We start from the raw sequence: 72,089 nt of genomic DNA, 5'->3' as shown, positions 1-72,089 counted from the left end.
GTGCAATTAAGGGTGACTTGGCTCCTCTGGGAAAACCCTGCTCCACTGTTCATAGCAATTTAGAATCACATCAAGCTACCATGGTCATTGTCAGCCTAGCAGAGTGTTTCATAGGTCATTTTTCCAAAGTTAAATGGCTTAAAATTGGAAAAATAAGAAGTCCAAGGTTGCCAAAATTAGTTGTCTGTGCTGGGATGTAGCCCTGATGTCAAGTTGCTAACAGGAGTGAGTACCACAGGTGTAAGTAAGGCTTTTCCATGACTCTGCTCCAGGCATTCCCAGTAGGCCACCCACTGCTGGAAGTGGGGTTGATTCTTGCTATTGAAAAGGCCTTAGGGAGCCCTTCTTTCTTTGATTTCCTCTCTCTGGAAGTAAAGCCCACTGCCTTTTATTCTGTTTATAGAGAGAAAATAAAAGACAACACTCTGTCTTCTCCTCTACAACTGTATTTTCCATACTTGAAGATCGCTGTCATATCATCTCCTTGCATTTTCTTTTCTGGCATAAACGACAACAATTCATTCATCACTTTTAGGCTACATCATTCAGAAGCCTTTTGCAATTCCTCCACATCTTTCTCAAAATACAGCTTCCTAAACTAAACACTATCCATTCTGAATAGGAAGATTATTTCCAGGGATCCCTCTTTATGTCCCAACCCAATTCTTGGTTTTCTTATTGACAGAGCCTAAAAATATTTACTTATGGTTCATGGCAAACCCCAAGTCCCTTTTTTGGAAGCAGTACTTAATCTGTGTTTTCCCCATTCAATTTTTTATGCAACAAATTAGTCCTTTCTTAATACAGACACTCCATCAGCTTTAGGAACTTTTCTCAGTTTTCTCCATATAATTCCATTTCCAATATCCATGCACTTTCACACATGTTTCTCTTATAAGAGTTTAACAAGCATGTTCTCCACCTCCTCTTCCTATTACCATTTCACACAGATCTAGAACCTAGGACCAGTTTTCAAAGATACTGGTCTCATTTTGGCAGCAAACCTCAGCTAGCTACAGTTTGAGTGCAATTGGCTGTAGCTCAGTTCTCCCTCGAGCTGTTCTCATTTATTTAACACAAGTGCAAGGCCCTTGGGGAAGGGTTCATGACATGAACTTCTCAGTTTTGTGAATCTCCATTGCCATATTATGTTCTTTTAAGAGTGTAACACTTCACACAATCCAAAACAACATGGCCTACAAATAGCTGCATTTACACCAGGTTTATGGAGCTATCCTTGCCATTTCTTTGTTGGTCCTGGATGTATTTATCCCCACATTAATAGGCTGGCTTGAGCACAAGGCCTTCTATTTCATAAATGAACATGAGGTCTTCAGGACAAAGCCATGTCAAAGAATAGCTCATTGCTGACATGCTCATTTTTTCAAACAGCAATTAAATCAGTTGCATATATATCAAACCAGACATTATAAACAGAATAAGGACAATCTCTGTGACAGAAAGTGCATGACATATACTAGGCAGGATTCACTGAGAAATATCAAATGAGAATAAGGAGATTTTTTTTCACTTCACATCATTATCAAAATCACCTCACACTCCTTTTTTCCTTCTCTCAGACACTGCCATGAACACAGGATGCTGCCCAAAGCCCAGGTGTTACCTAGGTCTCAACTTCCCATAAATCAATCTAGTTGTGGCTGTGTATTACTGAGATATTTTGGGGAACAAATCTGCACCAATATGGGTGATTTCCTGGCAGGGGAACTGGAGGGCAAGTTCAAGGAAACCAAAATGATCTGTAAGATGAGAGTTCGGCTTTCAGCATGTGCTGAACAGAAATGCCCTTGACCATTTCCCAAGATGGACTTCTCACCAAACCACACATTTTTATTGCTAAGACTTCAGTGTATTAAACAGGAAACATCAACTTCTTTTTGTCAGGATCTGATAAATTCCCTCAGTCTGCTGGGGTTACTTTCTGTCCATTGCTTCCATAAGAAATTAGAGTCATCTGCTTTGCCACACTGGCTGTGGCACTCCAGCTGGACTCCAGGCTTGTTTATGCTATGTACACTTAAAACAGACTTGGCAGATGGAACAGTGGGTTCTTCCAACATACACCTGTCCCAGGTCCCCCAAGCTGTGACATATGGCTTGTAGGGAATTGGCTGCCTCAGAAAGTGATCCCATGCAAACAACAACTTGGCCTTCAGTAGGCCCAACATTTTTACCAGTATTTCAAAAGGCTTGTGCAGGAAAATGGAATCTTTCCTATTTCAAAAAACAAACATGACAAAAACACTGTCATCGGATGCTTTTAAATTTGCCATTCACAGTCAAACTCTGCTGCATTTGGACAGAGGCTAGTTTTCCACGTCAGGTGGCCATAAATGCTAGCAAGAATTAAGAAAGGTAGTGCAGGAACTTTGGCCTTGATTCATCACTTTGCAAACCATTTAATATCAGAAAAATTTCATCAGAGTTCTACAATAGCCTGCCAGGAACTAGTGATGGGTAATATTAATACAGCAAAGTGAAAACTGAGACGCTCAAAATTAATCAGTAATTCATTCATGTGTTGCCAGAGCAGGAGAGAACCATAAAAAATTTAATAATAAGCCTAAATGTCAAAGATGCCTCATTGCCTAATGCTAATGCAAGCACTGATTTTCCAGGTCTCCTTGGCTTATTATAAATCCAGCAGCTGATGACCAGGACAAAATCAGGTGGCAGGTCACAGCTTTGCTGGCTGTTCCTACTGATGCATGTGCCATGCAGTGGGCATATTCCCAAGGACCAGAACTGGGGCAGAGGCATCCCAGCATGTCCCTGCTGAGAATCAATGTCCTGGAGTGACATGGCTGAGCAGCCACTGTGCAGCTTCTGCAGCCTGCTCAGCGTGAGATGCTGTGGGGCATCCCCCTGTGGCTCCACAGACCTACACTGCACCTCTGCTCTGCACAGTTTGCTGCAAAACAAGTATTTTCTAACAGCTCAGGATTTGGTGTGTGACTCTGGGGTGCTCTTCTCTAAGGTTATCTTTTTCTAACAGAAACCAGTTTATCTGCATCAGTTTCATAACAAGTTTCATTCTTATTTTCAGGTGGTCTTGTGTTATAGAGGCATTACTGTATGTACTATATGGACTGTGGCAACAAACAGATGTTCTAAAGGGGATGCAAATTGAGGACTTTGCTTAATAAACAAAAAATTTACCAGTAGCACAGGGCTGGTATGAAATGGCCCAGTCCTCTTTTTCTCTGGAACTATTTCATGTCAGTCACAGCACCAGCTGACACAGTGATGGGGAATGACCCTCCTTTACTCACCACATCAATTTATTGTCACCATTTCTGTTGCTTTGTTATTTTCCCCTTAGCTGTCTTTTCTAGTCCTTTAGTTCACTCATGTGAAAGTATTGGGGCAGTCATTCCAAAAGAGAAATGGAAAGCTGTAATCAAAATGAGTGGGATGTAATTTATCTATCACATAGATTGTCATCAGTGGTTTTGTGCAAAGAATCCACAAAAAAAGAGCTTGTACTGATACACATGGGTTTCTCAGCTCCAAGACAGTAATGATTATTGGGTTTTGACCTCAATTTGGATTTTCATTTTCCTCTTGAGAAAAAAAAGCCCTCTTTGTTTTGTTTCCAACATACTCCCTGCCTTGCTCATGAAGAGCAAGACTGAAAATGTAAATATATTCAGTTTGCTTATTCTTGAAGGTTTGAAGTTAGAAAAAAAAATTGCTGATAAAAGTTCTTCTCCAAGTATTTAAATGAGTGTCACCTGCAGTGTTAGAAAGCAGTGTCTGGAAGGCTTTATAAGCCATATAAAAGGTTGGCTCCTAGTGCTGCAGAATGAAGCTTTTTTCGCTTTCTGAAGGACCATATGTGTTTGACCTTCCTGAAACAAATTACTACCTATGTCCTTTGATGCCACCTTTCTGGAAAAAAGATAGTTCAGCTGTGTAAGGAGGCCTTTGGTGTCAACAGAGATGGCTGACTGGCTTTCCCAAATGCCCATAATTTGCAGTTTTCTCCCCTCTTGCCATGTGAAAATTGCAGCTGAGTGACAGGAATACTCACAGGAAAAACAGTGGCTCACATACAGGGACATAGAGATACATATATAGATATCTATAAACATATACATATGTATTGCCAGGGGTTGATGAATCAAGGAGCTCAGTAGAGGTGAGGCTGCTGCAGCTCCATGTCTCCAGAATGCACAGTTCCTGTATCAAGAAAATAGTTAAGAAATGGAGTTTAATGAGAAGTCAGGCCAGGCAGTGATGACCAGCCACTGTTCACACATAAACAGCTCTTTTTGTCCACTTTACTTTTACCTTTTCACATTCAATCCTGCCCAGATTTCCTTGATCCTTCCCATTCCCCCCCACTCCCTGAATAGCCCATAAAAATTCTTGTAGGATTTCCTAATGCATTTCCTCGGCATCACACGATGTCTCGCCCACCCCACAGGCAGTGAGCCTGTCAGTCTGAAAAGCACTCTGGAGAGCCTCTTCCTTTGGCTGTCTATCAGCCCCTGGGGCTGAGAATTCCCTGTGACAGCCTGGCAGGGCTCCTATCTCTCACTGGTTTGCTGAGACTCCCTCCTCTGCCGTTCTGCCCAAGGACACTCCAACACAGTGCACACCTATGGATTTATCTGCTCTTCCTCTAGGTAGCTGCTGCCACTCAGACTATGTGCAGTACAGGAAGAGCAGTCAAGGTCTTCCTAGTATCAGGAGAACTGAATAAAACTGGTAGTGAGAGAAGTTGGCATTCTCTGATTCTGCACCCCACTTAGAAGCTCCCCTAAACCAAATTTTAAAAGTTTTCAGTTAGTTCTATGATAGCAAATAAACCTTAACAATAGTAAGTTCACCCTCACTTTGCTTCACTTACCTTATGTTGTGCTTATCTTTTTTTCTGAAACAAACTTTTACTCTTAATTAACAGAGTGACCTTGTCTGGGCCACTTCATCTCTCTGTGTTTCTCTTCTCCCTTTTGTTCAATTAAGACAATAAAACAATGCACCCACATGGGTATTGTGGAGCTTAATTAACTGATGTGTGTGGGACACTCTGAGGTTCTGCAAAGGAGAGCACTGTAAGCATAGAAAATTAATGTTAGGATGAGTGTTGCATAATAACCTGACACAGCATCTGTAAGAGAACAATTTTTTAAAAATCACCTCAGATTTTCTGATGCATTGAAATAAGTTCTGCTGCAGGGCTTCAGTGTTAAGTGGCCAAAAGCATAAAAGAGGGGAGTAGCTTGCAGTCCCAGGTTAATTGTTCAATCAAATAGAATACCTTATAGTTGGACTTCCAGATCTTGAGGCTGCTTCCACTCTAAATGAGTCTATGATTTGCAGAACACAAGTTCCACTCAGTTTAATGCTTAGGTTATGTGTTCTCACCTATATTTGCCCAAATCTTCACATTCTCCCCAGCACTACCACTGAAATAGCACAACAATTTAACCCTAAAATCTGTGCAAAACAGAGCATCAAGCAACCTGGAAAGTTTTTTAAAACTAGTTTATTTTACAAATCTGGTCAAGGTATATCTGATGATCCAGGTATACTTACTAGATTTCCATTTCAGGAGTATTCCTGCCACAACTTCTAACAATGCACTTTATTCTCAGTTCCAGTCCCTTGCAAAGCTTGGGTGAAGCTCAGTGGGTGCAGACATAAGAAAGAAATTAAAAACCACACCACTCAAAGAAAGAATGGAATTCAACATAGCAAAATCAGAAAAATATTGTGGGAAATCTCTATGCTTTAAAATAAGTTAATCTTGCAGCTTATTATATGTATTATATATTATTTTTTACAATATTTTAAATTTACCATAAGTATCTAGCTGTGTAGTTGAGTAAGTTCCCTGATTATATCAAAAAAAATCACAACCAAGAAATAAAGTTCAGCTTTTCAATGTAAGAGGTAGCAGATGTCAAGATTTTAGTGATGCCATGGTCCCTAGAAGCCAGGTGATGCACAGTTAATTTTTAGACAGTTACCAGGCAACAGTTGGGACTAACAGAAGGCCATGAACAACTCCTTAATTTTCTTTCCTGAATCTGAGCTGCTGGATTTATATTTCAACTATTTTCCATCAGAGGTCTTAGCCATTGAAAAAAGATCATACAGTACGTTGGTTAGATTAGATAAGTGATTTTCTTTAGCAGGTCTAAGTACTCAATAAATCTGTTCCTTTGTAAGTATAATATAAAATTGCTCTTTCCATTTTCATGTGCTTAGAGCTAAGAAATTCTACCTGAAAGAAAGAAGTGAAGAAAAATCTCAGAGCCATTCTGTGATACTGTAAAAAGAATATAAGCTTGTGATCTTGCTTTTTGTTTGGATTTTCTTTTACCTGTCACTTCTGTTTTGACATGTTTCCCAAACTTCTGTTATCAACCTTTCTAATAATTAACATTAAAATAAGAATGATGGTTTAACACACAATGAAACATTCAGCTGTGTTACAGGGTTTTTTTCCTACTTCTCCCCCTTGCTTTCATCAACAAACAACTGAGTTTGAAATGCTTACAAAAGAGATAAAATTGCATGTTTGCCTGGAGTAGGAGAGAATTCAACTTGAGGATCAAGATGAACTTTCCTCTATTATTTTTCTATGGTAGCACTAATCTGTCAAACAGTCTTTTACATGCCAAAAATCACACTTCATACTCCAAAACATCCAGAGTCTCAGCTCAACACACAGAAGAAAAAAAATCAGATAGGAACAAATGGAGGTTTCCTTCTATTTTAGCATTTCATTATTAAAAAAGGTGTTTAATGCAATCTAATAACTTTTGTACTTTTAGTATATAATAATCACCACAGTATCTCTCTCACAGCACAGTCAACAGCTGCAGCTCCTCACCTGATGAGGTTTCAATATCCAGCAATGTGATCTCACCTCTAAGAGGAACTGCATTAAAACATTGCAACAAAAATGTGAGCCCAGTGTTTCAGATGTGAGACAGGAAAATCCATATCCTTTTTCCTCTTGAGGAAAATGGAAGATGGGAACAAGGAAAGGTTCTAATTTCCCTATTTCACCTGCTGTGTATTACCACTCTGCTATGTGCCATCTGCAGGTTCTCAGGAATGTGAGTTTATTACTACTATTATTTACAAACATTGGTCAACTATGCCTAACATTTCCCTTATATAGGGATGTGCTACTAACCCCACAATGTGTGGGACAAAACTGAAATAGGCAGTGGTTGAAAAAAATATTTTACTGCTTGGAAGTCAACATCCATGTGAGTCCTTGAAGATCAAGGTCTGGCTTCATAACTGGTTTGAGCTGACCTAAATCTGGGCTGTTTTTTAAAGGGATAGCTCATCCTTCTGCTCTCTGGCCCCAGCCACTTTTTCTCACTTGTGCCAACACAAGATGTTGTGTAGATGCACAGAAGGTTGGATCAGGGAATTTACCTAACTGAAAATGCAGAAAAGAAACAAGCAGGCAGATGGTTTAGTCACATCAAATGGACCATGGAACTGAACCCTCAGGTTCAATGCCCCTGCATTCTGCCTTGGAAGAACTGCACTTGAGGAAGCTGAGGAAGGAAAAACTGGAAGGACTCTCAGCTGTGCTGTGCCTGTTCAGCTTGGGTTGGATGATGTCCTGGTTTGAAGGACAGGTGTCTGCCAATAAAGGCAGAAGCTTCTCTTTGAAATGGAGAATGTAAACCCCCTCCCTCTAAATTATTACAATTTTGAAATTAAGGGGTCCTCAGGCAAAGATATGGAAATTGGGAATAACAGTTCTTTTCTAGGAAAATTAAAATAGAAATACAGTATTACAAAGAACAATCCCAAAACACTGACAGAGTCAGAATACAACCTGACACCCTGTCAGTCAGGGTGTTGGTAGCAGTCCCATTAAATGGTGGCTGCATCCTCCTGCAGTGGCAGATGTGGTTCAGCTGGAGCAGTGCTCCTGTAGAAGGTGCAGTTTTCCTCTGAAGGTCCAGGGATGATGTGGAGAGGTCCAGTTTTCCTCTGGAATCCAGTGGAAAAAAGGTACCTTTGTATCCAAAATCTCGGTTTTTATCTGGGTAGGAAAGGCTTGGCTCCTCCCCCTGGCTGGAGCATCTCCCAGTGGGATGATGTAATTTTATCAGTCATCCAATGGGACTCAATGGCCCATTAGCAGAGGATATCTTCCTGCAGGGAGGACAGGTTGTGAAAAAGATAAAGATGATTCCCTCACCTAGTCTTAAAGATGGCCCATTAGCAGATAGTATGTGCCACAGAGATAAGGAATCACTGCCCTACCAGGCTTTAACAGACAGTGACAGAATACATACTTTTGGTCACATCCTATATTGCAACCTAAGACAGATGAGCAAAACCCTTACTGTGCACAGAGGGCTTGGGTTCTCCCTGGCAGAGTGGCCCAGAGCTCACACACAGTCCTCACTGGAGAGTTCCCTTGTGCACTCCCATCAGGAGCACAGGCTCAAACTTGGCTACCAGCAGCAGTAAGGGGGCACTGGGGGCACGCTGAAGTGGGGGAGAGTAGCCCTCCACCTTGGCTGGAATGGTAAAGATCTCCTTTTGCCTGCTCTGCTCTCCCTCCTGCTCTGTAAGTGGGATGGAGCAGTTCTCTCACTTCTGCTTCAGCCCACCAGCACTGAGGTGACACTTTCTGTCATCCTTTCTCAAGTAATCTATGCTACACATCACTCCCCACCTCCTTTCTCTTGCACAAGTAATAACTGGTTTTCTCATTTGCCACAAATGTCCCCTAAGTTTCCACCTCTTCACCCCTTCTTACCCAGGCCCTGCAAGCTTCTGTGCCTGGGGATACTCAGGATTTTCCAGCTCCAGGCCACATTATTGAAAGCCAAACTCAGACAGGGCAAATCCAGAGCACACTCCAAATCCTTCTGTATATGTTGAATGTGCCCAAAATGCTTGCCAATATTTTGACTCAAACTCTAAATGGCCCCTCAAGAATGGAAGGGGTCCTTCAGCCCCCCTATAAGTCACAAAGAAAGATGACAACTTGAATAAAACTTCTGTGAAAAAATTGCTTTGTTCTATTAAAGCAGATTTCAACTAATTGGAAATAAGTCACTGTGGGGTTTTTAAAATAGTTTAACCAAAATGTTCCCCTTTGGCTATGTTTATCCTTGAAACACAGCCATTTCAGGAAACAAAAAGACAGCATTTGGCCTAGTTTGCAGCCATTATGCTGAAGGCTTCAGAAACAGTTTAATCATCATCTACATCAAATGACAATGCTGAGCATTTTAAGAAAACAAGGGGCAACTATGTAGGACCCTTTCAGTAGATGAGTCCTCTGACCAGTTCACAAAAATTTTTATGCCCAAGTGGATCTGACCTAGTTGGTTGTTTCCTTTTGTCCTATACTACTAAGGAAGGACAACAACTTGAGGAGGAAGAAAAAGATGTCATCAATCTTCATTTTTTTTCTCTTACTTGCATGGAATGCCCATGAATATATTTCATTTCTACCAGTCTTTTGCCCTCTATTGTGATAAGCATCTATTAGTTTTTGGAAGTGGTTATCCCTCTCTCCACTGTGCAGAGATGCAAAGCATCCTTCTTAGGGCAGAGGCCAGATTCACCTTTCCTAAACTGTTACATTTACTTAAGTTGCCTCCCATCTGAGCCTGAATTGTCCTTCTGAGGGTTATCTCCTTCCATTAACTACAAAGAAAACATGGGTCAGAAGCAACCAGAACAGACATCACTCTGCAGCACTTCCTTAGGGAGGAGGCACCAATGTCTGTGGGTACTCTCTTCAGGCACTGTGATCCTGTATTTTGTGCTTCTGTTAGGTAGACTAGACCTTGCAATTTGTTGATTAAAAGGCAGTCTGAGTTGGGGGAAATATAAGAACCTAGGGGATCTGGGAAATTATTTTCCAGCAGATAACTATTTTTAAATATGTACTTGATGTTTATTCATCTGCAAAAGCCTTGGCAGGCATCCAGTGTCACCTACACACTGGGAAAGGATCTTATTCTTTTATTCCCAATTGTAGCACTGATCATTTGTGTGACCTTGGATAGATGACCAATTCCATGTCCTGTGCCCCTATCCACCTTTTACCTCTTCTGTCTGTTTAGATTATGAACTTCCTTCTACAAGGACTGCAGTGTCATACAATAATAAAACACGACAAAACAAATCCATGTCATGAGAACCAGGGCTCTTTAGAAGAATTGCCTCTTGCCAAGGCTCTCCCCCTAGAGGATATAGACAGAGAGGGTTGGTTGGGAATGTTCTCAGCAGCAGCAGAACAAGAGTTAGAAGGAATTCAAGACTGAAAGCTCTCTGTGGCCTGAAGGTGGCTTGGAGGCAAGCTTAGGGTAAAGGTACTGTAGAGGATTAGGGGTAAGTACTGCACACCTTATATAGATAGATCCCATGCTAAAGGATTGGGAAGCAATGAACACCCACAGATTTGCAGAGAAAAAGTCTAGAAATGAGGAGTTGTGAAGAGTGGCTGTACAAAGCCTTCAGTTTCAGTTAAGGCTGTTAGAGCCTACCATGGGACATATTAAGAAACCACACATGCACTGAGGCATCACACCTGATCAGAGAAATTCCATTTACATTGAGAGTCTTTACACTTCTAGCATTACCCATAGAGCAACACAAATCTAATTTTCAGGCCCCTGAAATCTGAATAGTCTTAGTGTAAATATCAGTCCCTACCCCTTATAATCTACAAAAAATGAGATGATGCCACAGGTTTTCCTTCCCCTTCCCCTATGCAGAATCTATCACTTTTCTGGTGCTCCAGACTTTAGACATTCAGAAACTGAAATGAGAAATAATTTTCAAACCCTTGCAGGCTATCAGGAGCTGCACTGATCCCAGACTACAATAGGAAAGTCTTACAGCTGTGTTGACCAACTCTGACAAGAGCCTGTAACACTTTACTCTGAAATTGGTTTCAGTTCCCCAGGGACAATTCTGTTAAAGCTGAGTGCCATCTGCAAACAGGGACTGTTGCATTGTCCTTGAAAAAGGCACATGAAAATACACCTCAAAATTTTATGAAGTGCTACAGTTTGCTCATGTTACTTTTTGAATAATTTATGCATTGTATAAGAATGACCAAATGTGATGATATGTGACCAGTGATTAATGAACTGCTCACCAATGAAAGACAGGTTCTTCATTCTGGTACAGCAGAAGTCAAGGACACAGGCCTGATGAGTTCCTGATATTTCTTCCAGATCTTTTTTCTGTTATTGCAAGGTTATAATACTCTATCATATATAGAAAACTCCTGCATACAGAAAAATTCCATGAGCTCTCACCTTCATTACAGTTGTCCTTTTGAAACATTTTTAAGTGCCTGAAACAAGCTAACTTGTTTATCACTCAGATTTTAAATTTGGCAGTCAGTGTGATAATTTTACAGCTTGTCTACATGAATAAGTTAATTTTATGATCATCCAGAGCAGTAGCAACATTAACAATGTAGTGAAATGCTGCAATTCAAGTTCTTGTATTTTAAATTAGTTTTCCTGTAAAAATGATCTAAAAATCTCCTTGAATATGTTTCCTCCATTAACTGCCCACAATTCAAAAAAGACAATACAAAGTACTTGAATTTTAAGCTGTCCAGTTAATTTAATAGAAAAGCATGCTGTTTCCTATTAATATTCTATATGCCTACCTTCTCTAATAAGCAATCCAGAGCACTGCATGGGCAGTTAGGAAGAAGAAGAAGCCTTGGTACAGTGGATCCTTTGAAATGAGCACATTATTCTGACATGCTCAAATTTTACATGATGCACTTAAAAGCTTGTTTGTAAGAAGCTTTCAGCACAGTGCTCAGTGAAACAGAAAAATTGTCATCAAAATTAGAGTAAAATAGTAGTATTTAGCATTACATAATAAACCATTATTATTACATCAGCCTCTGGTTTTAATTACAATGTCTTTGCTAGAAGCAGCTTGTTGGCCATTTGCTCATCCTACCTCCATTTCTTCCCATCTCTGTCTCTACTGTGACTACCTTCACCTCTCTCCCTCTTCTTTCAGGCATGTGATTTCATGGTGGCACAGTTGCCACAGGCTTGCCCAAGCACTCCAGCATGCAATGCATATGTAATCCAAGGAATGAAACTGAAGTGAAAAGAGCAAGGTTCTCTAAAACTGTAATTATATATTTTTTCCTATCATTGCTTCAATCACTAATTGCTGTGGATGACCAAATGAAGTAGCAAGGAACAAAGGAAACAAGATCAGGGTAAAAAAAAAAAAAAAAGGCCTTGACACATTGGGTCCCATCTCTTCAACCCCATTCAACCACACATAAATTATCCCAGTCAAAAGCAAGTACCATGGCACAGATCCCAGATCTCTCTATCACATAGTCAGCCTTAAGCTGCAGTTACACAAAGGAGCAAGTATGTCACCACTGACATAGAATAATGGGGGGAAAGACTTGCTAGTGGCAAAATAGAACTGCTAGTCAGGCTTTAACAGCTGGGCTGAATAGAACAAAGACAAAGAACTCTGACAGTGTGACTGTCTCACCTAGGAAAAAATTCCTCTCTGACCCCAATCTGGTAATCATTTTATTCACAAGTGCAGGACATGGTATGCCTAAAGAATGCCCCAGGAGATCAGTTGGATCAGATCCCCTTGGACATAAATCCTGTTTATAGCTGTGATCAATGTCAAATACATTCGAGAGAGACAAAAAGATTTTTTAAAAGCCCGAGTATTCATCAAAGGAGAAACCTGGTGGTTCTTACAGAGTGCAGATAAGTGTTAGAAGCTCTAGCATGGATTGATCCAGCAGTAATGTACCACAAACACAGAGCCCACCAGGCCAGTTTCAGATCCCTCAGATGTCTCAAGAACCATGGATCAGCCTCTCACAAACCTGACAGTGTCCCTCATGTTTTACTTCACACCAGCCTTACAGGAGCTGCACTAATAATTAACTTCTCTGCCTAAGGTTACTGACTGACATTTTGTAAGGGACACTCATTGCTTCACTTCAGCCCAGGTAAATAAAGCCCCCTACATTCTACCTATCTAGCAGAACCCATTATCTCTCAGGGGAAGTTGCACTGAAAAGAGAGCACGACTCATGCAAACAATAAAATACTCTGCTTGGATTTCCATTCCAGGTCTGAAAATACAAAATTAATCCGTGCAAGATAAGGAACCATCAGTCAAATAAAGCTGATAAAAACCCAGCACAGCACAGACTTAGACATGATAGTTATTTTTTCTGGCTGGAGGGTTAATATAGCAATAGACTGAGGGAGAATTTAAACTCAGCTGCCCAACATCTGAGAATTCTTTCCACAGTCCAAGGCTGATGAATCTCTCCCAACATCTGAGGAGAAGCTCATGCTTGTGAGTCCCAGGAACAAGCAGTCAAGTCCCCGAGGATTTCTGCTTGGGTCAAATACACAATTTTACCTAGCTTTAAACTCAACTAGATAGCTTGGGAAATCTCACCCAGCCCAGCAGCTTTTACAGCAGCCACTCCCATGCATGTCACTGTTCTGCCAGGTGACCAATGCTAAAACAAGGGCTCAGGGTCTCAGTGATGCTGGACCTCCACAGCTGGTTCAAGACCAGGGCAACAGTGGGTGCAGAGGATTTGTTGGGAGGTGAACCTCAGAGATAAACGAGAAATCTGGAAGCCCAAACTGGCCTTAAGCAGAATATCTGTATCTTTTCTTCAGCCACACAAATGAGTCTCCTGGTATGGTACCAGATGCTGGCAGCTGGTTTCCAGCTAAAATCTGCAGGGGCCAAGTGAACTGACCAGAGACTTCAGTCTCCTGAGTCGTGCATGTATCACTTGCCTTCAGTTCACACTAAATATGCAGGTTTTTTTACTCTTATTAGCGATTTACAGGCCAGTGTGATCATTCCTCTGTGTCTTGGAGAACAACACATCATGTATTCCTACATCCAAGAATAGCTTTGCCACTGCTGGCACTCTGCAGCAGACATACAGCTTGTAAGCTGTGTCATTTGTGAGCAGTGACAAAATTGAGGTCACTCTCATTATAGAAAGGAACCTTTAAAAGAGCACATCACTGTCCCATGGATGATGACATTTACAAGTGTTTTGCTGTTTCTAGTGAGCAAAAAAATATCATATACACTGGTAACATTGTAGTGGAATTACAGTGCTGCTGGAAAAGCAAAATCCGAGACAATATAACCTCTTCCATGAGGTTAACATCACACATCACACATGGGTTTCATGCCCAATAAATCCACTGGAAATTATACACAGCTGACACTATTTCAAACAAGTGTTCTAATTCTCTTATAATCAAGCACATTAACAACACACCATACCCATTTTCAGTGGCTTCAGCTTCTCAGCCTCGCATATTAAAACAATTCAACACATCTGGGACTGAATTAATGCCACAAACAATTCCATACATCAGAATGATCTTCTCACTTTGCATTACATAGCAGACAGCTCTCAGAGCAAATGGTCAGTATTACAACAGCCAGGGGCTTGCCTACTCAGAGCTTGGGACTCACTTTGGGAAACCTGGTCCTGGGGGCTGCTGTGGTCCATCTGTAGCAGAAGAGCATCTTTGGTCAGAGACTTGCCAAGTTGGTGAAGAGGGCTTTAAATTAAGATTAGAGGTACTTTCCAAACCAAGTAATTCTATGAATACCCTCTCCCTTGTTTCAGTCACCCTTAGAGTTGAAAAAAGGTTTTATTAATTAGAGGCATATCCTCTGTGTTTATACAGCACTGTTTTTGTGCTTGTTGCATACAAATATAGTCAGTACCCCACAGAGCTGGTGTTTTAAATTGTGTAGATAGCAGACCACATCTTCATAAACTTGTTATAGATATGAATAGAAAAAAAAAGGCAAAGCAAGACAAAACCACAGGGAGTAAATACATCTGTTTTGCAGTGGAATCAGGGATAGGATATGGGGCTATGCAAGGATATAACTGCTCTTTTAATAACTGTATCAACTGTAATACAGAATTGGGTTGGGGTGGAGAGGGTTTTCACTACATCAAATGCTGTGGAGATATATAAAAAGCTACTTCCAGTAAAAGATATGGATGCAGCAACTTTTGAGTTTTGCCCCCTAGTGTGGTAGTTAGGCTTCATCCAACAAAGGATTTATGCAGCTGAGGCAGGCAATGGTCCCAAAGATAGACCCACATTCCCACACCTAGCTGCTGCTTAACTTGCTGGACAAGTTTAAGAATCAAGTTAAACTCTGAGCCACTGATAGTGTCTCATGGCTATGGGAAGAAAGAAGGAGCAGCAAATTCTGGGTACTTTTGGAAGCCTGGAAGAAGTTTCCCCAAAATTTTTGCTTTTATTGTTCATTTCCCAGCTTGTTTTCTACCTATCACTAAACCCCCATGGCACAATGGCTTTGACTCAGTAACTTCTTCCTTTCCCCCAAAATGCAAGTGCTTCAGCTGTTTGAATCTGACCTGCACCACTGAGCAGTTAGGAAGCAATTTCTGTATCCATCCATGAGGTTACCTGATGGAGCAGATATTGCAAGAGTACTTACTCCTTTTACAGACTACTGAATTTCATTTCCATTAATCTACATATACTGAGAAGTCACTTTTCTAGAACAGGTGGCCATTTTCTTCCAGCATGATGTTGGGTAACATGTTTTTCTCTCTGTGGAACAAACATGAAAATGAAGAATGCAGATTCCTTGGGCTCATACAACTGTCAGGACAATTGCATTTAAACTCCAGGCTGTGCACACATACGTTCTGCTGCTCTGTGACATTCCCAAGAGCACACAGAGACTGCCACTAGAGGACTTTTCAGAACACTACTGTCCTATTTCTACCCATGAATTTGTAAAGTTTGGTCTTTGATCTATAAAAATGTTGCTTGTGAATTTCACAATATTTTTAGCTTATCACCAGCCTTAATTATAATTGAAAACCCTGAGGGAATCCACTGATATTCTCTTTCCCAAAATCGCCTTCTTTGCACACTTCTTAGCCTTTCAGTGCACCTCTTGAAATGAAGTATGCAGCTGAGGAGACTGAAGCACTGTTTGAGGCAGCCTGTACCATTATGCAGCCAACATCTCTTGTCAAATCTATTGCAAGACTTCTATCAGTCAAATGTGTCATGCAGTAGTGAAGGTGTGCTGTGAGAAAGCAAAGAAACCCTCACCTCTGGGAAATGCTGGCCTTGTAACAAAAGTATGGAAATGGTTTTCTTTCAATTGTCCATTTCTGTGCAATATTTCTGCAAAATAAATATTTTCCTTTACAAAAAAAAAAACAAAAAAGCCATATACTTCATGGTGAAAAAATTATTTTGCAGATCAACACTGAAGCCTAAAGGAAAGTAATAAAATCATCTTGTCCAATCTCCTGTAGAAATCCATCTCAAGAATGTTATTAACCAAAACTCTTTGCATCAACCTTATAACTTCTTTAACAGTAATGACATTTCAGAATAACAGATTGAATGACAGGAATCTGCCACAGCTCAATTATCTCTGCTATCCATATTATACAGCAGCAGCTTCTGCACTGTCACATCAGGATATTCTATTCAGTTCTGACCAATTAGCTCCCATGAAAAACATCTTTCCCATGTAGGATTGTGCACAAATCACCTTTCAGGTTTTTCTTGGGTAAACAGAACAGATTGAGGTTTTTAGATTCTCACTAGAAGGCATATTCTCTGCACTGTCCTGTGGCTGTTTTGTGAATTATTTATCAACTAAAAAAAATGTTCCAGCTTGCTCCAGTACTTTGCCTTGTTACTATCTGCATACCCTAGGAAACACTCATTGATAAGCATGAATGTTATTCTCTTTCTCTTAGGGCAAATCAAAATGAAAATTCCTTCTGAGATTAGGCTGGAAGATAATTGTTTTGGTACTACATGCTTATACTCTTATCCACAAGTTTCAATAACTGATGATACTTTTGTTTTAATAACAAAAATGAAGCAGTTAGAAAAGACCAAATAACCCCAAACTTTTATGAAAACCTCATTAACTTGAAAGTTAAATGTTGGGCTTCAAGAAGAGTCATCAGACCAAAATCTGTGTGAGATAATTTGTATATGGATTATAAACATACATACACTTATACCTATATCTATCTATATCTTTATATAAACACCAAAATCTGGGGACTATATTTGGCTTCTGACTTTGTATGCAGCTCACTAAGGAGCTCTCTGATGCAGACATCTGTGCAGAGAATTATTTGGAGGCACATTTTTTTGTTGTTGTTAAAGAGATATTGGAGTAAGGGGGAAAGAGTGCAGGGAGGCAAGGGTAAATCTATAAAAATAGCGTGGGGGACTTTTTGTGAGGCAAAATTCCATAGTGACTACAAACATCTCATTTATTTCAGCTGACACCTTCTGAGTAGGTACATGGTTGCATATGTAACAGTTCCTCATATTTTTCCCCCTGGACACAGTTTTGTTTGCAGTCCCAGTGCTGTGAATTTATAACTGAGGCATCATTTGGGTTATTGTATGTCATAGGAACTGTATTTTCACAGATGGCTCACCTTCCTTGCCAGCTGTCTGATTTTAACAGTGTCCTAATAACTGCTGCATATGCTGACTTCATTCTGTATATTATAAAAATATTGCCTTTAAGGGACAAATCTTGTATTTTTCAGCTACTTTTGCAATTACTGAAAAAACTTACAAAAGCATGAATTGGATTCACCAGCACTTGCAGGCTGTTGGAGATCAGCTCCAACTCTTAAAAAATGAATGCTTCTGGCCCAGTGGACCAGGAGACATGAATTACTGGATTAAAACCTGTTTGTGACAGACTGTAGATAATTTTGCAGCTATATGCCTCCAGATCCCATTTTAGTCTGAGAAATCTATGATTCACCTTCTGAACAACTTTCACACAAGCATCACAATTATCAAACAAACCCTTAATTTATTGCTTTGAAAGATTGCAGTCTGGAAAACCAAAGGAAACAGACAATGCCTGGGGGGGCTGAAGAAAGAGCGTGTAAACAGCACAGATGGGCTTCAGAGATATTGTTGAGCAGCACTGCCAAATCCAAACATTTCAAAACTCTGAGTCAGGCACCAAAAAAGTCTTGAAATTTACTTACAATTCATGAGATGTGAAAAATAACTTCTTTCACCAACGCCTGCATTATAGTGCAGGCATATTCCCTGCCCAGCCTCCTGTCAGTTGTCCTCCCCCAGCACTTTTTGGGTCCATTGGCTGATATCAGCTGTGTTTGAGGGAAGAGCAGAGAGCTGAGTGTTGTTGGCTCCTTAGAAAATGGGTGGGTGGCTGGGCTGGGGCTCAGGAGAGGAAGGCAAGGATGGCTGGGCTTTGTTTTGCACTGGTCCCATCGCCCTCACCTTGCAGGATGGGAGCTGTGGACCTTGTGTGAGCTGGTAGTGCAGAGGAGCAAGGGGATCTCATGGGGGATCTCATTCAAAAGGCAGAGGAAGGATGCAAGCCAATGCAGCTTTATGCCATGGAGCTATGAAGAAAGCTGTGGGCACTGTGGCAGTGAGGTGTGCCAGAGCCCAGAAGCCACAGGAGGTCATCAATATTCTAATCCCAGATGTCCATGACAGGGACATGGTCTCACTAGCCACTCCTCACACAGCTGTGCTGAAGGGTTTAGTGCCCCTGCACCCTTTCCCAGGCTGCTGCATGGCTCCTCCACAGCACACCCAGGGGTTGTTGCTGCCTTGTGATTCACTGGCTCATTTGCCACATATTTGTGCAGGTGTACAAAAACTGGCCTCAGAGTAAAAGAAGTTAGTGAAGGTAAAGTGGTCTGAAAGAGTGGTAGAAAGAGGGCGGGAGACAGGAAGGCAAATGGAAACCTCCTTGTGCTGAGGTGTTACTTGAGCCAAGGTACTGTGAAGCAAATCCTGGAGATATTCCTTAAAAAATCACCAGTTCTAACCCAGCAAAATCTTTGTTTCTGAAACTTGTTCTTTCCTCATGATGGCAGGTGAGTGTTTTCTCTTCATTTTCCTGTTGGCAGCTCATGCCATCACAACATCACCAACTCCATCAGCCTGAGGAAATCTGAATTCCTCCTCCTGGCCCCCCACTGCAACAACTGGTGCACATCAGCAGAGAAACAAGGTTCTCTGATGGTGAAGTCCCCAGGCTATGAACACATAAAGATTTATTAGCCTGGTGTCTTTCAGAAGCCCACCTTTCTCACACGGATTACAGCATCCTGTTGCTTACTTTATTTCGACATATTTTGTGTTCCTATTTTCCAAAGCATTAGAAGAAATTTTTTGAAAAGAAACAAAAGAGGTCTAATTGGAGCATGGCAATCTCAAGAACTTCTCTGGAAGATGCAAAAAGTTTTCACTTATAAAAGGCATCACGTACAGATCTGATACCAAGAGTTGTGTAATGTTGTTATGTTTTCTCACTTGCAAGTACATGGGGCTGAGGAATGTGCCCTTAGACCTGCAGTATGGCTGCAGTGCTATGCAAACAGTCCCAACACCCATCTGTCACACATCACCCACCTTTTCCACTCCTACACTAGGTTCATCCTCATCCCTTTATCTCAGGACCAGCTGACTTCAGAGAAGCTCTGTCAGAGAGGTAATGGCTCATCGTCAGCTCACTTCCAGCAGTACATAAATCCAAAATAACTCAAGCAGTGAGCAGAGATGTTTTGAACTTGCTTCATTGTAGACAGGTAAGAGTTGTGGCCATCTCAGGATTTAATAGGTACCTTGCTTTCAGTTTGGATGCAATCATTGTTTACAGATTTTTGCAGTGACCCCATAGGATCATCTGGATGGTTGTCCTCCTTTATACATCATGTTTAGCAGATTGAACAAGCCCTAAAAAGTGTGCTGGAAGTGAAGGCTCCCCTATGCTATTGCTGAGGCCTGTTCAAAGGAAGATTTAATAGAAACTCTATTTCTATAATGGAAACAAATAGACTTTAAAGAGCTTGACTGGAGTTCATAAACAAGTACTGACTGAGCAACAAAATAAAAGGATGTGTCTAAAAGCATTGAAGATCTCATGTAATAGGATGGATTGTGATAATCTGATTTAAAAGAAGAAAATGTGGACTGAGTGGCTAGCCATTACTAGACACTCAGTTATCTTGTCTGCCTCATGGGTTTTACATATATTTGTATATTAATACTCATAATCATATCCTCTCCCTTATTTTGTCTTCTTTCTATAGTAGCTGATGCTCTTCCTTACAGCAGTGCTCCTGATAGGAAAAAATGTTGATTTCTCAGCAGTTCCTGCCTGTGGTCTTGGGTTGGCAGTTTAATCAGTAAATGTGATGCTGTTCCAATGCCAGACTATGCTGGGAATTGTGCCGGGATTTCTCAGGCTATTTGGAAGTCTAGCATTTTCTCAAAAACTTCTGTCTTGCTGCAGAGTGGTTGGGCTGGGGGTAAATGTGTGACAAGCTGGCCCAAGATGTCAGCAAAGTCCCACAGAATCTTTGCAGAAATCAAACCAACTGATGACTTAGAGTGAGGAATTTCCTAATGTCAGAGCCAGGCTGAGATTTCCCATTAGGAGGAAGAGACAAGCCTGGCCAACATAGCCAATCCTTAGTGGAAAGAACAGACAGACAGGCTCTCTAGTGGAAAGTCAGATAGCAGGATTCAACAAAAGCAAAAGAAAAAGTAAGCAAAAGCATGTCATATGTAGGTAATCCCATGTGATCCTTCACTGTATGGATGGTGAGTGAAAAGACAGGAGAAGTCCATGTGACCTAGAAATACTGAGAAGCCAAGAGTCTGATGGCACTGGCAAGGGACAGCCAGCCAGCAGAGAGTGAGATCTGGTATTCTCTTGGGCATAGCCAAGGCCCCACTGTATCCAAGGAGGTTGTGCCATGAATTTCATTAGTGATGGGTTTACTCCCAAGAATTATCTTTTCCTGTATCCCTACTACCTTAGTCAGCACTCTGCTTAAAACCTTACAAGGCTGTTTCTGCACTGAGAAGTGCTATGTATGAGGAAATGGTAAAATAAACATTACTTTCCTTGGCTCTCCTCCATAATACGTATTCCACTTCAAATTAAAAATTAAATTGAGCTTCTCAGTGTGACTGTTGGAGCATCTTGCCCAGCCATCCGTCTCCCAGCTGTGCAGTGTGCCACTTGCATCTCTCTGCCAAGTGAGAGCACTTCAACAATCCAAGCCAGGTGATTACAGCATAAAGACTCTTCTAATTTCTATTATGCTACGACTATTTTTTTATTTAGATGATGCTTAATTTATTCATTTCAGGGCTGTATATTTGCAGGCTCCAAGTCTGTTTAATAAATAAGTTACATTATTATATAAAGAGCTTGAAAACTGAGAGCCTCACAATGTGAGTGACAGAGCCAAGAACAAAATCAAAGCATTCCTTTGGAATCTAAAATTCACCCCCTTCAAAAGCCCTTCCTGCTTTTGCTGTATTATAGTGCTAATATTTTCACCTTATAACCTACTATACTGGCCCCTTGTTTACAGCACTCATAATCCCCTAGGATACTGCTGGAAAAGTTTTAAGCTGTACTTGGTCACTGACTGTGTAGTAAGGAAAACTATGAAAGCAAAGCAATGTGTTTTATCTAAGTTCTTTAAAAAGATTTTAGGTTAAAATTTTCCTTGACTGGAGGTGGCATGAAAGACAGAGGTCAAAGAATGACAGTGAAACAAAAAAGTAAAAGGCTACATTATTTAATTCTGCTGTACAATGCCAAAATTTTTCCTGTCTGTATGTCTGTATTTTGCAGTATTTGCTTTAAAGTCTTTGTCCTCTTAGAAAAGTAAGATAATGAACAGATTATATTGCTCCATTTCAAGGAAGGAAACAACAAAGAAAAGTCAACTGGAACATTGGATTATATAAATAAGGCAATTTTTACTGAGAGGGTTCTGATCCAAATATTTATTTATTTTCTAAGTCATACAAAATTGACGCTTGTAGAGGTATTAGGTTAAAAGGGTTGGAAAATTAAGTCTTCTAATTATCCACATAGAACATATAGTACCGATGAAGCAATGAAAACCTCTTTGACTTGAATAAGAAATACATTACATATAATTTACAGAAATAAGAGCCAGTGTCATATAGAAAATGAACGTTTTAGAGCAACAGGATCAGCAAGGACATCAATACTTGTCTCTGCTGCGGCTGGAATGGGTCGCCCTTCCCCCAGGTCCATCCAGTGGAAGGGGAGGCTTCCCTTCCACAGCTCCACACAAGAAAGCCAACTATTCCCACTGCCAGGCATTTCACCTGCTTGCTTGCCAGTCACCTCTCTCCTCCAGGCTCATACACCATCCAGCTCTTGCAAGTTCATAATGCGTGTTCTACACTAATGAATTTGGCTGGATGCAGACCAGAGACCTACATGTAAAAAACTAAAAACAGAAGGAGGTTCTGTTCTACTAGAAATTTATTTTGCACTCAGATGGAAAACTTGGCTTAGGGGGAAAAATGTTGGATACCGAAAGAGATGAATAAGCCAATCCTGGATAAAAGTAGTTCTAACTTTCAACATAAATGCAAGTGCTGTTAAAGGTTCGTATATGTGTCATGCCAAATTCTATAGAGATGAGAAATGTAATGAAACAGTATCTAAGTCATTATAAATTTTGCTATTTACACAAAAGAGGAAAAAGAATATTTCCTACATCATTTGTCATATTTCCCTTCATATCTTGCATACTTACTAAAATGCAGGGTTTCAAGTACCCATAGAAAAAATATGAACGTGCAGAGAGAATAACCACAAGAAAGGAAAAAAAGCAACCAAGTCCTATAACTGGATTTAAAATAATTCAGTTTTATCTAAAGAGTCAAATCCTGTCCTTTTTTCCTCCCTACATAAAAGTTGCACTCATATTCATAACGACAGAAGGAAAAAAGCACAGTTGCTTCATAACACTGGACACAGCTTTCCAGAAACAAGATAGCAATTACTCAGAAATGCTATGGAAAACATTAATCACAGAGTAACTTGCTATTTACATTAAAGATGCAGCCTCTAAAATTAATTTTAAAATTCAAAAAAACAAAGCTTTTTTTGTCATAGGACAGTTTTGTCAATAATGTGAAGTCTCTGTTCTTTGCTTTTTGTCCAGCATTTCTTTTGAGATATATATCTATAAATTTACAGATATATATCTGAGAGAGATGTATCAAAAGTTAAAACATGTCTGGATGGAGAGCCCGGCAAATTTTATCTGAAACTACATTTGCAGTAGACAAACCCCCAAAGAAAAAACTGCCGGAATGACACATTGGGATGAAATGACATTCCCCGTCCATGATCCACGCAGGAACCCAAGTGCCTCAGTCCACAGAGACAGAGCTAACAGTAGCAGTGCAGGTTCCCCAGTGCCACCAGGCTGAAGCAGCTGCTCTCGTGGAGGCAGTGGTTTCCATCCCCGTGGAGCCTGCCAGGACGGGTGCAGAGCAGGGGCAGCGGTGATGTGGAGAGGTGCCACCCTCCATGTGGGCTGCACGTGGATCCCAGTCCCTTGGCAGCCAGTGCAAGCCAGTCCTGTTGCAGCTGGATGAATCCCCAGGGCAGCAGCAGGCTCTGAGGACAGGAGTGCAGTCCCATTGCCCATCAGCTCTGCTCTCTCCAGGCTCTACAAAAGGAGTCACTGCTGTCGTGCTTCTTCCACAGAACAGCTGGACCAGACAGGAACTGTGGAGCCCCAAAGCACTTCTTGTTCTTACACATGCAGGATGCTAGTGGCCAACCAGCTCCAGTTCAGAACCAGGAAAATCCAGCAGGAGGGTGTGCCCCCAACAGAGCCAAGACAGTCTGTGCTTCCATCAGTCAGCACTCAGCTGCCCAGTCGCCACTGTCACTCGTCAAAACCAGTGCAAATTCACAAGAGAAAGAATGTCCGCATTGAGAGGGTAAAAACCCTTCCTCGTGTTCAAGAAAGGTACAAGCATTTACCCAGCATCTCTATCAAATATTGTAGAAAAGGTTACACAAAAATATTTAAATATATGGATACAGATACATAGATATTACACTTGCATAAAATATGTATATTCAAAACCCTTTGGGCAGTTTCACATTTAGCTGAAAATGTATGCTTTAGAAATATGAACGATTTTCTACTCTTTTCTAGTTTAAGTAGGAGGGGGAGGGGAAAGGGAAAGAAGCATCAGCCTTATTAATACTGAATGCTAAGTGCAGAAGTTTAGCTGTAGCTGTAGGGTTTTGAAGCAATTGATTTGACAGAACCTCCGAGCATAAACTCTGTTTTAAAAATCCACATCTATTCCCTAGATTGCTTATTGTTTCATGAAAATGAAAACCTTAGTGTCCTGCTTGTATCAGCTAGATCTCCTGAGACCGTTCAATTAAACCTCATAAGCTTGCAATACCTCAAGATAGGGCTGTGTACTGGGAATATGCATGAACCTTATTGCAGTAATTCTGTGTGATAATAGGAATTTACAATTTCTCATATCTTGTCTAATTTAACTTCAGAAATAAAAAACCTTAAATGACACCACAAGAAGCTCACAGTTCTGCGAAAATTAAAGTCAGTATGAAATTTTACTAATAGACCATATAATTTACACAGATTTACATAAATACAGAGATATTAAAATATTAAATCAAAGCTAATTAACAAAGGATAGAGTTTTACATGATAATATTTTAACTCTAGTCACACTTTCGCAACTACTTTCAGTGGCATGAGATTATATAAATAATACATATACTTGTATATCCATAATATATATATAAAGACATAGATATCTATCTCTCCATCCTTCTTTTTTTCTTCAAAAATAGGGCAATTTTATAACTGCAATGAGATGTGACAAGCAGTACACTTCTGGGGAATTATTGCATGCCTTGAGTGCATAAGGCAGAAGAAAGAGTATCTGACTTCAGACACTAAAGAAGTGGAATCATCAACCAGAAATGCACTGGAGTGATTTGGAACATCTTATTGCTTTTATAAAACTCGAAATTATATACTGTTTGGGATGGGGGGGGGGGGGGCTGATGGGGGGGAGGGTGGTTTAAAGGCACAAAATAAAGGGGAAAGTAATACCTCTCTATTTAGTGGAGATCAACAGTCAGGAAGCTCCATCAGTGCTCACTGAACACTCCTCATTGTCCTAAATCTATTCCCTGCGGTGCAACACTGTGCCGCAGTTGCATAAGGAGGTTAAACACACAAGTTCATGCATCCTTTATTAGGGGAAACAAAACAAAGCCAATTTCCTTGCCCAGCAACAACGAAGCACCCATTATCAGCAAGAGCCATCGGCTGGGACGGCGATGTGCGAACAGCCCCCCATCAGTCAGCTCACCACACCAACCCCAGCGGCTGCGGCTGCTCCTTGGGCTCCCTGGTACAGCTCCTCCCTAGAACCATGGATCCAAACTTAACAGCAATTTCCCATCACACCAGGAAAGATCAGGAAGCGAGAAAACTGGGTAACAGAAATACTGCCCTGGAATCTCTGCATTTTGAGGGTATTCTAGGAGAACGGAGGACTCCTGCAGCTCTCTTTCCCAGTTTTAAATTGGTCAATGACATTCACTCACAGATTACAGCTCCAGACCTCCTGGTCTATGTGCCTGGGATTTCTTTAATCAGCCACCCTGGCAGACAGAGCATATCAGAGAAGAAATACAAAGGATACAGAATATTAAAAACTGTAGACTAATACTATATCCTCAAATCACTTTAAATCACGGAACAGAAAGGAAAGAAAAAAATAAATCCCTCGGGATCACTTTTTCTTTGCTGTAATTTTTAGATGTTAGTATGCACAGTAGAGGGCTGCCTCTGCTACAATACCACACTGTATGTTTCAAAGTTTGGATACGGCATGCTGTTAAGGCACCTTCAATTAATGGTCATTGATTTAATCACTAAGCAAAGACGCATTTTCTCAAACTACACTGCATCCTCCAACACACCCAGTACCAGCAGCCACTCACATCCACCATCCAGAGACAACTCTCTGTGCTTGCTGGGGATAAACTACACCACTTCTAAGCAGCCACTTCACAAATAATTATCTGCCAAAGATTTGGGAGTGGACGTTTTGCACAACTGGATTATTTGTTTCTCAAGAGAGGAAACACAACAAAATTAAGTGTTGTCTGAATCTAATTGCCTATAAGATTAGGAGGGTTGAAAATACACATCTGCCTAAAAAAGTACAAGCAGGATCTGTAGTGCTGCAGGATTCCTTACTGGGAGACAAAGCTGTAAAGCATTCAGTGCAGGGTGCCTGGTGCAGAACTGGGCTGTTTCAGGACCAACAGGAGGTACAAAGACAACCTCCCTGGAGGGGACAGGCAAGTTACTGCACATTACCTCTCCTTTCCACACAGAACGCTGCTGGGTTTGGGTTTCACGGTTCATGGCAAGGGGAAGGGGGTGCTTTTCAAGATGAAGGGAGCTGATGGGAGAGGAAAGCCCAGGCACCACTCCATGCAGACAGGTGACTCCATCCCCCAGATGGTGAGTGGGTCACTCTGTGCTGCAGCTGGGGGTGTAGGGCCATGGCGTCAGAGGGTGCTTGCAGCTAAGCCCAACTAGGGATGGCCATTTCTACAACAAGCAATATCCAGCTCTGGAAAGGAGTGAGAGGGGCATAGATCCCAGCACAAAAGGAAAGACCACAGTCTGCTCTGAGATGACAGAAGGGTCCCAAGGCACCCACCAGACCTGCCTCTCCCCCACACCCCAACCCACACCATGTAACAATGACACAGGGTGCAGTGGGAATCCCAAGAGCATGGGAAACCCAACTATCCCTGTACATGGGGTAATAATGTCCAGAGAAAAGGGACCCCCTACCCCTGACCCTGTCGTGCAGGTGGATGACTCGCTATTTAGTAGCTGTGTGCAGCTCCTTCTCCAGTAAAAAGATGCATCCTTTCCTCACACAGTCAATGAGAATCGCAATGTGATCTGTCATGCGCTTGGATCATGGGCTTCTTCGTTCATCTGAATTAGCAATGTCTTCTTCTTCTTCGGGGACTAGAATAATCACTCAGATATTTACAAACATCAATCAGTGCCTTGGCGAGGTCTCCCCCAAGCCATCATGACAAGATCACCGTCTGCAGGAGCCCCGCGCCAGCTGTGTCCAAACAAGCCTGTGCCTGCTGAGAGCTGGGGGCTGCCGAGGCAGAGGGGCGCCGGATCTCCGAGTCCTGGGGGGCTCTTCCCAGCCGGCTGTCTCTTCCTTGGGGTGCCTCTCCCTGCACCGCTGTCCCGGGCTGCTGCTGGCCGCTGCCATTGCTGCTGCGGGCACAGTGGTCCCGCTCGTACTCCTCCTGAGCCCTTTGCATTTTCCGCTTCTTCATCTTCCTCTTGTGGATGTGGAAGGTGGTGAGGGAGAGGAGGATCAGGCAGAAGATGAGGGTGACCAGGACAATTAAAACCAGGGTGGATGAGAAGGACTGAAAGAGTTGACCCACTTGCGTGATGCAGGTGCTGCTGGTATTTAAGGTGGCAGATGTCCTGTTCAGAAGACAAGGCGGCAGGGACAGTCTCAACTCTTTGGAGAGCTTGGCACTCATTGAGGAGGCTACGGAAGATGAGGATCTTCCTCCCCTCTCTGAAGACGTCTAAATTTCAGTCGGTGTCGGGCTGCTGGCGGGCGCTGGCTGGAAATGCCCGGGATGCTGCCGGCTCTCCCGCTCGCTCTGAAGAACCCGAGCAGCCTGCAAAGGGAGCCGGACACATCAGCGCCCCGAGCACCCACCCTGCGCAGCTCCCCCGCCCCAAACCCGGCTGCGGCAGCCGCCGCTCCGACCCGGCAAGCCCGCGGGCAGCGCCGCCCGGCCGCTCCCACAACTAGTTGCCGCGGGAGAGGAGGCGAGGAGCGGCGGGCGGCTGCCAGAGCCCCTGGCTGGCCGCGGCGGCTCCGCGCTGCCGGGGCCGGGCGGTGCTGCCCCGCCGTGCCGAGCCGAGCCGAGCCGAGCCGAGCCGAGCCGAGCGGGTCGTGCCCCGCCGTGCCCGCCCGCACCCCCTTACCTGGCGGCGAGGGAGCGCCCGGGCGCCGCGGGCGCTGGGGGCTGCGGCAGCGCGGAGTGAGCGCAGAGCGAGCGGAGCCGCCGCCGCTTCGGGGAGCGCCGCCCGCAGCTGCAGCCGCCCCGGCCGCTGACGTCAGGGCCCGGCCCGCCGGCCGCCGCCCCGCACGGCCCCGCCACCGGCACCGCCACCGGCACCGGCACCGGCACCGGCACCGCCCGCGGCACGGCCGCCCCGCAGCCCCTTCCCCAGGCACCGCCGTAGCACCGGGCGCGGCCAGCCCTGCAGCCACCCGCCGTGCCGTGCGCCCCGCCCGCGTTCGCACCGCGCCGCACCCGGTGCCGAAACCCCGTCCTTGCCCGGGGAGGCTGGTGGGAATCTGTGGGAGCCAAGCAACGCCAGGGACTCTTGGTGGGAATGCGTGTGAAAACTTGCCTTGCAAAGGCTTAGTGCATCGCAGGCGTTTTCGTCAAGAGCAAACAGATATGAGCTGCCCATTATTGCACTGAAGCCAAAAATCGGATGACTTCTAAACATAAGAAAATCTGTTATTTGAAAAGTACTTTCAGAAGTGCTATCGGGGGCAGAAAGAATAATTAGCATTAGGATGGAGCTCTTCCCATTTCCAAAAGGAACAAAATGATGTGGTACTGTCTGGCAACGTGGGACAAGATCTGATGGACAGGAGGTTCCATCAGTCCCACGTTGTGTGCTCTAGACTAACCCCGTGTGCTCTAGGCTAACCCCATGTGCTGGAAGGAGGGTTGCTATAAAGCTCTGTTGTAAGTAACAGGACTTTGAGGAAAAACAGAAAGTATCCATCCTTTCTAGTGGCTAAAAGCCTGGAGGAAAATCTGTACAGGATAAGCCGTGACATGAGTTGGAAAAATTTTCATTGAAGAGCAAAGATCCATTAGATCTGCTGACCCTGATAGCCGAGAACCTTTCACAGAGGTGGACAGGAGCTGGCAAGCAGAGCATTTAAGCACTTTGCTGTTTCAAGGCAGATTTCTTCTGTACTGTCTTTGTCTCTGATAAATAAATGCACCAGAGCTTGTGAAATTTGGCCAGGCACTATTAACTCTGTGATTGTTCTGGAGAAAGATTTACACTGCGTGGAATGAAGTACATGGAAGATGGTTGGGATAGTCCCAATCATTTGCAAAGGGACTCCAACTTAATGCTTCCTCTAAAACCAGAGGAATAGGGGTTTCCATTACTCCTTTCCCTCCCCAGAGTAATACAGCTTGATGCTGGAGGGGTGCTGCACAGAAAGGAAAGACATTCAGTCTGGTACTGAGAGACAAGCCCTTGCTCCTCTCACTCAGCTCCTTAGGTGCACAGCTGCTGTCATTGCCAAAACACACCTCCCCATGCAGTGGGGTTGGACTAGGTGAGTGTTAAAAGTCCATTCCAACCCAAATTATTATATGATTCTATGATTCTCAGCCCAGCACTCCTTGCACACGTCCAACCCCTCTCTCACACACACATCTCCATAGCCTCACTGGCATTCTGCCTGCACTTTTTCTTTCTCCTTACCTCCCTCCAACGTGCACATCTGAGGTCTGCATTCATCGGTGCTCTGAACTCACTGCCTTAGAGGAGAAAACAACCACCACAGGCTGAAACAGCTCATCAATCCTCAAGCCATTCCCTCCTTCCTCCCACTATTCTTGGCAAAGCAGCAGCTGAATGGGGGGCTGCAAAACAGGGTGAGGGGCCTGGGGACCACTCAGCATGGCCTGTGCCACTGGAGAACCCACACAAAAGCAGCCAAGGGATAAATCAGTAGTGCTGTACTTCCTGAGCAGGCTCCACTGGATCCTTTAGCCTAAACTGAAAGTGGGGAAAGGATGGCATTTAATCCTAAAAGCGTGTGCGAGTTTGTGACCGTGCAGCAGTTGATCTGAGACTGCTGTTCAGAAGCTACCAGATGATTAGAAATAATTCACTTTATGCATTTATAATTCATTTCAAACACCACCATAGGAATGGCCTTTTGCACAGAAAACAGTATTAGGAGATACAATAATATGAAGATATTAGAATGTTAGCCCTGTTTGTGGCAGAAATAACCAAATTGGTCTGTCCCTACTGTCACAGCCCCTTCTCTGTGTGTTCATGCAGGATTTTGCAGTATTTCTGCTTTAGCTAAAATAAATGAAAACCAGAGATTTTTCTTACTCTTTCTGGCAACTAATTTTACAATGTTTGATTGAGAATCAGAAGAGAAGCATAGTAAACTAAAAGGGAAATAACTCTGCTGTGATTACACATACCTTGGCATTCTGGTTCCTACTGGCTGTGAGCCAACCAAATGGATTCAAATACCCATGAGCAAAATATAGGAAGTTTCAGAAATCAGGGGGAAAAAAAATCTGTGTTGTTATTGTGCATTATTAACTGTGCATCTGATTAAGTGTTATAATTATATTTGAATATATAAATAAAAAATACAGATAATGCAGTCATGAAAAACCCTTACTTTGTCTGGCATGAAAATAAAGGGCATGATATCTTCAAGAGTGCCCTCTTTCAAGAATAAATTGGTCATTAGTTATAGTGAATTCAAGCATACCATATAAACAGTATGACATTTATGGGGATTAGGTTTCTTGTTCAAGCAGGATTTGGTCACTGTGTGATAGAGGACATTATAGTAAGGGGATAGTTTTTGAATTTTACAACAGGGTTTGTACTCATTAGAACCTTGATAACTCCCAGTTTTCTCTTGATTCACATTGTTAAGAAGCAGACAGCATACATACTTCCAAATCCCACAAATGGACTTTCTTACATGAATTTTTTTTGGTCTATAATTAGAAAAGTTGTTATTTCAGGTATTCCCTGTATTACAAGGCCCTTTTTTCTCTAAGGCAGTTGCCTAATGTGATAATCTCTGTGAGCAAAGGCTGTTCATGTAAGTAAAGGTTTGGTGGTTCAGGTCCTTGCCTATTAATGACTCTTCTTGCAAAAAAAATTTGTTGTCTCACCAGTGTTGAAATTTAGCCTTTGTTTGCATATAGAATAATGCATGATCTCTTTTTCACCAAGATTGATGCCATCATTTTCCAGCCAGACCAAGCACTCCATGAATGCCAATAACCCTGGTATTAATCTGCTATCTCCCCATGGGAGATAGGGCCATCTGTGTAGAAGTCTTTCAGGATTTTACATACTCTCACTACAGTAGGTGAAACCCAGTGATTTAAACACGGTTTGAAAACATAGTACTGTAGATAGAATGGATTTTACAACCCAAATAAAATAATTTTTTGTTTTATAATCACTGGTAAGATCCTGCAAAGATACTAGAAGGGTCCTTCAGAGATTCTGAGCTGGAATAGATTTACTATGGCTGACAGTTCTGCTTTCCAGGCTATCCAGCTCAGAATCAGATATTCTTTTTCTTTCATTCCCCCACTCCTTTTAGAAGAAGGTAGCCTGGTGATATGGACTCAAAATTATTTCAGTTTCAGGAGATGATTCTTTATGAAGTTTAAGGACAATTTTACATATTCATTTTCTATTCTTACTTTTGAAAAATATTCTTTTCTTGTACTGGTAAAGAAGAAACCTCCCACATGTGATGGTGAGAATTTAAAAAAGGAAAAAAAGGATGCATGTGATGCTGACTGAGGAAGGTTACTAGGCTTTTGCTGAATTCAACAGAGTGTTAAATGGTACTAAGAGTAGAATGTAGGGCCAGACTATGAAGAAATAAGTAAACAACCTTGAGCTTGCCTGACCAAGTATACAGATCTAATTATAACATCAGAATTCTAAAGCTGCACATGCATACATCTACTAATGCAAAGTGGATCTCAGCAAAATTATTGCAAAGGGAGGAAAGAAGAACAGTATTTTAACTGTAACTAAGCACTAAAAATGCACTAAAATTTACTTTATTCATTAGCCAATACATTTTAGAACAGCAGGGTCAGAGTAATGAACTTCCACATTTAATCTTTTTGCTTTTCTTAATAGTTTACAAAGTTTTTGGGGAATTTGGAGGAGCAGACTTTGATTATATTTTTAAATAGAGAACATGGCTACTGGGTTGTGAAACATCAATTAACTGTATCAGTAGGTATCACTAAGAGAAAAAGAAATAACTTTTACTGCTTGGTTAGACTGGAGTGAGATTTAAATGTAGTGATCCACAATCTAAATCTGATCACATGTTAGCAGACCCTCACATGCTTCCTCGAACACAGTGTGAATATATTTCAGAGCTAATTCCACACACCACTCCAGCTTTTAATATGGAATAAAGCCCTTGATCAGTCAAACTCTGGGTCAGATGCAGCCCTGGAGGATGGGGGCTCCTGCAGCCTCAAGCCTTTTCTGTGAGCCAGGGGACACTGCTGTCCCTCCAGGGGATGGGTGGTAAGGAGGAACCTCCAAGAGAGAGAGAAACAACCACACTTTGCATAGGTCATCCCATGGGCCAAAGGCAGAATAGTCCTCACACGTGCTCCTGTGATCCATCTGCATATTTACAGAGTGGAAAGGGACACTTAGGACAGCAGTCTGGCAGCTGCTGTCTGCAGACAGAAGGCTGGGAGTGAAGGGACTTGAATTTGGGTCTTCCAGCTCCAGGCAGCACATGTCTCAGCCTGAGACAGGAGATTTTCTTGCTCATTCCATGCACATAACAGCCCTCCTGCTCCCTGTTATGTCCTGGCTTTGTTCCAGGAGGAAATCTAAGAAAGCTGGGAAAGTGTAATGGATGACAAAGCCATTTACCTCTAGCTCTGCTAGAAAAAATCCATGCTCAGTCAACTCCAGCTCACTGTGCTGTTCATCAGTAATGAACATAGCTCAAATTTTGCCCAGGGCCTTTTATAATTTTTTTTTGTCAACTACTGTGTGATGAAGAAAGTTAACAGCACTCATTATTATTCTGCTCTGCTGTTATCTCCTGGGCCCTGAACATCCAAGGGATCTTGGTTTTATCCCCACATTTCCACTATTTCAATAGTAAAAGAAATCCTGATACTGGCTGCTGGAAATGCATTTTTCTTGCATTGTTGCATAGCTGAAAGTCTTTGTGAACAGCCTTGTTCTTTCAATTTGTCTGTCACCCTGCTTGTAGCCAGGATTTTAACCACTTCTCTTACAGAAATTTGAATCAAGTTTAGAAATTTATTTAAAAATAAAACAAATTTTTACTAGTTTTGTAGCACTTCAGCTTTTTTTCTTCTGAGGATGTAGTTTGAGGTGGGGAGTGAGAATATTAATTTTTATTTTATCATCCCAAAACTTCATAAGCACAAAATTTCTTCATGCCTATATTTTCTAAACTAGGACTAGAAGTGTGAAGGTCTTATTCTATGAGGTGCTGTGCCCTGTAGTCAAATCCAGCCCAGGATACAAGCAGCTGCTGACAGGAAAGGTAAAATTAAGTATGTCATTAATTGCCTGTTGGATTGGATCAAGCACCTTGCAGCAACAGCCCCTCACAGGTGTTTCCTTCCCTCCTTCCCAAAAACCCATGTGGTAAATGGAGCTGCCCAAGCTGCAAAGATGATGTTCTCTTCCATGGCTAGATCCCTCCATCTTATGAGCTGTATGATCACCTTTCAGAAAAGGCTCTGACAAACAAATGAGCTCAAGGTTTCCCTTCATTGTTCCTGGCATTTACCTGATATCATCTATGATGTGCTTGTGAATATTCCTTTTGTACAAAAATAGCATTGTTTCAGAAGTGCTTCTTTTACCAGTGGTAATCAGCAAGAAAGCACTTGTTTACTGTGATTTCATTTTAAACTTGCTTCACCACTGTGTTTATTAGACTCTACTGGAGAGCCATGTAATCTCTTATTACTGGGCTCTTCGGTTTTCTCTCTCTGTCTTTCTGCTAAGTTTTATTATGTTCTTTGCCATGTCATGTCTGAAATTAGACTGAAAACACATTGGGAGAGCAGCTGAATGATCTGATTTTAATCAAGAGGTGCTCTGAGAGACCATAAAACTCTCTCCAAAATAAAATAAAACCAACTGCAGCATCTGGAAATAAGGAGAAAGTATCAATGCAATAAACACTCAACAAAGTTGGCCAGTTTTTTTTAAAGCTCTACAGGAACATGTTTGGATGTAGTAATGTCCTTGCACGATAGCAGGAGGTTGATTATTTGTTTTGTACTCAAAGAAAGCATTGATACCATAACTTTTCTTTGTGTGCTTAGGTAAGACTATGCCAAGGAATTCTGTTTGCTACTTCTTCTGACCCTCACACTTCAGCAGTTAAAATTAGGTCTCTAAATCATGGCCATCATACAAATATTTTTCCTTGCCCTGAGGAGCCCAGGAATAAAGTTTAGCTAATCTACCTCTCACCACCTTGGTGGGTCACGCTGGAGTAGCACCAGTGTAAAAAGGAAAAGCTTGGAAAGCAAAGGGAAAACTGGGTTGACAGAACAGGGAAGACTGAGTTTTACAGAATGGGGGAAAAATTGGCAAAAATTAGCATTTTTATACAAGAATGCATTTTGTAGACCTAAGAAGTGCAGGTGGAACATAGGAGTTACAGTGTAGAAGTGACATTCATAAATAGCTGTTATTGGAGGAGGAACATGTAACAGTGAGGAGAGAGATTTCAAGAAATGGGAATTACATAAGTGAAAATCATACAACATAAAAATAATTTGTCATTTCCATCACAGGCCTATACAGACATAGTGCTCTTTGTGGTTTCAGCTGCTCTAGTTAGAGAAATATGTTACAATTCTTACAAGAATATGCATTTAAAAATTCCATAAACTGTGATAGCATGAAAAAACAGAGATATGTTATAGTATTTCTCAGAAAGGTAGGCAGGTATCATCTGCCACTTTCAATCCTATGTCTGTCATATTTACTCCACTAGTTTGAGGAAGAGTTGGGCATTTACCACAAAGTGTGTGTTAAAGTAGGGCATAAATTCTCAGGAACAAGTACCAGGAGAATAGTATGTCTTCCTAATGAGGGGAAATGTAGAAACACAGCTGAGTTAGGATAAAAAGCTGTATTACATGAGGTCTTTTAGGAAAAGAACAATAGGGGAGGGGAAGGGAAGGGAAGGGAAGGGAAGGGAAGGGAAGGGAAGGGAAGGGAAGGGAAGGGAAGGGAAGGGAAGGGAAGGGAAGGGAAGGGAAGGGAAGGGAAGGGAAGGGAAGGGAAGGGAAGGGAAGGGAAGGGAAGGGAAGGGAAGGGAAGGGAAGGGAAGGGAAGGGAAGGGAAGGGAAGGGAAGGGAAGGGAAGGGAAGGGAAGGGGATACACTGTAATTGTCTAATGAAGTGATTGGAAACATGGAGGTCTAGTTTATGAGCAAAAGGTCATAAAAGGTCTTTAATAGGTCATTAAAGAAAAATGAATTAAAGATCAGAATGCAAAGTGCTGACATGGTGCAGAGCAAATGTTGGGAATTGTAACCTTGTTAGCACAGAAAATTATGAAAAAAATTGCACAACTAGGTTTTCTTCTCCAGGGCTGTCAGGTCTATAAAGACTGTACACATGACTGCTGCGTCCACAAAATATAGCATTAAATCACCTTGAAAGAGATCTTTGAAACCAACAAGCATTTTTTGTTCTATAATTGGGGTAAGTAGAAGGGAGCAAAGTGGGCTTTGTATTTTATTTTTTTTTTTTTTTTTTTTTTTTTTTGAGGGATCTATTCCCTTGGAAAGATAGACCTTTAAGGCAGTACGTATTTCTATGATAATTCACCAAGAACCAAGTTTGGTACCTGTAGGCAAGCAGACCATGACAGAGGACAAGACTTATTTCTGTCTTATTTCAACTGAGCACATTTGTGTATTTCACACCAGCTAAAATGTTCTGACCAAAAAAATAAAAAAGACAAGTGGCTTTAACTTAATTTAGTAATTGCATATGGTGTTTTCACATTAAAAGAAAAGACTAATTAATAACAACTGTCATTTAAAACCCAGCTACTTTACAGAAGTACATTTCTCTATAGATTTCCATCACTGTTTCTACTGTGACTAGATTAGGACACAACATCAATACCTAAATACTTTATTGCTTCATAGACTAAGCTTCATTTGAGCTGTTCCAGTCTATTATGCAAATTTATAATATTAAAATTTATTGATATGTATTTAATTGGAAGATTACAGCATCTCTTAATAGCTACTTAAACCAAGACCAACAGCTAAAAAATATAAGCATGAAAGTTAGACAAACAAAAATCTTGCAAATCAAAAGAATCATACTTACTTGCTGAGATCTTACATTGAACAAAATCACTTCAACCCACAAATTGCAATCATGTTAGTGAGTAATTAAAGCAAGGGACAAAGTCAGGACTACAATATTCTATTCCCAATTCAGCTACTGACTCACAGTGTGATTTTGCTCATTTACCACCTATAAAATGGAAGATGTGATAATGATAATGACAGGGATAATAATGCCTACATAAAAGAAGTGCTAGGAGTCTTAATGTTTGAAAAGAGCTTTGAGATAGAGCTGCTATATAAACACAGATTATAATTAACAAGGGACTGCCAGCTTGCACAGTTGGTGCATTCTTTGGGCTTTCAGAAGTAAAGATAGGTGAACTCTGTGTATCTGAGATACCACAAGTCCTCTGTTGTTAAGAGCTTATTTGGGAAATTATGTTTCACAGCTGCCATTACACTGTATTGGAGCCAGGCTTTTAAGAGGACCTAACTATTTGCCAGTCATTAGCACAAGAATCTTTAAAGGCAGTTCAAAATAATCTCATCACTGTGACTACTGGCTATGGCTTGTCTTATTGCATTCTCTTCTGAGTAGATGTGTGTAACAATGCATTTATATGAAGGACAGGAAAACAAGAGCACATGAGCAAGGAGAGGTTCAGTGCCTTAGTGAATGCTGAGTGCCTGAGGCACAGGTGAGCTTGGAGATTTTCTTATACTATAAATCCATGCTGCCAAAGTCTCTGAAAATGGTCAAACAGAAGCCCAACAATCATTTTCCTGACCAGTTCAGACATTTGCTCTGAGTACAGTGATATTCTTCTGCTGTTGCTAGCCTTTGAAAATAATGGGTTGCATTAGAACAGAAACCTAGTAAAAATATGAAAAAGATACTTTGGAAAGGTGAAGTCTCCCTTGCTGAAAGGCCAACCAAACAGTAGATTTGGAAAGATAATATACTCAATAAAATTAGAATAGTAATGAGAAGCAGATGTATAGATTATAGAACTTTGTAGAGCACAGCACAGTATCACTCTGTAAAACAAGTCAAAGGCATCTGCAAAGGTACATTGATCTCTTTTTCTTATATAATCAATTAGATGTTTTTAACAAACTAAATCAGCTAAGAAAAAGAACAGTCTGTAAGTAATTTTTGTGTGCAAACAAATTATTAGTGCAGAGGAGCAGCAAAAACATCTTTTAATAGCTTGTTTTGTAGGAAAAAAATGTACAGGATTAGATTTGTGTAAGGCTGGCAGACTACAGGAACTATGAATTGATACTAAAGGGGTATTTTAGGTATACATTTTTCTGAAAGATATTCCAGTACATAACATTGCAAATCCATTTCTATTTCCCCCCAAACCATGGAAATCTCTCAGACCATCATGAAATGGAAAATCTTCTAAGTAAAGGCTATAAGAAAATGGTTCTTCTCAGCTAGTTATGTTTTATTATCATTAATTAGGTTACAATGTTAGAAGTCCTCATCAAGTCAATGTCATGATGCTGTGTCATGAGACATTAAAGAGGGATTTTAGTTTACAAGAGCACAGTTTGATTAAAGAGCCAACAAGGTAAAGTGAGGTAGCTAATGCCACAGGAAGGGTCAGTGGCAGAAGAAGAGCAGCCCCTGGATTGCAGCATTTGCCATGTACATATGGAGCATAAGGACAAAATAAATTGGTAGCCCATTGCAAACTTAGAAGAGCTTATAGAACTCTAAATATCTTGCATCCAATTTGGCTGCCCTGCCATGTTAGCTTTCATTGTCCCACTTCTCTCTGTTTGGCCAGGTCCTGGAGCAGCATCCTCCTTATTCATATCTCTATTTTGTTATTTACCATTTCAGAGTTGGAGAACAGTCAGCTGTGACAGGAATAACCACAGGGGTCCCAAGAAGAGTTACAGGGAAAAAAGAGCAGGATGGGCATGAACCATGTCACTTAGTGTTGCAAGATTTCTTACTGCTGAAAGAGTTCCTTTTGTGACAGAGTCCAAAAAACACTCAGACTTCTGTGAAAGCAAAAAACCATAGAGTACTGCAGCTTTCCTGTTAAAAAAAATTTAAAAAATTGAACGAATGATCATGTGTCATTGAGTAAGAAAGATTGGGAGGAAATTAATTTCATGAAGATTCTATTCTGTAGCTGCATTTTAGTCTTTCCTGAACATCTATCTGAAATGCTCAGCACTGTTCTCAGCAATAGCCTAGATTCTGCATATGTGAGGGCTGTTTTTCTGTTCTTAATTGAGCAGAAAGTATGGTGCATCTCTGATTTGTTAGTCACAGTACTGGGGAGCAGGATCTTGGGAGAGATTTCTGAGGACACAAGTGGGATAAACCCAGACAGAACTGACATAAAACATGAAATGTAAACCACAAAACTTCTGTGGATGGAACAGAACCATTTGTGCTCTTGTACTAAACACATTGTTTGCCAAGATTTTTGCCCATGGAACACTGAGAACTATGGGAAAACGTGGGGACCCCAAATCCACAGTGATAAGAGCAACAATTCCCTTATTTGTTCCTGTGATGAGGGTTCACATCATTTACCCTCAGAACCCCTTTGTCACTTTTTCTACCTTAAAATAACTTTGATGGGCACTGCTTGTAATAAGAAGGAAATTGTTTCTTTGTTTTCAGAGATGCTCCAAAACCACAGAGGAGTTGCAATGAAGGCTTTAGGGACCTGTGGTTAGGCTGTGTCCAATGGTTGTTTCATGCTGTATTGATCCTGGCACTGCTCTTCTCAGCTTAGAAAACAGTAGATTTCCTATTTTTTAGCCTCATTTTGCCATGACCCTCCTGAGGAAAGCTGAGTAGAAGGCACAGAAGTTGAGTGTCAATGGAAAGTGTTCATTTGTGAGGGTAGCTGGGCAACATCCAAATGAACAATATTTTATTATATTTTAGGATATTTTATATATTCTATTTAAGGTATTTAATAATATTTTAATAAAAATAGTCAGTATTTTATGAAAAAAGCCTTACAGAACTTTCACCACCTCTTCTTTCTATCCAGACTGGTGCTTTCCTTTTGCCTTACCACAGCTCAGTCATTAATACTCATCTTGCTTCAAGCTCTATTCACTTTCTCCATATTTGTTTTGCTTCAAGCTTCATTCACATTGTTCCTGGCATCCTCAGCAGGCAGCTGCCTGTCTGCTTCCATCCTCTTTTTCAGTGTCACTGCTAAGTCTCCCCAGGAGTTTCCAGGCCCTGTGTCTGATCCCAAGTCCCTGTAATGGGAATGGGAGAGCTTTGTAGGCTGGGTGTGTGATGTGTCCATCAGTGGTCTCACACACATTTCAATGGTAATCTTTCCATTCTGGAAAGCCCAGGACACACTTCAGATTGAGCTGTAGAGGAATGAGGTCTGTGGTTCCAAGACAGTGGAGTCAGGATGTGGGGAGCACATTTCATGTAAATAGCATATATGCACCCAAGAGAATTTCCACAGCTGAACAATGCATACATGGTATTTTATAGATGGTTTGGTGGAGGTGAAAAATGCCCTGAAGTTCAAGAAGAAGCACTGAAAGAGTTCAATTTCAGATTTCCTTGGTGGCTGGCTGAAATACATTCTTAGTTTCTTATTGGGTATGAATGCCAGCTGCCTGGGGGGCTGCTGAGCCTCCAGTGCTGCTCTTGCACTTTTAATTACCATTGCCACCATGGAAAAACTGTTTGGCATATTACTGCATAAGTGACTGAGGACTCCAAAAATGTTCACACATTTATTCTTCAAATCTAGCAACTTTCTTTATTGTGAAAACTAAGTTATTTCTCCTATTTTTAACTCTATGCAAATGTGTCCTGGAAATCTATTCTGGCCTGGGCTTTCTTCCCTCAGTGATCCTCTCTGGCTTCTGAGTCACTGCCCTGCAACAATATCAAGATTCCAAATGAGCAAATGAACACAGTTCTCACCACCATATTCTGGTTTCTCCATCTTTGGTCTGCTCATCCCTCATATCCTACACATAAGGCAGATTTCTCAGCATCTTCAACTTACTTCCTTTATGGATGGTATTTCTCAGGTTGTCAGTTCCACATCATCTCCAAATCTGCACATCTTGTTCTACATTTCCTTCTGTAAGATAACTGCTACTTCCTATATATAGCAGAAACAGAACAGGCTCAACATATTGCCACTTGTCACTCTTATCCCACTGTCTCTCTCTACCCCTCTGTCCCATTTGCCATCTCTGGTTTCTGTTAGCAAACCAACTGAGCATTTCATCACCAGTGTTCCTTTGTCAACCTTACAGATTACTCTCTCAGTGGGCACTGAAAGCTATCCAGAAGTCCTTGTGAAGGATGCCCACACATTCACCCTGTTTCATCCTATTTTCTTCACTTGGGCAAGATGAGCCAACATGGCCAAGTTTGAACTTTTTTCTGCCTGTGCTGAGAGTCTTTAAGTAAATTGTGCCTGTCCAAGTGTTCAGTATTTGTCCCTCACCAGCTTTGCTGAGTTTCAGAGCAAAAGCCAGAAAAAGGTTCTGTAGTTATAATTTCATTTGATTTTTTTTTTTTTTAATTTTAGAAACCAAAGTAGATATCTGTTCTCTAGGTGCAACAAGCTCAATCTTAGCTGGCATCAGATCAATAGAGCTACACAGTTTTTAGCCCAGTACAAGTTTTCTGTGTCTTCAGCTTCTAGTACACCTATCAGTGCATAATCTGGGATCTGTGAGCAGTCCATGCCTCTTTAGAGGGACCACTTGTTACTGAGCATGCACAGGCTCACTGCTGAGCTGAAATCCAGCATGCACCAGCATTGGTTCTGTGAAGGTGGTTTAAGTTAACACCTTTTTTATCTTACAGCCAGGAAGGGCTAAGAGCATGCACTCACACACTTGTGAAGCCTTGTCATATGAATGGCAATTTATTAAGTGGCAGGACCCAATCACTTTCAGTTAGTGCCTGTATTTTATAAGCAAACTATTCTGTCTCTTCTATCTCCATTGGGAAGTTTAAGGTCTGTACCAAAGTGCCCTCTTGGAGTTTTGTTTGACTCTTGCTGTGTTTCTGATCCTTCAGTCTTCATAGACTTTTACTACCACAGGTTTCTTGAAGCACACATAGCAGGCAGCATAAATCTTCTGTTCTGCTTTGGTTTAAACATACCTCTCATCTGCTTTCTTAGTAAAACCTTTTACCTTTGGGTACTGGAAGGTACAAATGAACACCTCTGTCTGAAGTGTCAATGTCTGTGCTTGGCTGTGCTGCCAAGATGACAGGAACAGGACAGGTTTGTTTCCTTTTCTGTCTGCAAATGTCAGAGATTCCACAGGCAATTGTCTATGATGGAATTACAGAACACGTCCACTGTGTGTCAATAAACACATTTACTTGGATTACATGTGTTTGCTTATTGTAGGTGAGCACTTGCTTTCTCCCAGCAAGACAGAACAGGATAGCACTGGAACCCTCCTTCTCTGCACCTGCTCCCCCCAGCAGGTCTGGAGGAAACTCCTTGGGAAATATTTTGAGTGAACACATTTTGGATGCTCAGAGAATGTAATAGAAACAGGATCTTTGTGATGGAGAGGCAAGTCAGACCATACCCCACGACAGAGTGAGGCAGGGTTACATTTTTTTGGCCCCCCCAAGTCTGACCTTACTGGAGACAAACTTGGTTGTGTGGGACCTGCCCACTCAGAGGAGAGCCTGAGCACCACCTCCAGATACAGCAGAGGTACAAATGGTTGAACAAGCACCAGCTCTGCTCAGATCTGCATTTCCAGCAAGCTTAACACACTTACTGTGTTCCCTGCTACAGGATTTTCACCTTCCTTGTTCTGGGAGTAATGTTAACTCACCTGGTAATACTCTTGTCAAGGCTCTGACAGTAATTTTACCAGAAACCTTTTGCCCTTGTTCCTAGTCACCAGCTGGAACAAAAGATCTCTATTAGATTTCAGAGTTTTGATGGGATTTACTAGGAGATACAATCATGTCAAGAGACCATGCTATCTGATTTACCCTAAAGAATTTTTGGGATCTTCTCCTACACGTGTACAGATGTGATCTCAATTATCTAAAGCAACTTCTGGAGGCTCTGTATTAACTCACAGTCCTCTACCTGTTTTCTTAGTTTTCTGAATCAGTGTCCATATTTTTGGAGCCTGAAATATTTTTACCACTTTTGTTTTCACTTCTGAATATAATTTGGAAGTTATTTCCAGATGTTTGTTTTATAAGCTGCTCTTTACACTTAATTCAAAACATATCCTGTTTTATGCACTGTTGTTTATAATCTCTTTGGAAGCTGGAACTTCAATGTATTTCCTGACCAAAATGCATTTCTTTCTGATGGTAAAATGCATATTGTTTTATGATTCCAGGATTACTGACATCTGTTGGGCTCTAAGCAACTTTGCAAGATCAAAGGAAGAATCAGATTCTTATTTGCACAGCAAGAATAGCCAGAGCTATAACAGTTAATGCTAACAACATTAGCAGGGAGTATCTTAAATGTCATGTCTAAAACAATCTAGCTTTCAGAGATTAGAATGATATCAAAAGTGTGAGCTGTATAATCTGCCCACTGATAGCACTGATGTCTGAATAACATCTTCCCAGCTTTTTTTAGGATCCAGCTACCTCTCTGGAGAAAACAATACGTGCAAAACCACAGAAGCAGTGTGAGCAACTTCTTCTCTTTGTTGCATTTGGCTCTCTACTCTGCAGTGCAATCCACTTGGCTGGATATCCACTAAGTGGAAAAATAGGGGGCAGGAAAAATTCCCAAGCAGACTTTCAGGCTGAGGTAGGGTCTGCGTATGACTCTGTATTTCACCTGTAAGATTATTTTGCAAGGATGTCTGTGGGTAATACACCCTATGGTGGCAAAGAGAATTTATTTCTGATTTGGGAGGAGCCCTTTGAACTGCCAGTGGATAATGCAAAGGAAATGTTATAGCCAGTTAGTTAACATCCTCCAACCTTTGTTTCAAAGCAGGGGAACATATCAGTGTTTGATCAGCCAAAAATTACACACCCTGAACTCAGAATCTGCTTTGATCTTGCTTTGATCATGCACATCCCAGGATAGAGGAACTTGCTTGCATTTAGGGTTTGACTGCAGAACAAGCAAGCAGACACAATGAACAGGGGGCAGACAGCACATTGCATCGATTCTAATTAGTAGTTCACTTCAGATAAATACATATACATATATATATATATATATATATATATATAGGTGTAAGTGAAAATAAACATTTATAATTTGAAAGACCATGGACATGAAAAAAGGGATATTTTCTAATATTTCTGAAATCAAGTGTTCTACTCTGCTTTGGCTTTTTGTTTTACAATCAATGGTATATTTAGAGAATATTGTTGCAATGGGTTCTTTCCTCATATACCTCATCTTTCCCCCATGAGGGTACAACTAAGCAAGATGTAAAATCACTTGTGGATGATCAAACTTTATAATGTGATGTAAAGCCATCCCCTTCTCCATCCTAGATGAAGCCACTGTTAAATGTGGCTTCTCAGCCTGGAGTTTTCAGTGGCTAACTGCATTTTTTGCTGTTATAATTCTTATTTTGTGCAACATGAGAAAGAAAAAATAATTTAGGAAGACAACAATGTTTTCCTGATTGGATGGTGAGGTAAATGAGAAGACATGCTTCAGAGAATGCCTGCCACATCTAGACCCCAAACCAAACCACAACATATTCACAGGCACAGGACCAAGCAAAACCCTTGTCCTTTCCCAGCTGCAGCTTGCACATCTGTGGACACCAGAGCAAATCTCTGCTCAGCACCCTGGAGCAAGAACAGCAACAAAACAGATGTCTAAGTCACTTATGCTGCAAGTCAGTGAATTAGATAAAAATCTAGCTTTTCTAAGTAAGCCTTGATTTTTCAGGTGAGTACATGGATGAGTCCATAACATCTCACAGTAGGATTCTGGGACATATTGCTCTCCATCCCTTCTAATATTTATTTCTCTTAGGAGAGGAGAAGAGTGTACTTCTTCATGTGCTGATGTTCAAACCAGTCGAGGGAGTCAACTGTGCCCCTTAGATAACTTCACCTCCCTACCTCAAGGCAACTAACTTTACTTTCTTAAATGTCTGGCAATATCTTACACCAGAAATGGGATTGTGTTTGCTGGTGTTTGGAGGTGGCCAAATGCACAGGACAGCAGAGGAGCCAAACAGTCAGTAGCACTGCCCTTGTGGAGACAAAACTCAAAGTACTTTCAGAAGAATTAATGCATCTTCCAAACTTGGACACAACTGCAGAATAAATCAGGAAAAAAATATGGGGCAATTCTAGCAGTGTTTAAACCAGTATACCCTGATCATCTTCTGATACAAGGACGTAAGCATAGTACACCCTTTGGGGACCTTTAATACTGACAAAAATCTATTTGCCATGAGAAATTGGAACAGAAAAAAAAAAAAAAAAAAATTAAAACTCATTTTTCCTGGATTTTCTTAAAGCTACTGTAACATTCATCATGAATTATCTTGCAAAATCTTGAGATTTAGAAGCAGCAGTGATGGCCACATTCCACCACATCTCCTGCACCATCAAGTGGTTAGAATCACACACCACAGGTGTGTGGAGGTGCCAAGGGGGGCAGGAGACAGCTATGCCTTTATCTGTTCTCCTCCTGCCAATGCTGCACAGAAAAGCAAATGTGGCACTGTCTCAGCATTCATAAAAGAATGAAGAAAGTTCTTACTAATTACAGTGGTATATGTTTAGCTTCTAGCCCTGGAAAGAGACAAAAACAATAGAAAAGTCTTCTTAAGAAATAGTCACTTCATTTGCAGAGAATAATGCAATGATGAGCAATAAGAGGCAGGATTTATAAAGAACAGATCTTGCTTGAAAAAGATAATACTTTTTTGTGGAATTACCAAATCAATGGATGAGTGGAACAGAATAATGTAATACTTTTGGATTTAAGCCATTTTTTTAAACAATTGCTCTGATCATCCTCTGCCTCAAAGCCAGGCAGCTAGATTGACATTAAACAGGAAAGTATGAGAATGGAAGACTGCCTCCAATGTTTCCCAAAAACATCATTAAAAAGCTTGACTGAACTTCTTGTGGGGAAAAAAAAAAAAAAATCATCTCATTTGGTCTGAAGACTGGAATGAAGGACCAAAACAAGGCTAAGAGAAAAACACCAGTTTATAGGGAGGGCAAGTAAATATTTAAGGACCAGTCTTTGATCTTGCCTGATTTAATAATTCCAGTAATCACAGAACTACAAAATAATCTGAGTTGGAATGAGCTAGAAAGAGGCCTGAACAACATATTAATAAAATTCACAGGTTATGCTAAATCAAGAAGAGACAAGAAAAACAGAGAGGCCATCAGCATGGGACAGAGGGATGAATTAGTAACACAGGCCTAAAGTACCAGGACAAGAATCACCTTGGGAAAATACCACAAAGGACAAGCACTAGAGAAAGGAAAATTAGCTTGGAATATGATTTCTATTAGAGGAAGGTTCTTTGATGGCAGAAACATCATAAGGACTAAGAGGATAAAACCCAGATAAAACCCTTTCAAGTGTCAAAGAAATATGGTAGCAGAAAAGGTCAATGGAGCTTGTGTGTGTGTATGCAAAGATGCAGCAGCCAAGAGAAGTAAGAATCATTCTCTGCAAGACTGAGATGAAATGTGTGGGGAATATTGCTTCATTTCTAGTGAGATTTTCACAGGCTACAGGGCTGCTTAAAGAACCACAGCACAAATAAGAGCACTGAGAGGAGCTGGTGCCCAAGGAGTGATTGAATTAGAAATGCAGAGATTGAGCAGTGACTAAGGATGTGATATTAACATTGAAAAGGTGCAATTAGCAAGCAAGAAAAGTATAGGAATACCGGCAGCAACAGGAAGAAAAAGTCAGCAAGAACAGGTTTGCAAGAGAGACCCAGAAGAGTTTTATCTCTGGACTGATTTCACAATAGGTCTGACAGACATAACACAGCCTGGGCTTGGCTAGAGATCCATGACCAGATGTGCTGAGTGCTCTTGTTTCCTTTACTCTTTTGGTTGTACCTGGGGCTCAGTTCTGTGTCCTGGCTCTTGCTCTGGTTGCCCTGGCCTTGTTCCCAATCAGGTCTCTCTTGGCATCCAGCCTGATGTGCATACTCTTTGTTTGAGACACTCTCCTGTAACAAGGAGGTCAGACCTCACTCCCATCAGGACATATTTCCACAGCACCTAGCTCCCTCCTAGCAACACAGTACTTAGAATGGTTTCTGCATTGGTGTTATTTCAAGATCTCAGGAGATTGGTCTGGATATTTCTCATCTAGTCCTAATTGAGATTCTCTCCAAGCCTATTTCCAGCATGAAAGAAGATGCAGAATTTGTGGGTAAAATTGTGTTCCTAATGAAATAAGGAATGGGAGTCTGGTGAAAAGAAAAGGGTGCAACCTCAGAATGATATTAAAATCTGCCAGAGAATATGCTGGGGTAAAAGAGTAATTCTCCATAAGGAGGAAGCCTATGGAGTGTTTGGCACAAATCAGTAAACCCAAAGGCTGACACACTAGAGAAGATGACCAAAGCATCTAGGTTAAAGCAGTTATAGAAAATTTTCTAAAGGGTTAGGTCTATCATTGATGGGTCCTGTGAAGAATGTGAAGAAAGATGAAGAAAATGCTTTCTGTTCATCCTGAAATACCCATTGTCTTATCTTACTCCTCTGTCTCAAGATACAGCCATTATGGTCACAGTACACATGAAAGGTCAAGGATTTCTGCTGCAAAAAACACCCCAAGAAGCTTCTCTCAAACATTTTTTTTTTTTACTTGAAATAGCTCCCTACATCCACAATCTTCCTTTTATAGAATGAATTTTAATAGGTATATTTTCTTTTGTTCCTCCTGACTGCTTCAGTTTTATTGTGGTTTTGCCTTTGTTTTCATTTTCATGCTTTTCCCCTTTTACTGCATTATGAATTCTCATTTTACTTGCTGAAAGTTAGAGCTACTGTACATATATTTAGAATACATGGGGGTGTATGTGGATACAGATATTAATAGATACATAAGCATTACATAGCTCTCATTACTGTTCTAATATTACCAATTTTATTCACCATATGTCATGCTATACAGTTCTCACCTTCACTAACTTTATGTGGTTGTTTGCACATGGTCCATTAAAAACACATACAAATATCTAGTGTTCCAGTATTGAGAATACCTTTTGATTATGTTTCTTGGCTCAAATGTGATACAAAGAACCTACTAATAAAAGAATATCAAACTAATGTGACTGAAGCTTGCCCTGAAGAGGGAATTTTATGATAACTAAAGCAGCATCAGCATAAAGTTGCTTTATCACATTTAAACAATGGGCAAAGACATCAGCATAGATAACCAGAAAACAGGTTACATTCTGCTCATCAGAGAGAATTCATGTTCATTTTCATTCCATAGCATTTGTCCTCATTTTTACATCATAAGGCCAAGTCTACTGCCATCCAGTATTTTATAAATCATAGCATTTGAATATTTTGTTCTGTGTGAATGGCTGACATACCTTAAACTAGCACATCTTTTTGTATTTTAAAACTTCATTTGACATGAAGACACTGGACATAACACAGCATACTGCCATAATAGGCAGGAACTGATGTTTTAAGAATTCAGCTCTGCAGGTAACAAGAAGTTAAAAAGCAGGAATAAATTCCCTTTTGATACAATTCAAAATCTCACAGCCAGATACTGTGTTTCATTTTGATCTCTATGCACTGCTCTTTCAGCTCCATTTTCTAAGGCATTATAATCATTCAGGCATTAATATTTCTCATCCCTTTCTAAACCTCACAGCAGATAGAATCAGCCCCTGGGGCACATCTCCAGCAAAGGAGATATTGTGGCAGCGCAGAGCAAAGAGGTTTTCCCGTAGCACCACGCGTGGTGGGAAAAGGAGGGAGGAACCAGCAGTTTCTAACCCACATCCTCCAGCAGCTGCACACACGTACCTTGCTCTGCAGGACAGTCACAGCCATGCATCAGCCCCGTTGGGATCCAGACTGCACATCTCTGATTGTCATGGAGACTGCTTCAAAGCCTCGCCGTGCTTCAGCAGCAGCAGCAGAGGACAGAGCACTTGGTCTCACAGGGCTGGAAAGACAGCAACAGAGAGAAAGCAAAGAGAAGGAGCTGTGGCTGAAAGGGATGTGAGTACAGCAAGACACTCTTCCAGCTGCTGCAGGGGGCTGGAGCTGTAGGTCAGAGCAACCTTCCAGAGGTGTGTGATTGTGCCTTCAAGAGAAGCACAGGAAGAGCATTCTCCAGGATAGCGCATTTCTCCTCCTCCCTTCTCCCCCTGGAGCTGAGCTGCTGGGGTGTTTTAGATTAAATGTGTTAATTAGGAAAGTATTTAGTTTATGAGGTCTTTTGCTTTTTCATTCCCGTGGGCACTGCAAACACACTGAGTTCTGGAGTAAGTGGTACACAGTGTCTCGGAACGAGAGACGCAGGCAAGTGCAAGGCATTAACAGAGCCGATCGTTTACAGCACCTGAGGCAAAGAAGTGATTTGCAGAAGAGTGAGGAGACAGCTTTGTGTCAAACAGCAAACTTGATAAGAATTGCAATTTATGGCCTTCCATATGCTATTTTCAAGTCAGGTCAGTTCTCAGAAGAAACAGGAGTAAAAGGTATATAAAATATACCTTATATATAAAAAGCAATATAAAATGCAGGCAAACCTAAAATGCAAAATTCAAACGCAAAACCAACTGGGTTTATTCACATCTCAGCAAAAGAAATCATCAGGCCAAACTGTCACTGTAAGTGTACTTAATTAAATAGAAGTATAAATCTCTGAAAAAATGGTAGGTGACCTACCTGTCAAGATCTATGTTCATATTACCATAATAAAAAAGTCACAGGATTCCTCCAAGGACTGAGAAAAAGCATTATGGATGATTCCAAAGTTTTGATCTGAATCCAAAAGATTTGATTTCTTTTTTGAAAATGTGAAGGACACCATGACTTGCAAAAGGGGATTAAAAGGTTTCACTGAAATCAGAGAAACAGTACAGCTACAGGTGCTTCCACAAGCTTCTTCCACTGCATTTAGAGCAAGTTTGATGTAAGAAGCAGATCTGCTGTGGAACAAAACAATACACTGGAAAATCATGCTCAGAGTAAAAATGAAATATTTTCCTTTGGAAAATGAAAAAGGTGAGTTTGATCAGCACATATGTAATCTCATGGCAATAAGCAAAGCAGGCTCCAAATCTCCTGGGAATATCCTAGGCAAAACTCTGCACCATGAAAATGTCACTGCTTGTTCTTACAGGAGTACAATTCTTTGGGGTGAGAAAATTCCTGTAACAGATCCTTTCTTGAGGAAGACATGGAGAAACAGAAGCATGAGATAAAACAATTGCTAATGTCTGTCAAAAGAAAAAAACTGGAGAAATAATGAGAGTGACAGCAGAGTGACATTTCTAAGAAAAATGTTAAGATCAAGGCACCCCACACAAACCTAACAACTTCCTGGTGCTGTCTGTGACTTGGAAAAGCAGTTGACTGTGGGCAAAGCAAAAGGGAAAAAGTTGGAGGAAATTAGTTTGGGTGCTACTTAGGAGTCTAGGTGGGTTTGGGAGCTGTGTGGGCCTCTCAGTTTGGGGTGCTGAACAGCCAGCAAAGCAATCACTTTGCTCCCAGGGCCATCAGAACCAGCAGGACACCACCACACCTGCACAAGGGTTAGGTGATGGTGCTGTACTGTGCCTGTGCTTATGTGGAATGCTTAATTCAGCTGAGAGAGGAAATCCTGCCTAATGAACACACAGCTCATGATTAAGGTGCACTGCCCTGAGCAGGAACACTCTGGCTGCTATCTGCAGACTTCTGCTGGTTGCAGGATTGCTGTGTTTTATCTGCACACTGAGGAAGAGTGTGGAAAAGCAGGAAGAAGCAGTTCTGGGGTGCTGAATTTTGCACTCTGCATTTTCCTTTCTCTGTGCTAGGTCAAGCAGCTGAAAGTAGGTTGTTGTTTGAAAATTCAAAAACTCAGTTATTTACCACTCTGCTGCGCAGGTTTCCATCCCTGGGAGCAATGCCTGAGAGAAGACACTGCAGATCACAGAGTGTGGTGGGGCAGAAAAAACACACTGTGTGAGAGGGTCAGATTTCCATGTGAGACATTCCATTTAATCCTGAGAAAGACTTCACTCTGAGGGCCTTTTCCTAAGAGATCATTTTATACACATAACAGAACCCAAATTCCCCTTGTTTCTCCTGCATGTATCAGGTGTCCTGTAAAATAAATATCAGTTACACAGCAAATTACCCTTACTATACTGTGCACAACTTTTTTTTTAATCCAGTCAATTACCTGGCTTCATGTAGAGAAAATTAGCAATAGCATAATTTCCTCTGCCTCTCATGGACAGAATTATACTGTCATTTACATGTCAGACACCTGTGGGGTGCCCAGGAATGCTGTGAAGCTTTCAATGCCTGTCTGTTCCCAAGCTTTTTGACCCAAGCACAGAACTGCAGCCACTTTGCTCAGAAATAACACACCTCCCAAATGGTTACAGCCATCATTAACATATAATAAATAATGCTTCAAGAAAAAAAATATTAATTTTATTCTCTCTATTCATAAAGCATAACTGCTCAGACAGAAGGTGATTATGTCAATGAACATTTTGGCACCTCTTCTGTGGGGAAAGGATAAGAGAATTGGGATTGTTCAACCTGCAGAAGAGGCTTTGGGGTGGCTGGATTTGGCCTTCCACTGCCTGAAGAGAGGCTGCAAGAAAGATGGAGAGAGACTATTTCCAAGGGCATGTAGTGGCAGGACAAGGAGGGTTGGTTTAGATTAGACATGAGGAAGAAATTCTTGACTGTGAGGGTGGTGAGGCACTGGAACAGGTTGCCCAGAGAAGCTGTGGATGGAATTCCTGGAATTGTTCGAGGCCAAGCTGGATGGAGCTCTGAGCAATGCCAGCTAGAAGGTGTTGCTGTCCACAGCAGCAGGGTTGGAACCAGATGATCTTTAAGGTCCCTTCCAATGCAAGCTGTGCTGTGATTCTATGAAATAAAAGCTCTGAAGGACAGCACTAGAGTGCTACTAGACATCAAACAAATCCATGTGGATGTCATCAGCAAGATACTGAAAAAGACAATATAAGCTGATCAAAATGAGATTTGCAGATAAACAGTGTGATAATGTGATCAGATGCACAAAACACTGAGGATTTTATGGGTTTTGCCTTGAATTTTTCTGAGAAATTCAGTCAGCAAGAAAATCAGTCTTCTTATGCATTAAAACCTGTACTTTTGCAGCCACCACAAAGCTCAAACCCCACTTAACTCCGAGATTTCCCCAGACGAGGATAATATATGTCACTCAGTCAAATTTCTAAGAAAAAAAAAAAAATCTTAGCTTTATCCCCAGAGTGAGCAGTTTTGAGCAAGTCCTCTCCAGGAGTTCACCCATGTACTGGAGGTTCCTCTGCAGCCTGAGCCAGGTGTGCAAGGGCTGCCTGCTCCTGGAGTTCTGGTGTGCTTGCAGTGCAAACACACCTTGCAGGAGAGGAGATGACTGAATCAAGTGACAGGTATGCAGAAGGAGGAGCACTAATCTCCAGTCTAGAGAGATTCACAGACCATTGTAAAAAATGGAAGAGCTTTTAGAAGCTTTTCAGCACCTAAAGCAATGATAATTACATTCTTACCTCCAGCATGGTTTGGAAAGGTTCTCTGCTGCACTGCTTTGGGGTGAAAGAACAAGAGCAAATAAACTTGAAGGATTCTGGTTTTCCTTTTTAGCATGCACCACACACTCTGGCTGCTCAGGACTCATCACAGAAGGTCTGCTGACTGACTCAGGGAGGACAGGAATCAGTGCTTTGTCTCCATGAAATATCCATGGTGGGTAAATATCACTGTCCCTGTGCAGCAGATGTGTGATGTGAAGGCTGGCATAGTCCCATTGCAGTCACAAGGCTGGGGAAGGAGAGCAGAAACCCTCTCCAGTCTGGGGACTGGTGCTCACTACAGCCAGGCTGTCCCTACCCCTGTCCCTTACCTGGCCACTGCCCTGGGTTGCACTTTCCCACCTTGGCTCTGACAAATTGCTGCTTGGTTTGGATGAGCAGGTCTGGCAGAAGCAGACCTTCCTCTTTGTAGTTTGCACAGCAACTTCTTGAAAGCAGAACTGTTTCGCAAATTAACTTTTTAAAGCCACAGTAGCTTTTTTCTTTCTTTTTTTCATTTTTGTCACATTTTACCCCTGTAATCCTGACAATATTTTTAAAACCCAGAGCTTTTGCTATTTCACTGCACACACCAGCCCGTAGCTCCTTCCCCCAAATACACAGATTTATGAGGAAACACAGCAGCTGTTAAAATGTTATGCACAATTAGCAATAGTGGAAGCTTGTTTTCCACCATATTTCAAATCAATTGAGATACAGGACAGGGCAGATTTGGTTGTTAATAGCCTAGCTGCAGCACAAGGGGAAAAATGTTGTGGTTGCTTCAGGTAACATTTTTTTTCGATTAGTTTTTGCATTTCTGATCATCAGTGAAAATAAAATGTACACTCTAGGGTCTCTGTAACCTAATGCCATTAAATAAACTGGTGGAGCATATTTTCATAATAAACTACTTTCAACTCTGGTCAGCTCCAGCTTGAAAATCACACAGAAAGTAAACTCAATGACAGAAAGACAACAAAAGGATTAGAGTTAAGGAAAGGTTTTAAGACTTTTTAATTTCTCTTGAAGAGAGATTAATAGTATCAGGACCTGCTGGGCAGTGCTTGTGCTGCAGGTGACACATGGAAAGAGGCACTGCTGGTAGGCAGCCTGCAGGCCACTTAGGATTTATTGCACAGGTCAAACCAGACTCTAAACACCAGGAGACTAATAGGGAGACAGCTCAGGTCTGTGCAGCACTGGGGTCTTGGTGCTGATTAGATTAATTCCTCAGTATGTGGGCTGCTGTTTTGAACCAAATTTTTCCCTAAAGTGGAAACTTGAAAAAATTTTGAAGACAGGGAAAAGGCATGTGTCCTGAAGCAAAAGAGGTGGTCACAAGGTGTGAGCAGAGCACAGATAGAGAGGTTGCAGCCTCTCTGGATACCCATTCTGTACAATCAGGCAAGGGACTGTGTCATGTCCCAGAGCTGGAGCACTGCTGGCAAGCAGTGGGATCCTTCTCCCCACCACACAGCTGGTGGGTATCCCCATCACACCTCCCAGGGGACTGCAAGCTGAGCCATGGCCTGGGCTAGGGAGGTCTAATGTGCACACCTTGGGGGCAGGGTAAACAGTTTAAAGCAGAAAAACAAATTCCCTTGGTACAGTAGGCATCCACCCAAAGTATGATGCATTTATTGGTAATAAATGAGTCTCCATCATCACCAGCACTTGAAGGAAGCCACTGGGGCACTACACTGGTTTAGGACCATCTCTTGCATTTTCACAGTTGCATTTAATCCCACTGCAAAGAGCATTGATAGAGATCTGAAACATCTGTACATCTCCCCAGCCCAAATGCATCACCAGTTCACTGAGCAGCAGTGCCCAGGGGAAGGGCTGAATTCAGACAAATCCAGGGGCAAAGCTCTGATAAAACACCCAGACCTTGTACTTGAAAACATGCAAATTAAAAAATCAATCTTATTTCTAAGTTTTCTCCTCCCATTGCCTCTCTGGGAAAGCTCTCAGTCTGTTGACAACTGTCACTTAATTTAGTTCAGTAATTGCATTGATGTTCTTTTCCAGCTTTTTGTGGCCATTGTTTGTTGCTGGCTTCACAGATGATTCTTTCTTTCTCCCATTCATCTTTTTCCCTAGTTCCACTTCATAGTCACAGTCTGGCAGGATTTGTCTTTTCCAGACTCTGCCTCCACTCCCATCTTGTTGGTTATTATTTCACACCATCACAAATCCTGCATTTACGTCTTGCAGGCAATGAGATTGTTACGGATACCTGGCTTTGCTGCTCCACAGGCAGAACTTCATTTAACTGCTCCTTTCTCTTTCTGTTCTGCCATGCAGATGATGGGGTTTTTAAGACTGTCCTTCTAGGCTTTATGACTGTGAATAAGAAAACTCTAGTTTGAGTTTAGGATTACTATGGTGATGGCTTTTTAACCTACCAGTTTGGATTCAGATTATCCTGGCAATTTTTGGCACATGTTAGTCAATCTATGCTGATATTAATTGCTGTTTTGTTGGGATAAATTTGGAAGCACAGCATCCATGGGGGAAAGGGGAAAATAGTGTCCTTTTGTAGCAGCAAAAAAATTCAGACTGGGATCTAGTTTTTAACAAATATATTTCAGGGTGATTGAGCCATGGAGGCAGAAGTTCTGAGCTGAGTTGCTGGCTGTGGCACAAATTGTATGGATGAGATTTTTCTCTAGTTATATCGTAAATATTCCACTTTAGGTAGAAATGGTGCTGGCAGGGTTGTGATCTAGACTGATGGTATTATCACACAGAAAACACCAGCATTACCACACTTCATATCACCTGATTGTTTCTTTACTGTGCCTTTCTTACATTCTGACAGCTGCAGGCCAAACATTTTAACATCCTCCTATTCAGCCAGTTGGGGTCATTGTACAAGAAGATCTGTAGATACACTCTGCAGCTTCACACCAAAGATATGTACAGGCTCTAGCCACATGATGGCCAGTCTGAGGCCAGAAAAAAGTTGTCAGCCCTTTCATGGAAATGCCCAGCTGATCCTCTGCAGTCTTACCCCTCATCTCCTCTGTACCTGTCCCACTCCCTTCTCTGGGAAGTTCCTGGTGTGACATGACCTCCCAGCAGCTCTGCTGCCATGTTGGTGTATGTGTGACAATTTTTGGTCACAAAGCAGGTGGGAAGGATGCAAGACCTTTGATCTGAGCCCCCCTATCACAAGAGGGTCAGGTGCCTGTGTGTCTGTGTGGGATCTCACTGCACCAAGAAAAATGCTGAGCAGCACCTCTTTTGGCTCTCATTGCTAGTGCTTTCTTGGCCAGGAATTCAAAGCCTGAGGTCTGTGCCCAAACCTGGACATGAAAGCAATGTCCAGGGAATGACAGTATCACACTGTCCCTCAGATTTAACGTCCCTGTGGAGATCACTTGCATTTGCATCTCCTCACGTTATCTCAGACTGGTCCCAGCTGCCTATTTCCCTCTGGCTTGTGCACCTTCTCCTCTACCCACTGCTGATAAAGCAAGTTTCAGCAAGCTTCCCCTCCTTGTGCTGTGCCAGATGAAGTCACAGTTTACAAGCCTGCAGAACTCCAGAACAAAAGGACACTGGGGAATATTTTGAATTAGACAAGATTATGCCTTTCCCTGGATGTTATGAATCACTCTAAAGATATTTATCTTTGCCAATTGCCTTTGTGCATTTTGCCCTTTGACTTAGGATGGTGGGGAAAAAAATTCTCTGGGGTGAAATGAAAACAAATTGAAATAGTTCACAGATTTTTCTTTAACATAATCTTAACAAGATCTTGCTTTACAAAATTTCTAAAGAGTCTTTCCATTATTTCATAATTGCAATTATAGTATGGGGATTGATTAGTTGTAGAAAAATAATTATACACCCAATTAAAGCAAATTGAAATAGACTCAAAATGTTGGCACCCATTCCAACTGTAAGAATTAATTTGACCAGGATGATTCTATCACAAAAAATGCTTGACTTCAGATTTAAAAACCATGTAATTTATTTTTTGGCATTGCAACAATGAATTTTCTTGAAAGACTTAATTGTGGGGCATTGATGACTGGGCAAAAGGCAATATATGAGATTTGACTGCAAAAATCAATAGTTAAAAATAAAAAAAGAAATTGATAAATTCTCAGAAAGATCTTTTGGCCCATTTGACAGAAATTGATAAATCCTTACAAAGATCATTTGGCCCATTTGCATAGCTCAAAGATCTGCTGCTTAAATCTAGCAAGGAATTCTGGCTCTCAGGATGAAGCAGACTTCTCTTCAGACCCCTAGAACAGGAAATCTTTATTAAAGGCACTGTCCCCCTAACACAGCAGTATTTTTATGCAGGTGTGGCTCAGGACTGGCACAAGAGAAGTTCAATGCATTATAATTTGAACAGGAAACATGTGGTGTGATCAAAGTGTGCAGGACTCAAACAGAAAGATGCCAGAGAAATGTCAGTCAGACCAACACACCCAATTCCAGCTGCAAACAAATCCAGACTGCAGGAGACCACTGTTTTAAACAGTACCCCTCTGACTGTGTCAGAGCCTTCTATCAGTTATGTGCCCAACAAAGGACAGGAGAAGCACAGAGGTGAAATCCTTAACCCTCTTCCTTCTGTTCCTGCCTTCAGCCATCATGAAGTGCTTTTCTCTCTCACTGATATTCCCTGTTGCAGATCACACAGGGGACAGAGCTCCCTGGGGACAGCTGACCCAGCCTGCTGACACCCAGAAGCCACGAGGGGCTGGTGTCTCTGAGCTGCATGACCTAAGTGACAAATACCCATCTTAGGGCTGGCACCCTAAGAAGAAGAAACCAGCATAAACCCCACCACTGCAGTGCAATCCAAAACAAGTTACACTCCGACTGCAAGGCAGCAAGAGCTTAAAATAAAGCAGTGAAGTAATCTGCAGAGCTTGCCTGATGCAAGCACCAGCAGTGGGCTTCACATGGAGAGCACAAACCCCTTCTCTCCTGCCCAGAACAATGTGGCAGCAGCAGCTTTTTCCCCTTCCACCTGGCCCTTTGCCACCAAACACCACTATTTGCTCACACTCTTGTCTTAGTAAAGAAATGAAGAATAAGGTCACAGCTGCTACTTTCCTTTCACATCTCCAACCCTCCTTCCAAATAAGTATATACACACTTGAATCAAAGCTCCCTTTCTGTTAAACACCTTGGCAGAACTTGAAATACTCTCTTAGGAATATCCCTCTGTCTTACATTCTTCTCCTTCCATTATCAGATACAGGATCATGTAACAGTTCTGCTACATCTTCCAGTCCAATAAATTTTAAAGGACTTTGAGAGTAATGGGTGAATTGGCCCCAGTGACCTTGCTAAACTACAGACACATAAAGAACAGCAGTGACCAAAGCAGCAACAGAACACGTGTATAATCACTACTTGCTACACTAAAACCAAATGCTATTTCAGCTCTGGTTTCAGCAATTAAAATGATTAGAGAAATTAAAGAAGTATATTCAAAGCTCAAATATGTTGTCAGACTTTGATCCAATTATTTTATTAGTTCATCACAAGCACAGCAAATAACACCTGCAAATTAGAACTACTCTGGATTGCTAGGTGCCAGCAGAAAAAAAAATTGCAGAGATACATTAACTTATTAAAGTATGCTATTAAATGTCAAGGAGGATATCATAAAAATGTTTAATTTATTGAATAACTGCATTTGCTGAAGGGCATCAACATGATAACATTAGCGTTTTACACAAAATTCATCCTGCAATATAGTAGCTTTACCTCTAAAGCCCATTATAGCTCTATTCCCTAGGGCAGAGGCTGGAGAACTGCCATTTAATTGCCAGTGCTATAAATTAAAGGAGTGCTTGAGTCAGATGTCATCCAGACCTTACAGACTGAGCAGAGTGGGTAGGAGATGCTGACAAGAAGCTTCCCAGTGGCTCTCCCAGCACTCTGAACATAATTAATTCTGCTGATCTTCTATGTGCATCTGCATTTGCATTGTATTTAAATTAAATACAGCTGTGTGCACTGAGCTGGGCAAAACCTGGATAGCTAGGAAACTAAAAGCATGAAAGGAAAAAACGGTGATTCTGGTTTTTTGGCTATTGTTTAGCACATTATAGAGGGAAATGTAAGTCTAACAGCTTACAGAATGCTACAATTCCCCTAGGTGTTAAGAATTATGTTACAACCCAAAGCAGGGAATCATTTCTAGGAAATACGTGAAGACAGGATGGCCCAGCACATGGAATTCAAAATCCTAATTGGCAGAAGTAAAATAGGTCAAATTCCCTACTAATGACAGAAATCATCCTGGAATGTCAGTGCTGTGTCTTGTATCTACAGACAGGGAATTGTGACAAGCTGAAGACAGAGCCCATCAAATTCACCCACAGGAACCAGTTTATTCATATTCAGCTGCCTGCTCCTATGATTTAAGCTGTTTGCTTGCATTTTTCACCAACATGTTCTATCAAAAAATAAAGGAAAAAGAGCACAGTATAGTCACTGCAGCCCCAATTTTATATTTACAGGTTACATTCAGAGAGGCAGTGTTAATAAACACAGCATTACAGCTACAGATATCACCTCACCTTTCCCTTTTTACTTGCAATTTTGTCATAACACGAGCTTTTCCCCTTCTTTTTCCTAGAAGAAATAGTGTTTTAATCTAGCAAAGCACTCAAACAGCAAGGTTAGGGATGGAGATCAAGGTTTGTCAGTGGTAAGTGTTGATCCTTGAATGAGACATCTGATTACAAGGCCATTTGTTTCATTATGAAACAGCACCTAAGTCTGAAACCAAGGACATCTGCTATTCCTTTAGTTCCATTTGTTTCCACACACTTCCACGTGTGTTGGGTGCTGGTGGCCCTGCTCACCAGAGGAGCTCTGTTCCAGCAAGGCTGGAGGTTCCCTCAGAGCTGGTTATTTCATGCTGAGAGTATATCATCAGCAAGAGCAATTTGCCATTTCTTTCCCAGCGTGATAATTACAATTTTATTTCTGAAAGTCAAATACAAGATTTAAGATCTTCCTTCTATTCAAGTTCACCTAGGCCACTTGCAGAAAACAGCCATAAATCAACACTTGTTAAAAAATGTGAATCATTCTGATAGGCAGGGACAAATTATATGGATATATTTGAAATTCAGTATGGCTGGAAGAAAGCTGCCTCCACTTTCTACTTAGGTTTGTGGGAAGTGGATGCAAAATAAAAATTGGACATGCATAGATTAACATGGACACAAGCATAAAAACTATAATGTATTTTAATTAATCTGCATTTTAAAAAACCCAGCAAACAAGCCCTCAGTAGTTAACCAAATTCACATGAGTGCTAAGGGCTATTTCCACAGAAGGTCTTTGCCACTGCCACATTCCTGTTTGCCACACTAAGCAGGAGGCAAACACAGCCCTGAGCTCTCAAACACCAGCAGAGGAGGTGGAGGAGACACTACCCTGAGCCAGCACCTGACATTCTGGATGGATAAATCCACCTAAGGGGAATATTCCAGAGCACAAGTCATGGTATTTCTCTTCAGGGATGAGACTCCATCTTTGCACCCTGAGTGCTGTATGGGATATAAGGTATCACAGCCTACAGAGCCAAACTAAACCGTGGCTGTGACATTCCCTATGGGAAAACAGCTCAGCAGTTGGAGCACTGGAGACCAGGGATGATGTCCTCTTTGGTCTGAAGTATTCAAACCCTCACAGGGACAGCTCCAGACATTGTCCTGGGATAGCGCATTTGGAGCACAGTGGCATAAAGCCACAGCAGTGCCCAGGAGCTGATGTTCCACGTGTGATACATCTCTGGTCACGTGGGAAAAATGCAGGCTTGCAAAAATAAAAATCAAGGACTTTCTACACAGCCAAGATTAAAAACTAAAGCCAACAATGCTGATGCTTGCACTTCCTGATGGCCAGGGTAAGCTAGCACATGGCCAACTCTTCATTTCACCAGCCCTAGGACAAAAAAAGACTGAAACATCTCCCGGTGTTTTCATAATCCTGTAAATCTTGCCAGGGGAGGATTTGATTTTCTGTGGCAGAACATCCTAAGTGACCTTCAGTTCACTAATGGCAGGCCATTCTTGGCTCTGATTGCTTCTTCAGAGAGTCCAATGGTATAATAAGGACAAAAATTTACTGATAAATATAAGTTATTTCCAAATGTAGCGAACTAATTAACTCAATAAGTAAAAACAAGATGCAAGCAAACACAATAATAGATACAGGGTAAAGGCTGCAGTTTCAGTCAATAATTCAGAAAGAGCAGTTATATTTCTTTCAGAAATTAAGCTAACCCAGAGAAACTAGGAAAAGATGAGGGAATCCTGTCCTCCTTCATGAAAGTCTGGAAAACCTTGCAGTATCCCAAAATATGTGAAGATGCTGAAAGCCTCATTTTTTCCATAACAACTAGAGGATATGAATTGTGGGAAATCAATGGTGCAGACAGTCAGAAAATTGAAGTTTTTGCACTGTAGCAGACAAAGAATCCTGGTTATATCAATCAAAGACAAAATCTAAACATGAGGAAACCAGAAGGTGCTGAGGAAGCAAAGTTGCCAGAAGGATGCAACAGATGCTGAGTGGAGCAGCACCAGTGTGCAGAGTTACCAATGAGACAAAGAGGTTTTGAAAGGTTTAGCCAAGGTAGCACTGGTGCTTAGTTATGGGTAAATGGAATTTGACTCACAAGTGCTGATCCAAACTTTGCTTTGTTGCAGGAGCTGGCAAGGATCACTCAAGCAAGCTCTGAGCTTGTGAACTGCCAAGACACACTGTAGGATGCACACCCTACAGTCCTCCAGACACCCAAACCATGCTTCAGTAGTCCAGTCACAGCATTCCCATCCTATAGGCACTGGTTGGAAGGGACCCTAATGATCATCTATTTACAACTTCACTGCCATGTACAGGGGACACTAGACCAGGTTGCTCAAATCTCCCTCCAATCTGGCCTTGAACATTCCAGGGAAGGGTATCCATGACATCTGCTGAGCCTGTGCAGATGTTTTGAGCAAACTGAGGGAAATTATTCTGAATGGCTGGGAGCCAACATGCAATTTTTGTAGGCTCTGAAGCAGCCTTGACAGCCCTGATATACTCACCCATGGGAGGAGAGGGTCTAACATGTTCTAAAGCCTGCCCTCTGCATCTATAAGTGGGGTTTCACCTATGGGATGAAAGCTGTTGTGTTTCCCTTTATGACAAAAGGTTCTTCTGCACACAAGACTTTTGCTCTTCACTTGTTATTCACTATTTACCCATTTAAAAACTTTCAGTTCCCTAGTCAGGCAATAGAAGCACTGTGGTGTAACAGCTCAGTTACACCATATGAATAATGAATTGCTGAGGTTTACCAGACATCAGCAGGTTCCTCCAGACTACCAACCACTTATAAATACCAACCACATTTGCAGAAATCCCTGCTGATTCAAAACCATTTTCAAATAGGAGCTGGCACATTCGTCAGATTTTATATTCCCAGTAAATAATTTATTCAGCTTCAGCATCTGGCAAACAACAGAAGAGAGTACTAAAAAGTCAGCAAAACAAAAAAGAACTGCAAAAAACTATTTTTTCTTTCTTTTTCTTTTTTTTTTTTTTTTAATTGGAGATAAGACGAAGCAACCAAAGAGACATTTGGTAGCCCAAAGATATTGTTACTTGCTGAAAGGTATTTGATTAACCAGCAACAATGATTTGCAATTCTATAGCATTTCCCACAAAATAACCACCACAGAGAATTTCAATGAGCTTCATCTCTGGGCTGGCCAGCAAACAAAAATTATGAACAGCTCAGTTATGTTTTATCAGTCAAAGGAAGGGATGCAGCTGGCAGAAGCAGGTTTAATTTCTTATTGAGAGAAATGACAGAGTTGAAACCTGAATTGACATTTTTACAGTGTTAGCTAGACAAGATAACTAGAGACTGCACAACTAATAAACTGTAGTCCATCCTCTATCTGTGCCCACTTTCTCTCTGACCATGAAAGTGCAAAAGTACAAACGTGAAAGTACATATAAAAGTTGCTCACTTTTGCAGTAAAAGCATCCTGGGCAAATCACCAAGGGGTGTTTTTTGCTGCTGTCCATATTAGACAGTGTGAACAATAGCTGTGAACATTTTCAGAATTTTCCTTGGGACTGAAATAAACCAGACTGGAAGAGGTTTAGAGATCATCCAGCTCATCACCATGCACCAGGCAGGATTGGCCCTGTCTCTGCCTTTTGAAAGTCCCCAGTGATGAAGAAGCCCAGACCTCACAGCAGCCTTCTCCAGAGTGCAGCAAGCCACATGGGCAGCAAATACAGTCTAACTTTCAGTTAAATGTCACTTGTTGGAATTTTAGGTAATTACTTCATCTTTGTAATGGATACAGACTACATTTGACTGCCTTCAGTGCAGTTCTGAGTTACATATTTGAAGATTATTTGGTCTCACTTCAGTAACTTCTCTAATTCCTTTTGTCCAACACAGCTCTTCCAGCCTTTCCTCAGAATTCATGGGTTTAGATTTCAAGCATTTTATTACTCTGCCTTGCCTTCTTTGCAGCTGCTCCACTCTGAACTTGTAGAATGGTGCTTGAAACAGGACACGGCACTGTACCAGACATCTCAATGGAGCTGAGAAAAGTTGTTCTTCATATGGCCTATGGCACTCTGTTTGTTTGGTGTGAGCTGTTTTCTTGTAGTTTCAACAATATTATATTTTTCCCATCATTTAAATTTAAATTAAGATTGATTGATTGATTGATTGATTGCAGGAATGCAGCTTATCAGTATTTTTCACAACTTGCTTTGGCAACAGGATCATTCTAATTTGTTTTTGGACAGAAATCCAGAAGTATACACCTAAGAATATATAGTCCAGCCTCTCTTCCTCAATGCACAAAGTGATATTATAGAACTTTTTTATCAGATACACTTCAGCTGACAACATTAAAGGAACCCTTAAAGTGCAAGCAATCAGAAGAACTGAAATATTCAGCTTAGCAAGTTGAAGAAATCTGCATGCATAAACCTCATCTACAAGAGCTACTGAAATCTGCATGCATAAACCTCATCTACAAGAGCTACTGAAACACTGTTCACTCAAAGAACTGGAAGTCTGCTTAAGGAATGGAAGATTCAGACTGGCCTACAAATGACAGCACAATACACGAGTGAATAAAAAATGGAACAAAAAAATACAGATAATATAATGATGAAATAATGTAAACTGGTGAAAGGGCAGGAACCATCCTGCTTTTATTGTCCCCTCAGTCCAGCTGAAAAACAGCAGAAATTGCTATTTGAAAATAACCAGTAATTATTTTAAGTGAAAAAGTATGCATTGCCAATATCCATTTCCTAAAATGGCAATTTTCAGACAAGGTAAAACAAAAAGTGAATTCACAGCAAATTTTCCGGGGTAGTAAAATTTTAGCTCAGTCAGCTTATTATAGACAAAATAAATAAATAAATAAATAAATAAATAAATTAGGAAATGTCCTCACTCCCACTTCCAGTTTTGTTCTGTAATAAATGCCTTCCTAGGGAAATGTATTAGCAAAATCTGTCATGTAACCCCAGCAAAGAGTCCTGATATGAATTTTTTGCAGGGGTGCCATCACAGCCCTGGCAGTGAGCTGCTGATGCCCCCGAGTGCTGTTTGCTGTGGCAGTGCCAGGGCACTGCAGGAACCACTTGCATCTCATTGTTCAGGGTGTAGTGAGTGATGCAGAGTAATGAGACATGACACTGGATAAACTGATGGAATGAGATACAGCAGGAAGAGTGGGACTGAGCCCTACAGATGAGACCTTTGTGTTGGTTAATCTGAACCTTTAATTTAATTAGATTTACAAGCAATGACAGCAGGGCATGAGGGCACAGTCAATCTCTGAGCTGCTTTCTGGGAGACACAGCTCTCCCAAGATGAAATAAAATGTATAGAGGTCTTTTATATAGGGCATGCTGCAAGTTTTTTTATTACCCTTTTTATTACTATTATATACACTGTTCCTAATAAGTACAGGGCCTCACTGGGAAGCAGCAGAGGACAACCCTCAGCCTGGAAGCAAGCAAGAATATCACCTTGATTTGTCAGAGACACAGAAATAAAGATTTGATCCAATCATTATAGCTCCTAAAATAGACACTGGCACCTGGGTTCAAAAGAGTGACGAGCAGCTGCACCTGAGCATCAGCCAGCAGCACCAGGCTCTGGCTCTGCCTTGGGACAGTGGGGACATTCACTGCCCATGCTTGGACCACAGGTGAGCAGCAGCCCTTGCTACACAAGGCTGAAGCACTGCACTCTGGAATTGTACTTCAAGCCCACACCAGGCACTGAAATGTCTCACACAGCATCACACATTACCTGCCAGACTCGAGTACAGGAACTGAAAATCTGATAACTATTCCTTATGTCCACTCCTTTTTCCTCACACAAGAATAAGGTGGTTAGCTGCTATTGTGAATTGTGTTGCAATTGTCTTTTAACTTCTATTTAAAGAAAAGTTTTAAGGATTAATGTAAATCCCTGCATTTTTGTGCAGAGCAAACAGACATCCCCATTGCAGTGGTGGGAACGTGGAACAGCTCTGAGGCTGGCCCCACCTGGTACCTTCTGGAGCTGAAATTCAGCATGTGGAGACTAAGCAGATGAGGTACCATGCCTGCAAAGTGATGGGTAAAAGGAGATGCAAGCAAACAACACTGATTTATCACCATATCTTGACTGAAATAATGTCAGAAACATCCTTCTTAATTAATTTGGAAATAAAAAAAAAACAAACTACACAATGAACTTCTGTTGATCCAGAGTAGAAAAATAGCTTCTTTTCTGCTAATGCTCCTTTGTGGTCCAGGTTGGACCCAGACCTAGTACCCTACAATGGCACATTGCCAATGTACTCACCCATATTCCTCTGAGGAGCAGGTTTGCCTTTTTCCTGAGATGACCTATAGGGGTGGAAGAGAATGGGACTTGTGAAGTCAGAGCAGAAAAAAGAGGTTAAAACCCAACACTATTCAGTTAAAGAGATCCTGGAACTATAAGATGGGGGAAAAATCAAGAAGAGGTCTTTGCCATCACTTGGGAGGTATTCACATCCAGGTTGCAGCTTCTTTCCTTACAAAGAAAGTGAACACATGGTCTATACATGAATCCAAAGAGATGTGGAGCAGTTGGATTTGGTGTTTTAGTTTGGATCTCTTCTTGATTTGCTCCTTACAATACCCTTGAAACTACTGAGCTGAATCTGTCAGGCTGGAATTTGGTCTTGCTAGTGGTGAATTTGATCCTTTCAGCTCATACCTTTTGAACCTCACAGACAAATGCCTGCTCTCCCTCCCAAGACACCCTGCATGCAAGCTTGTACCAAAGTGTAGAGCCTCTGGAGCATTTGAGCAGAACCTGTTTGCAGAAATGTGACAGCAGGCAAGAGTCACAGCTCCCACCTTATTCTGCTAAAGCTGATTTCTGAACTGTGACACAGATTTCTCATGAACCAACACATAAGAATACAACAGCCACAACCCCAGACTTTCCCATACCAAAGCAGGGTGGGTGAATTGCCCTTTTAATCTTTTCTGTGCACCCATCTCTACAGCAATCAGATATATTTTCTCCTTATTTTCTGAATTCTCTTAAATTTATACAGAATTTCTGCTCTTGCAGACCCCTGGATTTTGTATGTACTACTTAGCATCTCTGATGTTTTATTTCACTTCATCATTCTCTGCTCAAATTTATAGTAGGTCTAGATCCCTTTGTAGTATTTATTATCTCCATTTATTCTCTGGTCTCAATAACACTGCTACTTTCATTATCATGCAGCTTCCCCTCTCTTTAAGATCATTAAGGAAAATATTCAATGAAATTGGATCAAATAAAATCCCATACAAGCTTCTCAATAATTCAATCCATTTTGATTCATTAGAGCACACATTTTTATTTTCGTATTATGCCCTTATCTTCATAATAAAGTTAATCCAAACTACTTTTTAACTGCAAAAATCCAGAACATACTGCATGAAATTATTTAAATCCAAATATATTGCAATTATTGCTCATTTATTAACTAATTTTACAACTGCTTAAAAATAAAGGAGGTTGTAAGACTTCTGCATTGTAAATCCAGGTAACTACTTGTTCATGGGTCTATTATTGTCTAAATGTTTCATGAAAGCAATTAAGTTCCCATTTTCTGCCAGGCCTGGTTTTATCACCAAACAGAGAGATCTAATTAGCATAGAGCAAGATAGATTCAATAATTTAGGAAGAATGTCATAACAAATCTTCATCACCCAGATTGCTACACCACACCCCTCACCCATGTCTCTGAGCATATCAGTAAAAGGATGTGTTCATTCACATTTAAATCACAAAGTGCAAATGTGTCAGGATACTCACTGACGTTAATGTGAACTTGCAGCTCTGTAAAGAAAAATCACAGAATAAGCAAGTGCATAAAAAGCTTCTGCACAAGCCAGAACACTCAAACACATGTGCAATAGTGTCATAAAAAAACCAAGTACCTGCTGCCAACGACAAAAACAAAAAAAAGGAAGAAAAAATAATTAGAAACCTAATGGCAAACAGACTTAATCAACAGCCAGTGTAGTGTTGCAGAGCATATGGCTGAAATCTTCATTTCAGGCAAAATTGGAAGCATTCAGGCAAGCGTCCATCACTCAGAGATGTTCCCTACTGCACTTCACAGGGGCCTCCTGAGGGCTTTCTCAGTCCAAGTCTTTTCAGCACCAGAGGCACCCCATTTCTTTTGCAATACGTGGCACCTCCCCACTGCCACACCAAGCTGGCAAGAGAAGCATCCACTCCAGTGGAGTCTCCCCAGCCCTGCTAGGGCAAGAGAAGTGGGGGCAGCAGCTGGGGCAGCACAACCTTGGGGTCTAAAAGTCTGGCTGGGGGAAAAGAGTGGAGGAGGGGGTCTTTTCATGGTAGGAGAAATAACTTTGGTGTCAGAGAAATAACTTTTTACATGGTAATTAATATGTTCTGATAATACAGTAATACATTCCATTTATACACCTATCAAAATAGTTTAATATCTTTGCTTTAAAATAGTTGTGAGACTTGGCCAAACCAAACATTTCTGTCATTCCCCATCTCCATCCTTCCTTCTGATTGAGACAGGAGCTCAAAAGAGAATAGAAGTTCAAAAGTTAGCAGAGATCTTGGAAAGTTGGACAGGCATCCAGGATTGAGGAATTGAGGACTCCTCACAATATAAGGAACAGCAGTAATCAGGAAGGGATGAGATATGCATTTAGAGCACTTGATCTTCTGAAGATACTTTTTATATATGACATGGATGAGGGTATTGAGTCTTTCATTAGTAAATCTGCAGATGACACTAAGCTGGGAGCATGTGTTGATCTACTGGAAGGTAGGAGGGCTCTGCAGAGAGACCTGGGACGGTTGGATGGATGGGCAGAGTCCAATAAGATGAAGTTTAACAAGTCCAAGTGTTGAGCCCTGCATTTTGGCCACAATCACCTCCTGCAGTGCTACAGGCTGGGGACAGAGGCTGGACAGTGCCCAGGCAGAAAGGGACCAGGGGTTTCTGGTCGACAGCTGACTGAACATGAGCCAGCAGTGTGCCCAGGTAGCCAAGAAGGCCAATGGCCCCTGGCCTGTATCAGGAATAGCGTGGCCAGCAGGAGCAGGGAGGACATTCTTCCTCTGTACTGGGCACTGGTGAGGCCATACCATGAGTGCTGTGTCCAGTTCTGTCCCCTCAGTTTGGGCAGGATGTTGAGACACTTGAGTACATCCAGAGGAGGTAGCGAGGCTGGTGTGGGAACACAAACCCTGTGAGGAATGACTGAGGGAGCTGGGGGTGTTTATCCTGGAGAAAAATACTCAGAGGTGACCTTAACACTCTCTAAAACTCCCTGAAAAGTGGCTCTAGTCAGGTGGGGGTCTCTTTCACCAGGCAGCAACGGACAGAACAAGAGGACACAGTCTTAGATGCACCAAGGGAAATATAGGTTGGATATTAGGAAAAAGCTTTTCATGGAAAGAATAATAAAGTACTGGAATGGTCTTCCTGGGGAGGTGGTGGAGTCACCATCCCTGGATGTGTTTAAAGAAAGACTGGATGTGGCACTCAGTGCCATGTTAGCACATGGGTTGGACTTGATGATCATGCATTAGTGATTCTATGATTTTGTGGTTTTCTGAAAATGAATTTGTCCTAAACAACAAAGACAACACTTTAAGGATGTTATTTGGTCACATAACTGCTGCTGTTGCCTGTGATGAAAGAGAATTGCACATTTGAGTGTAAGTTTGACCAAGTGAGGTAATCATGGGTGGATACACATAAGACTGCAGCTCTGGCTTGAGTTGAGGGAGAATAGCCTGGTTCTGTGGCATGAAAGGAGAGAGCTGGAATAGGTGTGCCATGCATTTGCTCCTTGCTAGATAGATATTACTGTTAACAGGCCAGAGGTTTACTCATCTTCCCAATAAATTAAAGCAATGGGACCTTGTGATGGCCTAAACCATCTGTAGCCACTTAACCTTAGCATTAACTTCAGCAGTCCAGCTGTACTGAATAATAGAGATGGCTCCACAGAAGTAGAAGATTTGCTGTAGCATTTTCACTCCTGCCTGGGCTGTTCAAAGACCAAGATGCCATAAAGTAGTGTGACCCAGAAAAAGAACCATGGGCTGTGTACAAATCACTCTGTGCATCCTTGCACCTATGGGATCCAGTACTGCAGAAAGCAAAAGTAGCTAAACATTATCATCAGTAAATAAACAGCGAAAATACCAGTGCAAGAGCCACAGCTCATTACCCCTGTAAATTGCTGCTCCAGAGAAATATCACAGAGTAAGCATAAAAATAACTGAGTATAGTTTTGCTGAGCTCACTCACTTGTATTGCCCCAGCACAGAGGAAAAAAGGAAAAAAACCCCATTTACAAATCCTCTGCATAGAATCATGCACAGAATCATGTTTACAGTATGTGACTTGCTTGTGACTTGAACCTTGCACAGAAATACTGGCTTCTTAAATGGATTTAGGTAGGAACACGATTTAGGTCCAAGTATATCAAGCAACATTAGGAAAATAGATAAACTTTAATTTTTATTTTTTTTTTCAGTTTAGATATATGGCCAGGTTCTTTACTGTGCACTCTCAAAAAGAAGATGCAAAACAGAGGACAGATTTGCCAACTGGTTTTTCAGAAACACCTCTTGTTGAAAAACTTATCTGGGTCCAGTTGAGAGTTAATTTGACCGAATTTCCTCTCTATTTTAGCACATCAGATTTGACAAGACAAGAGGAAATGGCCTCAAGATATGCCAGGGTGGGTTTAGATTAGATATTAGGATTTTTTTTTTTATGGAAAGGGTTGTGAAACATTGTGACAAACTTCCCAGGGAAGTGGTGGAGTCTCCACCTCTGGAGGTGTTAAGAAAATGTGTGGATATAGCACTTGAGGCCATGGATTAATGGTGAAAATGGTGGTGGTGTTCAGTTGATGACTGGATCTTAAAGGTGTTTTCCAACATTAACTATTCCATGATTTTAAATTATATTGGTGCCTAGATGCAGAACTGAAAACCACTGATAAAAATATATGTTTTTTATTTTTCTCAAGTATTTCTATATCCAGCCAATTTTCAGAATTCTCTGTAAGACCTCTGGTAATTTTTACAGGAAGACTCAGAGATCTATTTCTTATTTCTATGTTTCCTTGCTTATCTGAAAACAAGAGACTTCTTAATGATCATAAAGTGCCCTTCCAGATCTAATGTAATAAAGACATCTCTCTTTCAGGAAAGGAGACACTTTTTCCTTTTCCCTATCTAAATAGCCTCTCTAACATTTGTCTTTATTGAGTATTAGCTGCTCACAGATGTCTCTGTTCATTCTCTCTAAACTCTGTTTAGGTGTGTCCTCTATAGCCTGGTTGCCATTTCAGTCACAGGGCCCAGTGGGCATGTTATGTCAATACAGTGATATTTGCAATCTCCTCTGTGTGTGTTTTATTGAACAATTTGATACCAATTGCACAAGTTAGGCCACTGTGCCTTAGGAATGTTTTATTCTTCGTCACCCATCAAGTGACATCACTTTGGGATTACAGAATGAGCATGTACAGACATTTTTGCTGTTCTTCTGCATTTCATTTCTAGTTGGACAAAGAGGAGTAGTAGTTCACAGACTACAGCACTAAGAAAAGTGGTCTTTTGGAGATGTGAGTCCAATTATTGGCACTGCCAAAGCAATTCTGTGGCCTTAGCTGCCCTGCCCAAGAGCATATGATGCAGAGATCCTTGATTCACTGGTCCTTGATCAAGCTAATTCCTAAAGCAAACCTCCTAAACACTGGCCCAAAATAACAATTATCCTCTACTCCCAGACCTCTGTTGCACTGCTAAAGAAGCTCATGACATTTACCTTACAATGACTGTTACCTGAAGTCCCATCATTTCTAACTAATTCTGAACAATTGAGGGTGAACACCTCATCAAAAACACACATGCAAAGCCAACATATGCCAGTTTTGGTGTGGGGTGGAACAGCTGTAATGCTGCTTCCACAATGTCATTTAGAAAGGGTCAAGAGGAGCTGAATCTTATCTAAAAACACAGAGTGTGACTAATGTGCACAAGTCACACTTGGGCCCTTAGCCAGATGGAGTAAGTCAAGGGTAGGCTTCAAAATGCAGTTCAGTGAGCACTGGTGTGCAGCCTGAGCAAGTCTTGTGCTGGTAGTGCTATCTCCTTTTATTTTTCACCTCTGATGAAAGACAAGGCTTCTCCAAAGCTAATATTGCTCTGTTAATTAACTAATATGTGAGCAGATGTTAACTGCTTCAGAAGTGCCAAACATTTCTGTTGTTATTCACTTCAGAGTCAGATGTGTCTAGATAGGATTTTTTTCAGAGTAATGGGCAGGGTTTGAATGCTTAGAGGGGGAACTGTTACTGGCTTGAACTGCAGCTGTGTGGTTAAATCTCCATACCCAGCTTCAAAAATTGCCCTCAAGGCAGGGCTGTATTCTGCTACTTCTGTGTGTCTAGAAAAGACAGCAGTGCTGCAGAATATGGACCATAGCTCATTAACACAGCCTCATTAATCTCATCCAGCTGAGAAAAGGGACTGGTTCCTATCACATCTTAGAGTGATCATAGAATTATAGAACGATTTAGCTTGGAGAACACCTCTAAGATCATTGAGTCCAGCCATAAATCTGATACTGCCAGGTGCAACATCTACACATCTTTTAAATATCTCCAGGGATGTGGATATCTCCACCACTTCCTTGGGCAGCCAATTTTTGTTCTTGACAACCTTTTCCACAAAGAAATTTTTCCTGATGTCCAATCTAAACCTCTCCTGGCATGACTTCAGGTCATTTCCTCTCATCTTGTTACCTGGCAGAAGAGGCTGACACCCCCCAGCTCCCCCTCCTGTCAGGCAGCTGCAGAGTGCTGGGTCCCCCCTGAGCCTCCTTTTCTCCAGGCTAAACACCCCCAGCTCCCTCAGCTGCTCCTCACAGCACTTGTGCTCCAGAGCCTTCCCCAGCTCCGTGTCCCTTCTCTGGACACGCTCCAGCCCCTCAATGTCTTTCTTGCAGTGAGGGGCCCAGAACTGAGCACAGGATTGGAGCTGTGGCCTCAGCAGTGCCCAGTGCAGGGGGACGGTCACTGCCCTGCTCCTGCTGCCACACCACTGCTGCTCCAGGCTGTTGCCTGCAGTAAAATCATCAAAAGGGGACTAAAGACACAAAGTTTGAAAGTCTGTGACTGATGTAAGCTGAATCCTCAGAATCAAATGCAAGTTACAGAAAAATGAAAATCTAAAGCTCCCTGAATAGATGAAAGGAAGAAAACCTTCAAGCATCACAGTAACAGGGCTGCATTTTGTAAATTGCTGTCAGTTTGGTCTGAAAGGATTAGGGCTGATTCCTTGCTTCGAGTGATGACAGTACTACAGAGCTACATTTTGTTGGATGATTTCTGAAAAAAAGTCTTTCCCTCTAATCAAGCACTGGTGTAAACAGCAGTCTCTGACCTACCACTTCTACAGTTTGAATATGAATCTCCACACACATATCTAAAATACCATGTGATATTTACCTAATTTCTCATTCTATTATGAAATGTTCTGTATGAAAAAAAAAGAAGAGTATCTAAATGACCAA

The 72,089-nt window shown here is 41.5% G+C and overlaps 1 protein-coding gene across 2 annotated transcripts; it reads right to left on the bottom strand.

Moving 5' to 3' along the window:
* Positions 1-21,877: 21,877 nt before the first annotated feature.
* C1H11orf87 (chromosome 1 C11orf87 homolog) lies at positions 21,878-48,468 on the bottom strand. 2 transcript variants are annotated; one of them, XM_056492562.1, is made up of 2 exons: positions 48,182-48,468; positions 21,878-27,687 (listed from the first exon to the last, which is right to left on the bottom strand). In XM_056492562.1, the coding sequence occupies exon 2, from the start codon at positions 27,541-27,543 to the stop codon at positions 27,064-27,066; it is 480 nt and encodes a 159-aa protein (XP_056348537.1). In that variant the 5' UTR covers positions 27,544-27,687; positions 48,182-48,468; the 3' UTR covers positions 21,878-27,063. The 2 variants fall into 2 exon arrangements, with proteins under 2 accessions (XP_056348537.1, XP_056348529.1); XM_056492554.1 differs by lacking the exon at positions 48,182-48,468 and adding an exon at positions 28,001-28,125.
* Positions 48,469-72,089: the final 23,621 nt, after the last annotated feature.

This window comes from Oenanthe melanoleuca, chromosome 1 (assembly GCF_029582105.1).
Source record: "Oenanthe melanoleuca isolate GR-GAL-2019-014 chromosome 1, OMel1.0, whole genome shotgun sequence".
NCBI classification, from domain to species: domain Eukaryota; kingdom Metazoa; phylum Chordata; class Aves; order Passeriformes; family Muscicapidae; genus Oenanthe; species Oenanthe melanoleuca.
Note: the sequence above shows the minus strand (reverse complement) of the source record. Positions and strands in the feature narration are given on the sequence as shown.

Bases quoted from the DNA above. Each gene is read 5' to 3' on its own strand.
- C1H11orf87 (XM_056492562.1), bottom strand. From the start codon at position 27,543: ATGAGTGCCAAGCTCTCCAAAGAGTTGAGACTGTCCCTGCCGCCTTGT.